The 55,386-nt window shown below is 35.6% G+C and overlaps 3 protein-coding genes, 1 long non-coding RNA gene and 2 pseudogenes across 5 annotated transcripts; 4 read left to right on the top strand and 2 right to left on the bottom strand.

Moving 5' to 3' along the window:
* Window positions 1-3,395: 3,395 nt before the first annotated feature.
* On the bottom strand, window positions 3,396-7,455 carry LOC112792709 (probable RNA 3'-terminal phosphate cyclase-like protein; annotated as a pseudogene).
* A 7,741-nt stretch (window positions 7,456-15,196) lies between these two features.
* Window positions 15,197-15,894, top strand: LOC140178087 (uncharacterized). Its single transcript, XR_011870325.1, has 2 exons — window positions 15,197-15,440; window positions 15,531-15,894. It is a non-coding gene; the product is annotated as an uncharacterized lncRNA (long non-coding RNA).
* Window positions 15,895-17,705: 1,811 nt separating this feature from the next.
* Window positions 17,706-18,470, top strand: LOC112784193 (cytochrome P450 77A3-like; annotated as a pseudogene).
* A 10,234-nt stretch (window positions 18,471-28,704) lies between these two features.
* On the top strand, window positions 28,705-35,642 carry LOC112792708 (protein SCAR3). Of its 2 annotated transcripts, none has more exons than XM_025836047.3 (9): window positions 28,705-29,403; window positions 30,462-30,625; window positions 31,282-31,405; window positions 31,588-31,720; window positions 31,830-31,897; window positions 31,997-34,823; window positions 34,919-35,020; window positions 35,205-35,318; window positions 35,408-35,642. In XM_025836047.3, the coding sequence occupies exons 1-9, from the start codon at window positions 29,249-29,251 to the stop codon at window positions 35,465-35,467; spliced, it is 3,747 nt and encodes a 1,248-aa protein (XP_025691832.1). In that variant the 5' UTR covers window positions 28,705-29,248; the 3' UTR covers window positions 35,468-35,642. The 2 variants fall into 2 exon arrangements, with proteins under 2 accessions (XP_025691832.1, XP_025691833.1); XM_025836048.2 differs by having other exon boundaries at window positions 28,805-30,316.
* A 3,231-nt stretch (window positions 35,643-38,873) lies between these two features.
* LOC112771814 (cyclic dof factor 4) lies at window positions 38,874-39,419 on the top strand. The gene has a single exon (XM_025816632.3). It carries the CDS (start codon window positions 38,874-38,876, stop codon window positions 39,417-39,419), a length of 546 nt encoding a protein of 181 aa, XP_025672417.1.
* Window positions 39,420-54,412: 14,993 nt separating this feature from the next.
* Window positions 54,413-55,167, bottom strand: LOC112792707 (olee1-like protein). The gene has a single exon (XM_025836045.3). The coding sequence runs from the start codon at window positions 55,092-55,094 to the stop codon at window positions 54,585-54,587; it is 510 nt and encodes a 169-aa protein (XP_025691830.1). The 5' UTR covers window positions 55,095-55,167; the 3' UTR covers window positions 54,413-54,584.
* Window positions 55,168-55,386: the final 219 nt, after the last annotated feature.

Below are 55,386 nucleotides of genomic sequence, written 5' to 3'. Positions count from 1 at the left end.
CTTTTTTGTATCCAGCTAGGGAGCTCTCCCTCATACTTCTCGGAGAAACCCCACAACGGCCGCCTCCACTTCATCCAAATCATCCAGACCATATTTTTCACAAGAAGAGGCCTTTAACCAATATAGGGAAAAGCGAGGAGAAGAATTTTGATCCAGAAAAAAGGGGTGGTGACCCTCTACAGATTGAACTTTGAAAAAGAAATTCTTGAAGTCATGGCAGAATTCATCAAAAAGGGTAAAAACCCTCCGACCTTGTATGACCCGGAAAGACACCCACTGCTGTTTGTTATTTTGCCCACTGAAGGGCTTAATCATATGAAAGAGATAAAAGAAAATTTTCAAAGAAGTCGAAAAGTCTAAGACATGGCTGATAAATTGGTAAATTTTTTAAAAACCCCAAGAGTTAGGGTGGAGTTGGGTAGGAGCAACATGATAGTGACCTAAAACATCTATCTCGAAGTCGGAAAAAGGGAGAAAAACGCTTAGGCAGGTAATCATACTCTCATACATATAGAAAAAATGAGGGGCTGCCTCAGAAGCCCTCCCAAAACAAACCTGGTCTTGCGGACCCGGGGCAATCAGTTCATATTTCGGCTCATCCTCATCAAAAGTACAAAGCCTATGATGAGTGCGGAGGTTGGTGATGAAGTCAGTATCAACAAGAGGTTTTTTCCCTAGAACCGTGATATCCACCCATTGAGCAAGAGTTTCAACAGAACAGATTTTGTTTTACTAGAAAAGGATAGCAAAACCTACAAAGGAAAAAGAAAGGGATCAAAAATAGGGTCTCTAAGGGTTCGAGGCAAGTCTCTCAAAACTAAACAGAGAAACACCAAAACTACCATCCACACTCTACAGAACAAAACATGCAAGTCTATAAAGAAAGCAAGAAAAGAAAATGACCTTTTTTCTCGCAGAAAGTTGGAAGCAACAGCACTCGAAAAGGAAGGAGCTTTATTCTTTCGATCAACAAAGGGTGCAGGTAGAAAAGTTTTCAGAAACGAAACAAGCGAGGAGAGGGAAAAATATTTATAAACACGTTAGGGGCATAAAGGTAAAAAGACGCAAGCCATTTAAGAGTTGCACCGTTTCCAAGATAACCGCCCCCACGTATGAAGGCTCAAACCTCTAGGAGACGCGACGTTTGATTAGACGCGACTGTTGAGAATTTTTAAAACACGTCGGTTTCGAAAAATCACGTCGGTTCCTTATCAAGTCAGCTATAGTCCCGAGTTATGTTACTCGACCCCATCTCTTATAAGAAATTGGGCTCGAGTAGGGACACTGCTCATACCCTAACCCAACGCTAAGGCTCAGGTCCGAACGACAGGCCCAACCCACAGGGTTGAGCCTCACAGTACACCGACCTTCCCCTTAAGAAGTCGGTGCTCCCACGACTTGCTCTAAGAAAGTCAAAAGCAAAGATTAGCTGGCAGATAATAACTGCCCCTAAAATCTCTCAACCTCTCTAAAAGGTGGAACTACTCCAACGGTAGTTATTGGTTCACCACTATAAATACACTGACACCCCTCAGGTATCTTTAAATCCCAATACTCTTTAAACCTGCTTACACCCTTGCTGACTTAGGCATCGGAGTGTCTTTGCATGTACTACCCCCGTCCACTTACGCTCACAAGTCGGCCCCGAAGGTGCGAACCCATTTGGAGGATTCTTTACGATTGGGCCAATCTAACAAATTCAGCCCATTAATCTCCGGTTACCCATCGTAACAATATATATATATATATATACTGTAACTTTTTACTTACATAACATTTTACTTACAAAACATGCATGAACCGACATTGGAATTATGAGATTCTAAAATGTTAATCTATTTGAACTGACAAAATTACAATTTATGTAGATGAAAAATAAATTTAATGAATTTTTAAAACTGTCTATTACACAAAAGAAACCACGATTTATGAGAAAAATTTGTTGCAGTCTAAAACAACCAGTATGAACCACAATTTACGTGAGAAAGGTCTTATGCTAGATGCGCCTCCATGTTTGATAACTTTTCCATCCTGGATGCATACAGCACCATCTCCATATTCTAGTTCTTCCAAAGGATAGGTCACTACCTATAATATTGTAACTTCGGCAGAGGTATTTAATTTTCCTAAGACCTTAACTTGACAACCGCAATCTTAAAACAAAAATCCACGATCTCTAGATGATTATGACTATATAAAGAAACTATGTTATTTGACTTATAATTAGTTGACAATGTCGCATTTGTTTGAAACTATATTCAAATTAATAAATTAATTGTTTCATGCAATGATTGACATGCTTGTTCTTAAATTTTTGGATCCATAGCTACAAATACAAATATAACTCTTTTTTTCCTAGGTGCATTCATATTGCTATTATTATTATTAATATCTTTTTGAATATAAATAACAAATATTGATAATATTCATCTAATTAATTATACTGTTCTTTTACAAGAAATATTTATTTATAGAATAAGATATATATAAGAAATTAATTAAGCAGTTAGTTAATATATACAAGTAATTTTAATTAAATATAATTTTATAAAATAATTTAATAAAAATAGATTTAATATTTAAAAAATTAATATTTAAAATTTTAACAAATAACATGCATTAATATAACATGTTTCCAATATAGTAGGGAAAATTGGATTAATAAGTACTCTTCGATACAAAATATTTTTTGTAAGTACTCTAAGTAAATAAGTACTTTAGGTATAAAATTGGATTAGTAGATAAGTACTCCAATTTATTATATATCTTAATATTTATAAATATTCTATTCAAACTCATTCTACAAGTGTGGTCTTTCTCTTTGACTATGGTAGTTACAAATTGGATACAACTTGTTATAAATCTCACCATTCACAAATAACAACTCTTGGAAAATGCGGAGCACAAGTTAAAAAGGGGAAGCTAACAAAGTTAATCATATTTTCATTATCTACGTGTAAGTATAAATATGTGGCTAAAAATAAATTAATATGATTAAGAAACTGGACGAGAATGGAAGTTTACAAAGTAGTTAACAACATTTAAAATAAAGGGGTACTTTATTTTTATAGTTTCAATTCATTCACTATTATGCAATTCAAAACTCACTCATAATCATTTGTCATTTCTATATAACATAGTTGATCAACCACCATTAGAAGCAAAATTATATAATTGAGCGAGGGATAAAGTTAAAAACATAACTAACAAAATTGGATCCGAGCTAGACGAACTTCACTACTATACAACACCCCCACTCCCCTTTTCTTGAGACCATGAACAATGAGATGAGATAAAGCAGTAAAGCTGCAATTAGATTTTTTTCCAAATTCATTCCTCGTTGCAATTGCTGAGATATCCAATACATTCAGATTTTTTTCCAAATTCATTCCTCGTTGCAAAACATTATATGCGTTCAAAGCAACTAATTGAAATAAACCATTCATTCAATAAACAGTATGTGTTCATGGCCAATATTCAATTCATGAAAAATGAGAGAAACAACCAAAAAGAACCAACAAAGGCTCCTAATTAACATTAGAAGCATCTTCCATGAGACGTTCTATCTTAGAAAAAGGTGACTCCGAAATATCAGTCTCCAATCACTATTGTTGCTGCAAACTCGGATTGTTGGCACCCTAACTTTTCAAACTCCACGTATATCACGACTACAGTAATGTTGTCATAGAAACCTTTTCTAGCGGGACAGAGGAATCTATTCATATGTGATATTCTTGGCTGTTTTTTTTGGGCCACCTTAATTAACAACTTTGCAATTCCATTTTGAGGGATATATAGACAATTCTAACCGTCTCCAAAAACCCTGGTACAAATTATGATAAATCGGTCACACCTCTGCCAAGGATAAAAAACAATATCAGAGTAAGGTCTGAGATAACTCCCGAATCGCATCAAAGGTTTACGAATTCTGAGTATTTAAAATTGGCATGCCCAGAGATCTGGTTACCTGTCAGAAAGAAAGGGTTCAACCAATTTAGTTAAATATTAAATACAATAAATCAGTATGATAAAAACTTAAAGAATTTTTGTAATTCTGTTTCCTCCATACTGATTAATTGTATTTAATATATAACTAAATTGGTTAAACTCTCTCTTTCTGACAGATAACTAGATCTCTGGGGCATTCTCAGAATTCGTAAACCCTGATGCGATTCGGGAGTTATCTCAAAGCAGGCCTTATTTAAAGTCCGACCCTTATATCCTTGACAGAAGTGTGACCAATTTATCATAACTGATACCCGAGACTTTTGGAGACTGTTAAAATTGTCCATATATTCCCAAAAATAGGACTGCAAAGTTGTTAATCAAGGTGGCCCAAAAGAAAGCAGAAGCAGCCAAGAATATTACATATGAGAGTTTGCTAGATACTCTACCGCAACTAGAAATGGTTTCTATGACAACATTAATGTAGTCGTGGTATACGTGGATTTTGAAAGGTTGGGGAGACAACAATCCAGGTTTACAGCAACAAACAGTGATAGGGGAGACTGATTTTCCAAAGTCACCTTTGCTAAGATAGAAGGTCTCATGAAAGATGCTCCTAATGTTAATTAGGAGCCTTTGTTGGTTCTTTTTGGTTGTTTCTTTCATTTTTCATAAATTCGACTTTTGCCATGAACACATATTATTTAATTGAATGAATGATTTACTTCAATTAGCTACTTTGAAAACATAATGAATTGGATATTTCAGCAACTGCAATGAGAAATGAACTTATTGCAGCTTGACTGCTTTATCTCATGCCATTGTTCATGGTCTCAAAATTTTTAAAAAATTTTGAGAACACAAAGCGCAAAGCAGAAATAACAGACCCTACATAGCAGACACGTTAAAATATTACTACACCACCTTGAGCAATTTCCCCAAGCAAAATATTTGCAATTCTGCTACCAACATCATCTGGAGGCATCAAATTTTTTTTTGAATCATCCTCAAGACCAGATGTTTCTTCATGCCTAGCATGAGAAACAACTGTATCTGCAGATATCAAGCAACCGGTAGTAGTCTCCGCTACCAATGAAATCCCATATCCGGGTGAGTTGGGTCATTAAAGAACTTGATAAATATTTTCGCTTTTCAAAATTCAAATTAATCATTGGAAACATACTTACTTTCCGACCTGTGGACCTGATCCGTGGAAGATGTGCACATCTGAAAGTAGTGGATTGAAGATTCCACGGGAAGCTCTAATCATTCTATTTTCAAACTGAGCAGACACTTTGGTTGAAAATGTAATTCCTCTAATCTTCTTAACAAATCCCTCGTCAGTCCAATTCATTGCCTGCAAATTAAAACATATGATATAACAAAATTCATTCTAACAAACTAAATCAAAGGAACAAAAAGTTCCCAGCAACTTACAAATAGACCCTGAACAACAGGAAGAGACAAAACAACTTCTCCACCACCATTCGGAGGTACTCCACGACTCTCTATTTTAAGACTCAGACCTTTGGCAGGGACCCCAAAGCGCTTTAGCATGGGCAAAGCAGTAGACTTGAAAGTATCAACTGATGGATCCTTAGAATCATTTGTGATCCCTAAAAACAATATTATGGACAATTTTAATTCAAATCATTAGAATATATCCTAAATGGTCCTTATAGTCTGGTTTTCTTTAAAAAAATAAATTAATATACTTTCCGCACTTTTCAACCTTTCCTGTTAGTTTCTAACAGGATGTAGAAAAGCATAATCGAATCGCAAATCAAAGTGTCAAAATCACATACTGAGTACTAGACTCCAACCACACATAACAAAGGAGTGCCTCAGAATCTTCATTGTAAATCCTAAACTCCTAAGGGCAACAATAGAGGACATATTCAGTATGAAATTCATGAGAGCATATCATAAATGTTATACCTTTGAGGGTGATGGCGAGGGGCTTCTTGGCAAACAAACCAAGAAGGATGAGGGGCTCCAGGAAACAAGCAATAGAGTGCGAGACACACCGCGTGGGGATGGTGCTGTGTGCAGCCCATAATAATGCCGGGTTTATACTTCAATTTGGTGCCTGCAAATCAGATCGAAACCTAATTAATATAGAAGGAAGTAGGAGCTACTAAAGAGCATGGTGTATATATGTATAGATACCGGTTTCATTGATTTGGACGAGGCAATCATAGGAGACAGTCTGAAACAAGCGAAGGAGGGAGATCTCATTGTTGTGGAGGCCAGGCCAAGTTTCGTCGGCACTAATATCATCAATGATGATGGGAGTTGAAGAGAGAGTAGCCAGAAGAAGGAGCTGCCTGAAGTTATGTCTTCCTTTCAGCCTCTTGTACTCCGTCTTCATCCTCTTTAATATGTTTTTCAGCTTTCACCGTGAAGTCTGAAGAGGCAGCGGAGGCTGACAGAGCTTGGTGATCGAATTCAGCAAGGTTGCGAGAATGGAAAAACTGGTGGAGTGACGGGTTAAAAGGTTCAGTGGTCCAATATAAATTTCTAGATATCTAAATTCAATTATTCAATGACAATAAAATTCAAAATTTAACTTCCAATTTGTCTATTTTTCATCATTAAAAGTTCACATTCAAAGTTGAACACATAAAAGTTCATGACTAAAATTAAAATCGAAATGCACAAATTACCAAAGTTGCGAGAACCGAACCGGTCAATGAACCGGTAAAGTGATTGGTTTAATGGTTTAGAAGTTTAATCGGGGTTCAACCAGAATAATTAAATATATGAAAAAATTATGAAAAAATTAATATAATTTTAAAGATTTAAATTTAATAATTTTTAAGCAGATAAATTTTAAAATTTTACAATTTTTCTGAAGTATAATTCAAATTTCACAGATAATCAACAACTAAATATAAACATAAACATAAACATAGTAATGAAGCATAAACATCTCAAAACCAGAAAATTCCAGCAGTCCAGCACAATGCAATGAAACATTCACCATAGCACCATTAACAATTCAGAATCAAAAACCCAGCAAACAGAATCAATAACCCAAAATCAGAAAAAATCAGCATAAACAACCGAGAATCAGAATCATAGCATAAATAACTCAGAATCAGAGATTCCAGTATAAACAACATAGTACAGCACTATACCATATAACCAAAATTCAGTTTAAGGGAAGGGAACTGACGGCGACGGAGGAATGGGAACAGCCGGCAAGGAGGAGCTCGGACAGAGACGAGTTCGAACAGAGACCGAGAGAGAGAACTCAAAAAGTGACGTTAAGTTCGGACAAAGACAGAGAGAGAGAGAGAGATCGAAGAGACGACAACCGAAGAACGATGAGAGGAGAAGAGATGAGAGGAGAAGAGACGAGAGGACACCTTTCTGCGACGGCGACGGCGACGAGAGGTGGAACAATGAGAAGAGGGATGGACCGCCGAACAGAGCTTCCACACTTTACGCGGCACCCATGGTCTATCCTGGAGGTGAAGAGTTCAGAGATAACCTTGAAGAGGGATGGATTGGTGGCTGCGGGCTGAGGTTTGGGGATTAGGGTTCCTCAATCTTCTCTTCTTCATAGTAAGTTCAGAATTCAGAGAGAGGAGAGAAAGAGAGGGGTGGGATGGGGATTTGGGTTTTTTTTTTTTGGTTGGTGGATTGGACAACCCCAATCCTAGGTACCCTAATGGATTGGACTACTCCCAATCCTAAGTATACAACACATCTACACATTCTTCACATTTTTATCACATTTTTTTCTCAATTGCATTCTCTAAGATTTGAAAGGATTAGGGTTTTTTTTTTTTTTTTGGACCTGGTGTAGGCCGGACACCCGGCCCACACCCTAACAGAACCGAGCCCCACACCCGCCCGCCTAACTATCCTAATTCAAACAACAGATTATCTCTCTCTCAACTAACCACTCTCACTTAACGCACTAAACCAGAAGAGGCAAATTCCAGAACTAACGACTCGAGAAAAAGAGGATGACTCTGAATCAGGATGGCCAAAGGCGGAGACCCAGTTCGATCCGGCTCTCCGGAGAAGAAGAAGGACGGAGTTGCTCCCCTGTTCATTCCCTTTTAGGCGGATAGTTTTTGAGGAGCGCTACTCCGACTCACAGAAGCTAGGCTGCTGGAAGCCGCTTGCGAAGAAACAAGCTCCGATAGTAATGATACCTAGATGAGCGGCACTTTGGCATAGGAGAAGTCTGATGGGATCACTACAAGTTTGGTTGGTTTGATGCTCTATGCGGTAAAGGTGCCTTCCCTTCCCAATTGCTCCAATCCTCAATCCCCTTAACCTGCCAATTAACCATTCCTCATCTTTTCCTTAAAATAAATTATTTTGTATGATAATAATAATAATAATAATAATAATAATAATAATATATATATATTATACTATTAGTTTTTTTTTTTTTTACTAAGATCCAGTTCTCGAAAGAAATATCTTATCTTCAGTTTTTTTTTTTAAAGATAATATATATATATATATATATATATATATATATATGAGAGAATATAGATATTTATATATATAACATAGATCTGGCCATGCTTGCAAAGTGAGCTCTATTGACTGCTCTAATTATGCTTTCAGGTTTGCTGATGAGAATTTTGGAGGTGCAGTCCAATTCTTTCTCTTCTGATGATGTCTGCAGTTTGAGGCGGGGGAGTTATTGGCCAACTAGCAGGAAGTAGATTTTTGAGTTTCAGAGCTGCTAGTGAATGAGCCAGTCTGTTTCCTTTTCGAGGGGTCCAGGTGAAACCACAGTTTGAGAGTCTTTTTTGAATAGAAATTATGTCTTGAATGATTGGGTCTATTTTCCAAATTGTATCCCCTGACTTGAGAGTCTGAACAATCTGCAGACTATCTGTTTCAATGATGGCTCTTTGAATATTTAAATTTTTCACTAGAATTACAGCTTCCCTTAATGCTTGTGCCTCTGCTGATAGGCTTGAGTTTGCTTGAATCACTGTTGCAGATCCCCCCAGGATTTTTCCTGTATGGTCTCTGATCACTGAAGCTGTTGCCCCTGTCTTAGTTCCAATGGAAAAAGCAGCATCAGAATTTACCTTGAGCCAGCTCTGAGGAGGAGGTCTCCAAATGACAGGTAATGATCTCCATTTGTTGTCTTCTCTGACTTTGGAGATGTTTTCTTTTATTAGGCTGTTGTATTCTTTCTCTATTATTCTTGCATGATTGATGGTAGACTCTGGGTTAGGCTCTATGTTGTTGTACTCGTAGTTGTTTCTAGCCTTCCAAATTGTCCACATAGTGATGCCAATTCTACTCCAATTCTGGTCCGCTTCCGTTCTGTTGGCTTCTTTACACTTTATGTACATTTGTTGTAGCCATTGTCCCACTGATCTGACGTTTTGGTTTGTTGGCGTGCATTGTGACTGTGAGCCAAACCACACTGCTCTGGTCCAATCGCAGAGCAGGAGAGTATGTTCACTGGTCTCTTCCTCTTGCGCACAGATCGGACAAACACTATTTGTCAATAATCTCTTTTTTTTTTAAATTTGCCCTTACCGGTATGATGTTGTGTGCGACCTTCCACAGGAACATTTTGATTTTTTGGGGTGCCTTTATGTTCCAAATCCCTTCCCATAGTTCTTCGAACACAGAGCTTGATGATGGGCTATAGTAGTGACTTCTTTCGTCTTCTTCTTTTTTTGCCGCATAGTACCCTGTTTTGGTTGTGAATTCTCCATCCTTCCTGAAGGGCCACAATAATCTGTCCTCCTTAGAGATCCTGCTTACTGGAGTTTGGAGTATTTTTTCTGCTACAACTGGGGGGAAACTCCTTTGGATTTTCGCTCTATCCCATTCTCTAGAAGGTGTTAGTAGTTCTTCTACTCTTTGATTGTCACTTCCTCCTCTTTTGAGTGGCTCGTTGAATCCATGAATCCAGTTATCACCCCATACCTTCACTCCACTTCCTTTGCCTATGCTCCATTTTCCTTTACTCTTTATAAGCTCCCTCCCTTGCAGTAAGCTGTTCCATATCCATGTGCCTTTCCGATGCTTTGACGCTTCCCAAAAATCGCAGTCTGGAAAATATAGAGCCTTGAGCACTTGTACCCATTTTGCTTCCGGGTTCCTGATCACTCTCCAAGCCTGTTTGGCTAGATGCGCCGTATTCTGGTGGTGAAACTCCTTAAAACCGAGTCCTCCTTTCTTCTTACTCTTGCATAGCTTTGGCCAAGCCTTCCAATGGATCCCTCTTTCTCTTCCTTGACTTCTCCACCAAAACTTAGCGATTTTGGCCTTTAATTTATTGCAAAAGGATTTGGGGAACCTTAGAATGCTCATGGCGTATGTTGGAATTGCTTGAATGACTGCTTTTATAAGGACCTCCTTACCAGCTTGATTTAACAGGCTTTCTTTCCATCCTTCTATTTTTCCTTCCACTTTTTCCATGATCCACTCTAGAGCCTTGCCTTTCGCCCTTCCCCATTGAGCCGGGAGTCCCAAGTATCTCCCTGGGCTGTCCCAAGTTGGAATGTTGAGAATGTCTTCTATGTTGACTCTGGTTTGGATCGGAATCTGGTTACCAAAGATTATTCCTGATTTTTCTAAATTGATCACTTGTCCCGAGGCCGAGGTATATTGGTTCAGGATCTATACTAGTTGATAGATTTCCTCCTCTTCTGCCCCTGAAAATATGATACAATCATCAGCGAACAGTAAGTGAGTGATAATTGGTGCTTTAGGTGCTAGCTTAACTCCTGAGATAATCTTTTTGTTTAGGGCATTGTCCATTAAAATGGTAAAAATTTCAGAAGCTAAGATAAAGAGATAAGGGGAAAGGGGGTCTCCCTGTCTTAGTCCTCTTTGTGGGATGATTTCCTTGGTTAGAGCTCCATTGATCTTGAACTTATATGTCACACTTCTGATGCACTCCATTATGAGCTTCACCCATTCTTGATGGAACCCGAAGGCCTTTAGCGCTTCTTCTATGAACTTCCACTCCATCCTATCGTAAGCTTTATTCATATCAAGCTTGATGGCTAAGTCCTTGGTGGCTTCTTTCCCTTTACTTGTTATTCTGTGGATTGCTTCTTGGACTATGACTATGTTATCTTGAATGAGTCTTCCACTGACAAATGCACTTTGGGTTGGTGAAACGATCTTATCTATGATTCCCCGTAATCTAGCCACTAACACCTTAGATATTATTTTGTAAATGTAGTTGCAGCAGCTTATGGGTCTCAACTGGTTCAAGGTTTCTGCTTGCTTAATCTTTGGAATGAGCACCACCTGTGTTTCATTGATTTGTTTTGGTATGGAGCCTCCTTGAAAGAAATTTTTAACCACAGCACATACATCTTTGCTTATGGTGCTCCAATGGTTCTGATAAAAAAGACCATTTAATCCATCTGGCCCTGGAGCTCTAGAACCATCCATACTAAATGCTGCCTGTTTGATCTCGTCCTCTGTGACTTCTTTCAGGAGATCTGTATTCATTTCTTCAGTGACTCTTTTGGGAACCTCTTTTATACATTCCGCTAAATTAGGTTGCCCGCTGGAAGTGAAAAGCTTGGAGAAGTAGTCTTCTATGAGTCGTAAGATTTCCTCCTGATCTTGTACCCATCTCCCTTCTGCATCCCTCAACCTATCGATGCGGTTCCTATCTCTCCTTTGAATGGTTGAAGCGTGAAAGAATGCTGTGTTACGGTCTCCCCATTTGAGCCATTTCACTCTAGCTCTTTGAGCCCAATATTTTTCTTCTTGTCTCCATAGTTCTCTAATTCTTTGTTTAGCATTCTCAATTTGGTGCTGCTGTCTTGGGTTGTGATGGGAGTTTTGGAGATTCTGGATTTTACGTTGCAATCTAGTAATCTCCTCGTCGGCTCTTTTGAAGCTCTTGCGGTTCCACTCTTGGAGATTTTTGATGCAGTTGCTGGTTTTTTCCATGAAATTGTTCCAGTCTCCACCTTGTGCCTTGGATGTCCACCCCTTTCTTATGACTTCCTTGCACTCCTCCTTATCGTCCCAGTAGGCCTCGTATCTGAACTGCCTTGGAACCCTCTGATTCGGTTCTATGTTGAGTAATAATGGGCAATGGTCTGAAGATATTGCAGGTAGAGCTATCAGTTTGGCATGGTTGAAGATCTGTCTCCACTTCCAGTTTACTAGAGCTCTGTCTATTCTTTCTCTTGTCACAAAGCCTTCTCTTGGGTTACTGAACCAAGTGAATTTACTGCCTTTGAGTTCCAGGTCCATGAGGTTCTTCTTGTGCACTAGATTCCTGAACTCTTCTATTTGTATGCGTAGTTTGGGGTGCTTGCCGATCTTCTCTTCTTGATGAAGGATGTCATTGAAATCACCTATGAAGCAACTTGGTTCATCCATCAGGTCCTTGGACTCACTAATAGCTTGCCAAGTTCTCCTTCTCTGTTTGAAAATTGGATTGCCATATGTAAAGCAACACTTCCAGTTTGGATTGTTATTGCTCTTTATGTCTGCAATGATATAATTTTGACACCAAGAATAAACTGAAATACTAATTTTTTCATTCCATAAAAGACACAGACCCCCGGACAAGCCCCGGGGTTCTACACAAAAACTATTCTTAAACTGAAGCTTCCTAGCAAACTTCTTTACATTCATTTCCTTACATCTAGTTTCCATTAAGTAGACTATGGCCGGCTTGTGCTTCTTGCACATATTTTTTAATTCGGACACTGTCGCAGTCGCCGCCATACCGCGACAGTTCCAACTTAGGATAATCATGGTTGGGGTGGGGGCATGTGTGGGCCCGCCTCCTCAGCCTTATAAGTTGGTTCTTGTTCGTCCAAATCCATGTTGTTTCCTTTCTGTGCCACTGCTTTGTTTCGTTTGCTGTTCCTTGACTCTTGGTCATCATCCCAGTTGGAGTTGGTAAGTGCTTTGATTTCTGAGTGCTCTCTTTTCCTCTTGATCTTCAAATTGTATTGCATACCTATGCTGAGTATTTCTTCCCATATCTTCATGTCCTTGTTAACCTTGTTACTTGCTTCAGATTCTGCAAACTCATCTTCCGGAGCCAATTCAACATAGTAGGTGACTCCATCTTGGTTTTTGTATGCTTGCTTTTTCTCCTGGCTCATTTTTTTCTCCCATTTTCCGGCTTCTTCTCTTGTAGCCCATCTAAGGTTGACGTTGTTCTTGTCCCCTTCTTGGACCTCTTCGTTCTGCCTACCTTCTTTTTCCATTTCCTGTTTCCACGGGCCCGAGAGAGGGTTGGCTGGATGATCATATTGGCAATATCCTCCTCGTTGGGCCCATATGGTATCCTGCCCTGGGTGAATTAAATTTATTGGGTATTGAGGTTTACTTAGGCCCTTATCATTTGATTTTCCTTCTATCATTTCTTTGCTTCTGTTGTCTTGGACTTGTGGTGAGTTGGGCCTCATCCAGTTTGATGGCCCATCCTGGATCCTAGTTTTCTCCTGAGATATGCCTTCCGGCCCTGTCCACTTCTCTTTTCTTGAAACTTCCTTTCCTCCCATCACACTTTTTCCTTTTATTCCTCGTAAGTTGTGAGCTGCTGTTCCGAGGATGTTCAGGAGGCGTATGTCTCTATCTTCTGGCCATCTTTCTTGTGGCAGTGGGATATCTCCTCTCTGCTCCTCCATCTTTTCGCCGCCTCTTTCATCTGTCTCTTTTATTTTAATCTCTCCAGAAGTGACCTCTATTTCTTCTACTTCTTTTACCCATTGGTTCTTAGGGTCGTTTTCAGTGCTTTTGCTATTGACACCTTCATCCTCCAGCGTCTGATCTCCACGCGCTGCTTCGTACTCCCTGATTTGTTGCTCCAATGCTTCTTCCTCCCTTGGTGAGTGCAGTGGCCTTGCCCTTTCTGTTCCCAGCTCTACGCCATACTTTGGTTTGGTAGGGTCCCAGCATGCCATGGCTTGAGGCTTGTCACAGTTTCTCTTCTCGTGGCCAATGATTCCACACTTGAAGCAGTAGTTGTCCTGTAATCTTTCGTACTGGAAGCTTATCCAAGATTTGGGCTTGTTACCTCTGTTCAACCAGAATCCTGTCTGAAGAGGTTGTGTAATGTTGATGGCTACCCTAAGTCTTAGGAAGTTCCTTTGTAGGGTGCCTTCTTTTATGGGGTCTTCCACTTTTCCCACTATTCCGATCATATCTCCAATGATTTTGGCAGTTTCAGCATTTAATCTTTCTACAGGAAGCCCATGCACCTGTATCCAGAATTCCATAAAGTCGTGGCTGACGTCCAGGATAGACTCCCCATACAACCACCTTTGAAGGTTCATCAGATGTCCCTTGACATTCCACGGACCATTCCTCAGGAATCTATTTCCTGTGCGACTGTCTTTGAAGCTTATGAGAATCTTGTTCCTTCCAACTTCTGAGATGGTAACATCCTTTGGATTGCCCCACATTCCTAGGATCGAGTTCTTTATGGCCTTATACTTTAGCTCTCTGTCTGTGATGATTTTTCCAATTAAGTTGAAACTGTTTGCTTTGAAGCCTGGGCTTGGATGAGAATTGAGGGTGATGGTAGTTCCTTCTATAGGATCTGTACCCATGTTTGGTCTGGTCATGTTTGAGAATTGGAAGGAGATGAGAGGAGAGACTATTATGTTGATAATAGGGACAGTGGTTGATGGTTTAGAGAGAAAGGTGAAGAAGATGAAGGTTTACTATTGGACAGCAGGTCCGAAAGAACAGGAAACTTAGAGAGGTAGAGAAAGAGGGTTGTGGACAAACTATTTAGTATTTTGGTAACTCTCTGACCTTATATGAGTTGATACGCATTATGCTGGATATGTTGAACAGAGATGATCTTGTGTTTATCTATGTTTGTTTCAGGTAATGTAAGAAACGTTGCTAACCTCGATGAATGGGGCGGAAGGAGGTGTATATGATGATTTCGTGAATGAAAAGGGAAGGTTTCAACCTCTTATAAGTTGAGTTTCAAGTGAAACAGAACCCAAAGTTCTATGGTTCCTCTCCTGTTGAGAGCATCGTCCCTCCGGATGAGAGAAAATTTTTTTTTGTCCCTAGAGATAAAAAACGTGAAAGTGCTTGGATTAGGGTTCAATTATCCAGAGAGAGAATGGTGGGATGGCCGGGTATTTGGCATTGCCCATTGGGCTTTTTTGTTTTTTTTTTAAACCCAAAACGGTGCCTTTTTGGAAGGTTATCAGTATACTAGGAAGCGTTTCAGGTGAAACACGGTACGATCGTGGAAGTTCAGTATGATGGGTACGAACAGGTTTTAGGGATCCCTTTTGTCATGAAGTGAGAGATTGAATGACCATTATATCCCATAATGCAGTTTGGAAAAGACAGTAAGAGACAGCTTGGCAATAAAAAAGAAAAGTGGTGATAAGCTGAGGGATGATGGGGAGAGGAAAGGAGCTCGGCTTTAATGGTGCGAAATGTGTGTGTTGGGTAAGGATTGGTACGTCTTGATCGGATGAGAAGAAGCGTGGGCTTTGTATATGCCTGCAGGAGTAAAAGATCAAGGTGAAATGGTACTATTTATGGTCATCTATTTCATTACTTACTATAATCACCATACACTTTCAGCTGAACTTAATTTCAATGCTATTTCATCATTACAGCTACAACTCTATGTGGATACTAGCACAATACCATGCCCTTATCCATTTCAGAATAAACCACAATTCGACAGTGTCAACAGTGTTCTCCCAACTACACACAATACTGCCTTTTTCGCACCACTTTGGGACCCTATATTTTTGCCAATATTCTTGATCCCAAAAATTGCCCAAACCCTCCGTGAACCAACCATGGAGATAGAATCTGCTCGGTAGAAGTGCTGTCATGCTCATTCTCATAAACCTGAATATATAAAGAGTGGTGGGTGATGTGATGATTGAAAAGAAATACATACACCACCTGATTAATTCCATTGTAAATTACTAATTGTTGGAGGAATTTTATAGTTAATTTGGTATTTGTTTTTAAGTTTGTCCAATATATCCTCCCCTAATTTACTTATTTTTCTTTTTATGTTTTTTTATTTTATTTTATATGTTTGCTCTATGGTTGTTTTATAGCATCTTATGTGGCTATGAATAATGGGTTTCAAATATGAGTTTTTCGTTTTTTTTTTTTCGTTGACTTGAATAATGTTTATTTATTTAGTAACAAAATTGTTATAACTAAATAAATACTACAGCTATTCTTAGTGCAAATTTGATCACTTACCTTTTTTTATTCATCTAAAAAATTTTATTTCATTTTATCTCAATAATTTAAAATCAGGAAAGACTAAACTTCCAAAAAAGTATAGAGGCATATCTAAAACGCTTCCCATATACTAATCGGACGGATTCTAGGAACATGCTATTCTATTAATTGTTGAGGCTATGAGGCTATTAGTTGAATTTGACCAATCCATAAAAATAAAATCTATAATTACAGAAGTTTAATTATGGTTCAACTACATCATTAATTACCAAAAATATAAAATACATGAAAATTGAAAATGTCATGGATCAACATCAAATGATAAATCATTCGCAGCGCTAAGGTTACTGACTTTTTTTTTTTTGGTCTAGAAGGTTATTGATTTTGAAACCGAGATAAGAAGAATTTTTTTTTTGGTCATACAAACACAGTCACACACCCACTCACACACTAACCTAACTACCACTGTTAGGAATCGAACATATGTGGCTTTAGTTCGAGGCAAATACTTTTGCTTGGATAAATTATTCTGGACTTGTTAGGTGCAGAATCATATATTTGCTGACAAAGAACACAAACCCTGACCAAAACCGCAACCATGTAGAGTTGGATCCAGCTAGAATGAGGATTGTAAAATTTCATGGCTGATGAATGGGTCAAGATCCAAATCCAAAGCACGGGTCTGATCTATTTCAAGCCCACTAGCTACGTTGACCTTAATTCTAATTTAATTAGGGCCCAAAACTAAAGGAATTGATTTGTGAGAATGGGATCAGAATTAGTTGGCTCGTCTCATCTCTTTTTAGTTTTTACACACAGTGAAAATGACACACATCCACTAAATTCACTTTCTCTCTTTCTCAATTCTAACACAATGCAACCCTACTGATACGGAATAATAATGGTGTGTGAAAATGATGATGTATATAAACATTGATTTAGATAAACAATAATGACCTCATATATATAACCTTATTTGAGATAGGGTTCAAACCAATATTTACTTTAACTCTTTTTTGTATTTTTATTTAAAATTTATGACTTCGTCACTTCATTATAAGATGAAGCATAATAGTAAACTTGAACAAAATTAGCAAAAAAGTGGGTCATTGTCATTCCATCCTTATTTCTTAAAAATAAATAAATTGGGACCAATGTTAGAAAGGCTAATGGTACCGGATCATTTGATGTCAGATACGCTGCAAAGTGGTAATGAATTAATGTTGGTTGGACCACACAGCCTACAAAAGGGTGTCATCCATTGGAAGAATCATCGAAACTTTTGCAGTCCACATACATCAGAGAAATCTTTCTTTACTTATTAGAGTAAACTACCATTTGTACCTACGAAAGTTGAAAACGCCAACATATCTATCTATAGAAAAAAAAAATTATCATTTGTACCCGTAAAAAATTATTTTTACAGATAAAATTATCCAAACACTTAAAAATTTTCTAAAATTTCTAAATTACCCTCATCTTCACCACCACACCACCTCTTTCACCCAATCACCTTTCTAACCCTAACTCTCTTCATCCAACCACCACCTCTCTTTCCCTTTCTAATCTCCAATCCCACATTGATGAGATATCCTACCAGGACTATCTTCAGCTCTAACAAGTTCACCATTAACGCCGCTGTTTACAGACTGATTCGGAAATCTCTGCGGCGGAATGTGGTTCAGAACATGCTGAGCTCCACCAGGCTGAGGGAGTTCCGTACCGTGAGGGACAAGGCCATGGAGAAGCTCATCAACCGCCTCAGAAATGAAGCAGAGAACAACAATGGCGTTGTCTTCATCCACAAAGACGCGAGGTTCGCGACATTTTGTATCCTCGTTGCAATGTGTTTTGGCCTCAACATGGAAGAACACAAGGTGGAGAAAATAGATCAAGTGATGAAGAACGTTCTCATAACTCTGAATCCAAGACTCAATGATTAACTTCCGATCCTGAGTCCTTTCTTCTCGAAACAGAGGAAAAGAGTGTTGCAAGTTCGAAAGGAACAGGTGGATTTCATTGTACCGTTGATTGAACAGAGAAGAAAAGTTATAGAGAATCCAGACTTCGACGAAATCGCAACAACTTTCTCATACCTTGACACACTGTTCGATCTGAAGGTTGAAGGGAGAAAATCTGGTCCTTTAAATGATGAATTGGTTTCCCTCTGCTCAAAGTTCCTGAACGGGGGAATGGACACGACGGCGACGGCGACGGCGGTGGAATGGGGGATAGCGCAGCTGATTGCGAATCCGGAAGTCCAAGAAAAGCTTTACAGAGAGATAAAGGAATGTGTTGGGTGGTGGGATTTGAGATTAGAAAGAGAAAGAGGGGTGGTGGCTGAGTGAAGAGGGTTAGGGTTAGAAAAGAGGGGTGGTGGCTGGGTGAAGAGGGTTAGGGTTAGAAAGGTGATTGGGTGAAGGAGGTGGTGTGGTGGTGAAGATAAGGGTAATTTAGGAATTTTAGGTAATTTTTTAGTGTTTGGATAATTTTGCCTGTAAAAATAATTTTGTATGGGTACAAATGGTAATTTCTTTTTTCTATGGGTAGATATGTAAGCGTTTTCAACTTTCGTGGATACAAATGGTAGTTTACTCTTACTTATTATCTACATTCTATTAACTACTACAATCACAATATTTGTTTTGACCGTTTGCTGCATCTTCTTAGACTTAGTTTGTCAATATTTTTACTTTTTAAAAGTAGTTTATAAAAATTAATTTTTAAAAGATAATTTTTAAAAGTTATAATATTTATGTTGAGTAAATAAAATTAAAAATAACTTTCAATAAACACAAGCAACAATAATTACATTTAGTAAAATAGCTTTTAAAATTTAAAAAATATTATAATAGACATAAATATAAGTGTTAAATTTAAAAATAGTTAACATACGAGATTATATTAAACTTTTAAATTTTGAAAAGTACAAACTAACTTTAAAAAATTTTACTTTATGTGCTTTAAAAAATACTCTGATTTTTTAAAAACTGTAAAGACAAGCAAATGATCTTTTTGATTTATCAAACACAAAATAAAAAATTTGAACTTTTAAAAAACACAAACACCTTTTTAAAAAGATTTACCAAACCAAGCATTATTCTTCTTAAATTTTATCAATTCACCTTATTCTCTCCTCTCCAAAAAATGAGAAAATAATCTCTTTACTCAAAAAATTACTCGACTATTTTTTTTACGCCTATCATATTATTCGTCCTTTTTTTTGTCTTCTCTCATTTTATCCTATCCTAATATTATTGTCTAAACTCTAAAATGTTTCACTTGGGTCAGAAAAAATTAAGTAAATTAATGATACAAAAAATATATAATTTTTTTTGTCATTAAAACTGTAAAATGGAAAGGCGGCGAGATCCCCGTTATCCTACCCAAAAAAGGGAAAAGAAAGGCGGCGAGAGACAAGTAGACAAGTTTGAGCCGCTAATATATACGGGTTCATTGTGGGATTTTTTTTAAATAAATACAAATAGAGGTAATTTAGAGCGTTTTAACATATTTGTATAGTATTATTTTTTTGTTTATACTGTAAATAAAATATGCATATCACATTTGTACGTGGTTATGATACGTAATATATTTCGTTTATACTATAAACGAGATATACACACATTAATTTTGTTTATACATACAGTAAACAAAATAAGACTTACACGCGCCTATATAAGTAACCCTTTTATAGCCTCAAATGTCACTTTCTTTCCCCTAACCTTCATTTCTCCATTTGTCGGACGTTTTTCTGATATTTTTTCGATACTCAAACATTATGGCGCACGTAGATGCACGAGACGATGACATCAACCATCTAAATGCAACTTAGCACATCGCGGGAGCAGTCGACTTCCAGGTTAGTGTTGATGTTTTTATCTTTTAAATAAATAAGCATATGATTATAGTTAGAGTATTTTTATAGATTTAGTATTATTATACATGAGTAGAATTATTTTAGTAACATAAAATAAGTTTTTTTTTCACGATATTTTTCAACCCGACAAGTCAATGACTAATCCGTCATAGTACTGAGCTCCATTTAAGTGTTTGTCGCTGGCCAATGGGTTGTTGCATGAACAAGAGACAGGATTCGAATTCCTGATACTAGCTTAAACAGATTAGTGAGCTAATCACTAAACCAACCTAATTTGGTTTTAACATAAAATAAATTAGTTGGCATGTTATTAACATTTGTTAGTTATGGAATGTATTTTTAGTAAATGTTAATTAATTAATTTAATTTAATTAATTTATTAACTGTTTATTACGTTTCCTTATTTCTTTAAATCGAAGTTTATATTTTTAATTTTTCGAAAACATAATTTTAATTTTTTTGGTTTCACTAAAAATCTTCTAAAAATTTTAATAAAGTATCTCCTAAAATTCGGATTTAGCCACCCTTGAAGGGTTCCATCCAAACCAAATATCCATCAACCCTTCATAATTTATTAATTTTTTCAATCATTATTAAGGTAGCATACAAACAGTTTAATCGTTACTAATACAGTCAAGCATATTCCAAACAATTTCAGTTGCAAAAATTAGCAAACAGCCTAATAATCCAACATTTTTAACAATCTCAGAGTCTAATATAACATATTCTAACATATCCTAACCACCTAAATTTACTAAAACATTAGTTAACTTGATAATTAAAAAGAAAATTAAACCAACAAAGAAGTTTTATATCAGATCAGTTCATACAGGACTATATAAGTATACATCAATAAAACAAGGCTAACACCAAAGATCATATTCAAAATAAGAATGCTTATAAATCAATTACATTCTTATAAAACAAATGAAGAAATTAAATAACTAATTCAAGTAACTACTAAAACAATAAACAATTCCAAAATGATTACCAGTCTGGTCTTCGTCTTCATGAAGATCACCGACCCACCCGAATACTTCAATGACCTAGGCAAAGCCCTGTTAGCGACATTCATCAGATGGCGACGCTTGAACCCGTCGTTATCTCTAAAATAGACCCCCAGTTCATGCTTGATGTTTTGATGGATCCATGATGTCAGGTTGGTCTTTTCCTTGACTAACATTGCTCATCATTTGCAGAAGTCGTCTGGCTACCCAGTGGTCATAGATCTTCCTAATCATGACATTGTGTTCTGCATCCCGTATGAATTTCAACTGCACAAAGTGATTCACCAAGATTAGTTAGTCGGAATAAAATATAGTTCAAATATAGTTAATTAATTCAAACCAAATTGGGTTCTTACCGCCCACTTCTAAAACCAATGCTCTCTGGTCTCAGCCAAGATCTGTGTGTAGGTCGGCCACGGGTGGTCATACATGGACTTAATGACCTTGGATATATCTTGTGTGCAAGCATTGGGGTTTGGTGCAAACCTGTCAGAGAAAAAACCTCACATTAACAAACATATGAGATAAACAAACTTAAGATAAACAAATTTAATAATTAATATTAAAAAATTAAACTAACGACTGCATGTCATCGGGCTAAATCCTCAACCGAATGACGGGCGGTGGTGGAGAAAAATCCTATCCGGGGGCATTGGAGGAACAACCCACCACGGGCTTTGTCGATGTCGTCGTTGCATCTGCAGAGGGCGTAGTAGAAGGAGACACCCGATTCGGATTTAGGACCATGACAAATTGCTGGTCCGAGAGACCCGCCTGTGATATCGCAGAGGTCGATGAAGTAGCCAGGGTAAAGGATGATGACTGGGCAGCCCTGGATAATTCGGTAGAAGCCCACCCTTTACCACGATCACATGACTCACTCGACCTACCTCTGCTACCTGTCGTCATGTCTGTACAGCGAATATATTAATAACATAACAAATACCAATAAATAATAACATAAGAAAAAACTCTAGAAATAACAAATAATTCTAAAAGTATTTTAGTTTAGTAAATTAAAAAAAATTAATTTACGATTAAATAGAACGTTCATTTTAATTTTAGTTTAGGATAATAGTTTAGTAAATAAAACACCAACTTAATAAAATAAAAAACATAAACTAAAATCAAAATAATTAATAAAATTAACAATTGCACAAAAATACAGCAACCCAACAATTAATTATAACAATTTTGAGAATATAATTTTAATTTTTTCGATTTCACTGAAAATCTTATGAAAATTTCGACAAAATCTCTCCTAAATTTTGGATTTCTCCACCCTTCAAAGGTTCTATTCAAACCAAACATCTATCAACCCTTCTCAAATCAGTTAATTTTTCAATCATTATTAAGGTAAAATACAAACAGCTAAATCATTATTAATACAGTTAAACATTTTTCAAACAATTTCAGTAGCAGTAATTAGCAAACAACTCAATAATCCAATATTTTTTAACAATCTCAGAGTCTATCTAACCTATTCTAACATATCCTAACCACCTAAATCCACTAAAACAGAAAATTAAACCAACTAAACTCTACTTACTAATTAATTAACTTGATATAATAGAATTTGAAATAAACAGAATTCAAATAAAAAATCTTGAATGCAGAACAAGAAAAAATGTAGAAGGGGGTGGAGGTACGGTGGCTGGGACGTTCAGCAACAGCATCAGAGGCAGTAGCGGGGACGTTTGCGAAAGCGACAATGGAGGAAGAGGTTGACGGAGAGGAGAGATGAAAAGGTTAGAGAGAGAATGGGAGTGTGAGAGGTTAGAGAGAGAGAGAGTGAATTCGAAACGAGGAAGAATGGGGTTCGCCACTCCAATTTAGGACACCATTACCGTCGGATTTACCAGCGGATACATCCGACAGTAATGCGGAGCGGATCACCAAAATGCAGCGTCACGTTAAATGTATCTACCGTCAAATTCTTCTGACAGTAATTCTGACACTAAAGTTGGCGTCTATTTGTTGTGGTTTTCCGCCAAAAATTACCGTCGGAAGCAACTATACGTCGGTAATTATTTGACATGATGAATTTCTCATCAAACTCGACAATAAATCCGACGGTTCTCAATGTTTTTCTTGTAGTGAAAGGACTAATTCGATTGATAAAATCTTTCAAGGACGAATTTAGAAAAAGTCTCATTTTTCAAGAATTAATTTGACTATTAACCTATAATAATAATGTAGTTTTCTAGTCTGCTGCTAACTATCAATTGCAACAGATACATCATGTAAACTTTTCTAGTGCGAAACTTTTGTACTCCTAGAGCTAGACAATTAATTATACTAAATTGTTTTGCATGTATATCATTCTAAAGTCGGTTAAATTGTGAATGCTACTAAAATTTAATTTTGGGCAATTTACACAAATAAAATAAATATATTTCAAAATTATATGAATACAACAATTAAAAACTTATTACATACGTGTGCAATTATGTGTTTATATAAATCGTTACATTTTTACGTTATTTACTTGTTTTCACATAATCTGCTATATTTGTTACAGTTTACGTTCAAGTTCTCTTAAAGTATAAACTGTTACACTCCTGTCGTATTTTAAGTTTAAACTCTTTTAAAGCATAAACCACTATATTTCTATCGCGATTTACACTTAATAAAATTCAACTTCTTGAATTTGTTGTTAGCCGTTACGATTTATGAACAGATGAAATTAATATGTATATTGGATGAACGTTATTGTCCAAATTTACAATTTCAAACCAAAAAAATTAACGTTCTTGTGATGGACATGTATTTAGACCCTAATTAAAAAAAAAGGCATAGGACTGTCTCGTCTCTTACTTTCCATGTATAATTTAACATACAATAGGATTAAAATAATTACACATTGATAGTAATACTAATATATAAGAGGGTGGTGGCAGGGGAAAAAAAAAAGAAAGAAAAAGGCACGTTACGTTAATGTTAAAGTACATGGATTAATTTAAATAATTATACTTATTAGAGAAAGTGAAAAGGGACGGAGCTGTTCATTTAATTTGGATGATTATAAAATTGCTTTGAGCAGTTGAGAAACCTTTAATTATGACCAAAGATGCCTAAATACATGGTAGCACCTTGGCTTCATTAATTTGGTCTGCCATGCATTTTGATATTATTAGTAGTATATATGGAAGATGATGACATTAATTTGAATATTTTTAAATCTAAGCTAAGCTAATTACTTTAATTATATAAGTGTGGCACTTTAATTTATTGGAAGAATCTTTGTTAAGATAAGAGAAAATTGCAACTATATATATTATCTATCTTAAACCAATTCCATAAAAAGCCACAGGGATGAGATTTACGAGAATTCTTGTTATAGCCACCGGGAATTGAACGAACATACGTAAGTACGTACTCTGAAATCAACTGAACTGTATAACTAGAAATTTAAGAGCTAATTATAGTACTTCGAGACTGCAGGTTTTTATTTAGCTATTAGTGTATGTACTACTAAAATATATTCAATTTTCTTTTTATGGAGTTGACTTTTATTATTATATATATTTTTACAAAAATATTAGATCTATATATATATATATATATATATATATATATATATATATATTAAAATTAGTTAAAAAATTATTTATTATATATTTATATATAAATATATGTGTTATTTAATTTATTTTTAATATTTATTTTATATTTTAATATTATTTTATATTAATGATTGATTTTATTATATACCTAATATAATTAATATCTATTATAACTTACTAAATTAAACTAAGTTGCTTCTATATATGTATTTTTTATAAAAAATAATAAATTAGATAAAAATTAAATAATAAATAATAGATACTATAGAATTGACCAATAAATTATTAATGCCTATTCCAAAAATCCAATGTATGAACTAGATTGAAGGGGATCTTTCTTTCAATCTATTTTTTACTTAGCAACAAGATAAGAGCGCATATATATATAAACTGAATTGGCCAATGAAATATTAACGACTAGTATGCCTATATTTTCCGTAGCTACAGTGATTACGAAGTGATATGAAAATTAAAATTATATTTTTTTATATTTGTCGGAGGGTGATAGTCAGATTTAATGCATAATAATAACTTGGTACAATTAATAAGGCTGAAATTAATTGCAGAACAGTTAGAAAATATCGAACTGATGCGTTCACCAGAATTTCTGATACAAACACTTTATTATCATTATTTTTAGAAAAATTATTATTGTTGTTATTGGTAATATATTTTTCATCAGACTTCTCATTATCTATGTTTATGTTTGTGGTTGGACTAGTACAATGCAGTAGTGGTGTAAGAGGTGAATCATTTTAGATAAAATTTGAGTGATCAAATTTTTTGTCACTAACATCGTCAATTTCTGTAAAAAGCTCCATCATTTGTTCTGCCATGATTCTTTTATGGATATCAAATATGAGTCGCATATGTTTATCACTATGGAGCTGACGAAACCAAAGAATCATATTTTCTATCTGTACTAACAATCTATACCCAAATGATTACAGATCATTTTATAGCTACTCAAAATTTACCGTATCTTATTTACAGTAAAAATATCATAATTTTTTCGTTTATCTCATTTATAATATAAACGAAATAAGTGTATATATATCTCGTTTACACTGTAAGTGAGATACGTGTTGATCGTTATCTCACACGTATCATGTTTACAAATATGATATGTCGACTTTGTGATGTGTCTTATATTGTTCATAATGTAAACAAGATAAGTAAACCAATGCAAATTAGTAAAAACGCTCCAAAATATTTATATTGGTAAATAAATATTTATTTTATTGATTTAAAATTTTTTTATATATGAATGATAATTATTAATTGAAATAAAACATAAATACAACATATATATTATTTATTATTTTGTGCGGATCTACGAATATATATATTATATCCACGATCTAATCTGATTAGAATACAGATCAGATTGAATTATCTCACGGATCGAATTATATTTTTAAATTACGAATCGAATATAAATAAATACTATAATTTCATGAATATGATTCGATCTATAAATATTCCTACAAATAATAGAATAACAAGAGCCAAAAAATAATATACAGAATTTTAACATTACAATTTTTAATCAATTATTCAGTGATTAAATCATTTTTTCCCCAAAACTTACGGATCTATAAAAACATCTTTTGAAAAATTTACTTAATGTTTTATTATTCTTAACGAATTATAAATTCATTACAAAATTTATATTCTATCACTCAAAATAATAATAGTATAATAATGATCATTTTATTAATAGTTTATGACTTTATTAACAAAGATAAATTCTATAATTCTTATAATTTAGTATTTAATTTTTATTTAATTTATTTTTTATGATAAATTTTAAATATTTAATTATTATTTATTTTTATATTTTTAAAATTAAATATTAATTTTAACTTTTTTTAATAAATTAAACAAATATTTTTAGACACCATATACTTTAAAAAAAACTGAGATATCGAACTGGTACTTATTTTAAACTTAGTTGGGTGGAGTGAAAGTCACCTAGAGATCACTGTTCCAAGTCAAACCTTTTACCAAACGTTTAACACCATCTCTCACACTAGACTTCTTGTCAACTCTTTAGGATCAGCGAAAAAGATGGTTCATCTATATTTTATTTTATGGATTAAGAATTTGGTGAGAATTGCCTTACTTGTTCTTTTTCCTACCCTCTACTTCACGCCTTATGTAATGTTTATAATAGATATATGATTAAGATATTATATATCAAATTAATCCTAAATACTAATTATGTAATCTAAAAATAAGTAACAATTAACACTGCTTACATTTTCTTCTACTTTCCTCTCCTTTCTTTCTCTACATATTTAACGGGCTATTTACTTATTTAGTAAGGAAATAGTTATTAGTTACTTTTAAGTTGTATAATATTTTTTTATTTATTTTTTAAAAATTATATGTACAGTGCTTTAATTTGATTCAAAGTATATAGGAATTGGGCAGAATGCACTTCTCTAATAAAAAAGATTGAAAGAATAGAAAAGCAAAAACTTATTAACATTTATGATGTACCAAGGCTAGGTACAAAATGATATGAAAAACAACTGCTCCTTATTGTGTTGTTATTAATGACAATTGACAAATCACTTTCTGTCACTTTCTTATACTCCTTTTAATTAACTTCTTAATTTTTGCAACTTTTCTGACAAAAATTCCCATTTCATGCTTAAGCTTAAGTACAGCAAACATCTCTACTTATTAGTTATTAGTGCCTAATTAATTAGCGAGCAAGAAAGTGGTACCAAGTCAAAGAAGCAGATGCATTATACTTAGCAAATTAATTTTATATGAATGTATATACCTTACCTTTGAAATGTGTCTATTTTACCCCGCTATAATAATATTCGATTTCATACATAATAAGTTCAGTAACCAGTAGCTCTAAATTAATTAATGCTCGCATATTATATGTGGCCGCATAAAAACAAATTTATATATGTTGGCATTTAATAAGTTGAAAGGAAATATTGTCATCGGGCACCCTATTTTCATGATTATAGACATCACTATCTCGCATTATCTGTTACTACGAAGAAGAATTTTCCTTCGTTCTTTCCCTAAACCTTCATCAATCATGGTGACTAATCAATCTCATAATATTCCCGAAGGCAAACTGTAATAAAATTGTTTGATTTCCATGTCTTGCATTTGGCACTTTTACCATTTTGACCAAACCTCAAAAAGGTTGTGGCTCCCACGCCCCAACTTCGCAACCAACAGTACAATACTACAATGGCCCCAATACAATAGGCTCCTAGGCCCAAACAGGTAATTTTACCGCGCGCAGTAGGCAATTTTTGTTCTCAGTTTATTTCTAAGGTACTCAATTTGCTATTGAAGAGTGTTCGTTAAAGATATTATTTATGACAGACATGAAATAATAATGGTTCTTTTCTAAATTATAATATATTTTTATAGATTCAATTCAGTTTAATTGGGTTATAGGACTAATCAGCATTCAGCAATAGAGAGTAGCGTAATAATCATGGATAAATGCGGGTTTAGTCCTTCTAGTTATTATGAGACTTGTATTGATTGTTCAAAATTTTTTCAAAATAAAAGAACCGGATATTTTTTGTTTAATTAATTTTTCTGAGAACAATTTCTCTCATAAGATAATTGGAGGAAATAAAAAAAGAATGATAAGAGTAATTTGGTTAATTTTTTTGGATATTGGATAAAAATTGTTGTAATCCTTTAATATTGGAAGTTATGGTGTTTTACAAAATTTTGAAAAATATAGAATTCACAGAATGTAAATTGTCAAATTATTTTTTTTTTAATTTATAAAGATAATACACAAACTGTATATTATATTATTTTAATATTAAATGATAATATGTAAATTGTGTATATTATTTTAATATTAAATTATAATACACAATTTACATATGATAAATATACAAATTACATATTATCAGTACAATAAGTAATCTGTATATTGTACTTACATAGAATGACACCTCTAAAATATGATAAAATTCTATTTTTTTTGTAACATTAACATAAAACTCTATTCACTCTTCCATATTAAAATAAAAAATTCGAGTAATTTGACTTGAGTGGAAAAGTAATTAAAGAAATTGTTTGGAAAATAAATTTGTTTATACAGCGAGCGGGGAGCCCAACACTTTCCACTCCAGGGGACAGCAGTCAAAACTCAACTAAAAAAAAAGTGATTGTTCCAAAATAGGGAGGGTAATATGGTACTTTCAATGGTTCCCAGAAGGCACAGTGTGATTGTAGTGAGAGAATGATTTCCGTTGAAGAATGGCTTGCAGAGTTGGCAATGTCGTTCGTCTCCCTCACCACACCGATCCGTACGCTTTCTCTCTCTCTTTCTCTCTTTCACTGTCTCACTCTTCCGTCTCTTCTCTTTGGCAGTTAAGCTGCTCCAATCCACAATCCCACCCACTTCCCCTCCCATCCCAATCCACAACAATAAAAATCCAATCTTTTTTTCTTTCTAGCTGTAACCTTTCTCTCTCATCATTCCCCTTCATTTATTGCTTCCTTCTCATAGCACACCTATTCATTCATTGATTCATTCGTTCATTTCACTACTAAATACATAACCAGTAAACTCTCGGGTCATCACTTATCAGCTGTAAAGAAACTGAAAAAAAGGAATTTTCTTCTTGTGGGTATTTTGAGTTAAGAGGAAGAAGAAGAAGAAGAAGATGCCACTGGTGAGATTGCAGGTGAGGAATGAGTTTGGTTTGGGGCAGCCTGAGCTCTACAGAGAGGCCAACAGGGAAGACCCTAAGGCGGTGCTTGATGGTGTCGCTGTTGCTGGCCTTGTTGGGATCTTGAGGCAACTTGGTGATCTTGCTGAGTATGTCTTCTTTCAATATCTATTTTCTTCTTCCTTTTCCTCTCTAATTTGTTTTACCTGAAAGGTGTGAAATTTTCTTCAATTTTTTTGCTACTACCCTTTTTGGTTTTGGTGGTTGTTAGGGAAGTGGGGTTGGTTAATTCCTCTGGTTTAAGAGGTTTTTAATGGGATTGCTGGGGGTTAGCTGGTATTGGTAGTTGCCTAATTTAGCTGAGGTTTTATTTAGGAAGATAGACACTTTACCCGTTTACCGTTGAAATTGGATTTCTTTCTTGGTTTCTGAGCTAAATTTCAGTGCTGTTTGATGGTTTGACATTTTTTCTTTTAATAATAATAAAAAAACTAAGTAGCTTTCCCATTTGAGGTAGTTAAGCTTTGAAGACAATTTCACAAGTCACTGTTCACTACTGCTATACTGTGATTTCTTTTGGTCTGTCTTTCTTAACTCTTTTTAGCCTCTCATACTTTGGGTGGTTCATGAGTTCCAATGGTTACGAGGAATGAATTCGACTGAAAAATGCTTTTTTTCTCTGATTATGCTAGCTGACTCTATTTTCTGAAGTGTTCTGCAACCTTTCTTCATCCTTAAATTTATGCTGTTGTTTGCTTCACATGGAACTGGAACCACTATACCCTGTAGTGTTCTTGTTCATATGTATATATATCTACACGATTTGCTATTGAAATTGCAGCAGGAAATGAATAATTTTGTTTCTAGAGGATTTCTTCCCTCCATCAAAACAGCTGTAGATAGTCAATACTAAAAGGAATATGACTATTTTGAAAGGCATTGCACATTTACCTAGTTTTCACCATTTTTGGACCTCGATTCTCTGATATAAGCCACCTTCTACCCTACTGCGTATTTTGATCCAATATGGCTTTCACAATTGTCATTACACTCGTTGCCAAGGTTGAACCTCAGAACAGCTCAGTTATATACAATTTTAAATTCTGAAATCCTTCTCTACTATTCATATTATGAATGACTAGTCAAAATAAGAAGTTCCAATCTGCCTCTGGTATTTACAACTGACGAAGCTTTTATGAAAATGTAGTTTTGCAGCAGAGGTTTTTCATGGTTTGCAGGAACAAGTAATGACAACTGCTTCTAGGAGCCGTAGATTGATGGTTCGTGTTCAAAACATTGAGGCTTCCTTACCGCCATTGGAGAAGGCTGTATTGGCACAAACAAGTCACATACACTTTGCTTATACATCTGGTACAATTTCTTTTGAGCAGTTATTTCGCCCTGTGTGGATTTACTGGAAATGGTTCCTTGGAATCTGAAAATGATATTTTCTTTATGCATGGTTTTGCTTTTGAAAGATAGAGTCATTGTATTTCTCTATATAGATAGATTGAGCCATCTGGCCAATCGCTCTGTAAAGTTTCATTTGCTTTGGGTCTGACATTGTCAATACTTAATATAATGACCCCCTGTTAGCTTGCATGCCCTTAAATTGTTAGGAGAAATCTAAATATTAAGAAAAGCAGAATTACAGTGATTAGCTGATTGTCATTGTCTTTGATATGTTCAGAGAGTTATAATATAATGATGTAATGAGGCTTGACTGTTGTTGGATATTGCCAGTAAGACAGTAACTCATTATTTAGTGCTGTAAACATGCTATAATGATGATTTAGAACATATGTCGGTTCTAGTGCCTTGGTTGGCAGTGAGTTGGAAAGTGTGAAAGATGCCAAAGCCCAATTCATAACCTTCTCTTATACCATTGAGACATTTATGTTTACTCAAATTAATGTTAACCTGATTCAGCACGTATTTTGAGCAGGCGAGTGACTGTGCACTAGCATGAAACATTCTTAATGTACAGTCAATGTAACTGTCATTAATGAAAATCTGTTTCCTTTCAGGTTGTGAGTGGCATCCACGCATAAAAACTGCTCGAAATCATTTCATTTACAATGACTTGCCGCATTTTATAATGGATTCATATGAAGAATGCCATGATCCTCCACGCCTGCATTTTCTTGATAAGTATGTTGAACTTTCTTTCGAACGCCTCCTTTATACTAGATGGTAAATTATAGCAGCCTCGTTCAAATATGGACTGATACTATAGCAGTCTCATTTTTGGCTTTGGAAGTGTCAAGTACTGCAATGCTGCTTAAATTAAGTTTCCTCTACTGATTGATGATCTTTTTCCTGTGTCAAATCAGATTCGATACTGGTGGCCCCGGATCTTGTTTTAAGAGATATTCAGATCCAGCCTTCTTCAAGAAAGCATCAGCAGATTCAGATGAGATATACTCTGAGAAAACTGAAAAGGCTAGAAAAAGCCATAAAAACAAGGTATGATAATTTGATTAAATGATCTCAATGGAATATTATTTTTGACCAAGTTTTGTTCCTGTCAATTTCTTTGCTAACAATTTGTTGGTATGCAAAATATATTGAACAGAAGAAAAGGTCTTCACGGAAGAATGGAGAACTTTCGAGGCGTGAACAGATGCATAGCAACAGGAGCAGGTATTACATCCATTGTATATTGCATACTTATTCTTCGGATTGTGTTATCACAATGTTGTAATTCAAACTTAAATGTTTACTGGTTTATTGGCTGCTCAGAATGCAATTTATTTCTCCTACTGCCAATGGGCAACTCTCTTCCTCACAATCAGCCACCACAATAGATATGAAAATGAAATCAGATATGGAAGTTCGTTCAAGTTCTTTTGATTCAAAGGCTGGTGCTGGCTACATTGAATGTGTTTTCCATCCAAGCTACTCTGTGCAATCTAATGAGCAGGATCATAGGGAACCACCCTCTTCAAGGCCAACACAGAAAACCGCCGCTTTTCGGTCAGTTTCTCCTCTTATAGATGATAGTGTTTCACATGGTTCATTGGAAAAAAAAATTGGGTCTAGTTCATCTTGTGTTACTTGGGATCAAAAGGAAGACATAGTGGAATCCACAAGTCAAGCTTCTGTTAAAGATAATACTCCTGAGAGGATTCAGGAAAAGCATGACTATGATGTGCTTGCAAATGAGGATGTTAACATACCAAATGTTGATTGTCATGATATCCTATTTGATGAAGAAAGCAACCTAAAACCAGACTACAGCAGGGTTCAAACAGATGATGTTGACAGTGAACCTGATAGTTATGTGGATGCTCTTAACACTATCGAATCAGAAACAGTTGAATCGGAATTTGAAAATGAGTTTGCTTATGAAACAAAACCCGAGGAGCAGGAGTTCACCCATCCTGTTATGCATGGAAGGATTGAAAATGAAGTTTCGGAAGCTCCACCTAATATATTCAACAATGATTTATGTGATGCTGTTACTCAAAATGGGTATATAGTTTCCTTGAATAAAGAAACAGGAAGGGATTTCCCTGAAGCACCTCAAGAAAATCATCATCTAAGATCAGAGCCACATGAACTAGAAGTGGCATCGGTGAGTCCATCAGATGTTCTTGATGGTGAAGAAATGGTTGGAGACACGGATTCCCTAAATAAAGAAATATTCAGCAATTTGTCTGACTCGTTGCAAGATCCTTCTGTCAGATCAGACCCACATGAATCAGATTTGGGACCTTTGAGCCTATCAAATGTTCCAGATGGCCATGAAATGACCAGTGAAGCCGTTTCATTAAACAAAGAAACTTTCGGGAATATCCCTGGTTCACCACAAAAGATTGCTTCTGTGGGATCAGTGTCAGATGTGTCTAATTTGGCCTCTATGGATCAGCTGGATGTTCCAGCTAGTGATGAAATGACAAATGTAGCTGATTCTCATTCCTTTGAGAGCCCCATCTGTGGACAGGTTCCTCTCACACGTGAAAGTTCTGTTTTGGATCACCCGATATGCACAGATTCCTTCATTGGGTCTCATACTGCGAAAGATACAGTCTCGATCGATGATACTGTCTCAGCCCACCTTGAAGCCGATACGTCACTTTCTGGTTCTAAAAGCTCTAATTTACCAGAAGAAGAAGTGGGCAGGATTGACAGCAATAATTGCAAATCTGAAGAGACTCCCAGAGAGTCTTCTAGTGACCGTTCAGTGAGATTCTGGACAAATGGTGGATTACTAGGACTTGAACCATCCAAACCTCCTGACTTCAACACGTCTAGTTCCTTAAGCCAAGGTTCTTTGCCCACAAAAAGTGAGGTGGATGTCGGTTCACATAATAAATCTATGCAAAAAAGCAATGGTTATAAAATGGGACAGGATTTACCAGACGAGGTTGTTGAAAGGATTTTAAAGGAACCAAGTTCTAGATGCTTAACATCAAACCACAATGATGATCAGGCTTGCATCTCATCAAAGAACTCTGGCAGTTCTCAGCCGAGTAATGTATGTAGTCAAACTGAGAGGAATGCTTTGGGGGAGATAAGGGTAAGTTCCCCTGGAAATGTTCTCCCATCTGGCCCTGAACCCAATCATGGCAGCGGTGAAAACTCATCACGGGTGTTTGGACTTGGTCATAGATTGTTACTAAATAGTTTTCAACGTAAAGTTTCTCTTGATGAAAGATCTGCGACTTCTAATTCTCTGAAATCTATTTTATTGGACGAGAGCGTACAAAATGGCATTGCAAAGCAGTCACTTCCTGAGGCAACCGTCAAAGAGAAAGCTAATCCCGGATATCCTATAGATTCTCTTCCTCCTTCGCCGCCGCTCGAACATATGAAGATATCCTTCCATCCTGTTAGTGGACATGAAACCTCCAAACTAAAACTGAAATTTCCTGAAGGCAGTAATCATCGTGAACATATAAGGGATATGTTTCCGTCATTCCAGTTGGTCCCAGAGTCTTCCATTCCTCTAGATGATGCAGGCTCTCACTCTGATGGCGATGACACTTTTTGTAGATCTTCTCCTTATTTATCGGATGATTGTCTTAGCCCCCACTCCGATGATAATTCAGATCAGTGGGAATCCGAGGAAACTCCCGAAAGCAGTGACCATGGGGTATATGATTCTCCTCACAGAAGGTCATCAAGTGAATCTATGCTAAGTACAAAAGAACACGGTGGACTTTCCAATGACGCTACCAATATGGCGAATGTCGAACCTTATTTATCTGTGCCTTCACTTGATTTCCCAAGTTATGAAAATGTAAATCCTGTACGTGAGAAAGAAAGTAGTAAGCAGTCCCAAGACAACAATGCTGTTGTGCTCCGAAGTAATCCTGAGTCTGCACCGCCACCACCACGACCACCGCCTCCTCCGCCAACACAATGGAGGGTCTCAAAACCACAGTTGGAGACAACAAATGGGACACAACATTATATGTCTGAAGATTCAGAGCATATTCATGATGGAAGTCTTCCACAGTCTACTCTGTTCCAGCAATCTAGACTCGCCAGGGTTGAGCAAATGCAAATTAACGACGACAATTACCACTCTCAGGACAGCATTATACATAAGTTGAAGGATAAGGTAACTTTAGCTTGCTTATATTTCTTGAAACATTATATGCAACCATGTTCAAATATATATGTAACAAGGATTCATCTGTTTAATCTTATGTGCAGCTGGATATGCCGAAGCTGAAGAGTCCGAGGGAAATAAATCAGTTGAGAGCTGCAAAGGGAATGGATGAAAGAGAAGATTTCCTACATCAGATCAGAGCAAAAGTAAGTAGCTACTTAACAATCAATTTCATTAAGAGCAGCAAATATTGAATATGGTCCTCCAAAGAGTATAATAGTATCAATTGTTGAGTGTAGACACCAGCAAATGTAGAACATGAACTTGCAAAGTTAATGATGGATTTTTATTGTATCTGACTATGCATTGTGCTGTCAAATATTGGTTCAGTCGATGAACCTGAGGCGGACAGCAACAGAAAAGCAGAATAATGCAACCGCCATGGGTCCTGCCGCCAGCGACAAAGTTTCAGCAATTTTGGAGAAAGCTAATGCAATCCGTCAGGTATTTGTGTAGTTCAATTTTGTTACCTCTCTTTTGCATTATGTTGTGTATCTAACTAACTTAATATCCATAAATTGAAAAAACTACAGGTGGTTGCTAGTGATGATGGAGAAGATGATGATGATGATGATACTTGGAGTGACTCCTAATTTTAGCATTAAATTTTCTCCCTTTTTCTTTATATATATTTTCAATTTTTGGGAGTCCTCTGTGCCTTTGAGCCTCTTGAAAGTGAAGTTTGTGTGAATAAATCTGTCTATTAGTAAAGTGTAGTGCAGCATCTAGTTTATCTAATTTTATTGTCACCTGAATTTATTTCTTCAATCTTCTGCAGCTTATGCTTTTAAATTCCATATAGTTTTCCACCGCCTCATTTTTCTAGGTCTCCATGCACGAAGACTATGTCCAAAAGGAACTCGGTAAATCCTTAATTTCCATTACTCACTTGCATCCTTAATTTTCATTTATTTATTTATATATTCAGGAAAGCAATTTGCTGCTTGTGCTTTCATTTTGGATATGATTCGACATTCTGATTCTTAGTGAAGGCTTGGCGATATATTTTTACTAGAAAAAGGGAAATGATTTGGGATTTGATTGGTCAAAGATAATGAATGATTTGGATTCATGTAAAAAACACTAGTCAGATACACATCTATTTGTACCTCCGCCACTGAGCCCAATTTATTTTCTCCAACATGAGGTATGCCCAATAAAGTTTTAGTTTCGAAAATTTTAAGAGTAACATATGTACCCAAACAAAAAAAATAAATAAAAGAAGAAGACCATATCAAATAATTTATAATTCAATATACGGCAGCTTACTAGTTAGCTATTTAAAACTAAGCAAAATGAAACCTTTATTTGCTGATTAATAGAGGATCTTGCTTTTTTGCTTTTGTTGACTTTTCTTCTTTTATTATAATCTTTTTCTTTCCTGATTAGTAATTAATAGTAGCAACTTGCGCGAAGAAACCTGCCATATTCATTTAAAGAAGTCTTTGTTTGCGAGAATATTCAACTATGTTAGCTACCCTAGTTAGATTACAACTATAATAAATAATTTCATAACTAAACCCTACACACATATACCAAATAAAGGAATAAATGCACTCTAGTATACATCCTAATCAGGTTGTAAGTTCCTTAGCATTCATTTACTTGTGTTTCTTTCAAAATCAATAAGGCTGCTCCACTTTTCATTATGTATGTATGAGTGAGCTTAGAAGAAGAGAATTCCCATAGAAAGAGTGTACCTTTTGTACCAAATAAAAGTAAGTAACTATTCTAACAAAGATGTTAAAAATATTTTTTTATAATGATTTTTATTTAAAAAATATAACTTATTTTTTTTATCATACTTTAAATAAAAATAATATTTTTGTAATATATCAAAATCAAATTTTATAATTTATTATTTAATAGTTAAAATAAAATATTTTCACGTAATAATAATCATAAATTTTTTATTGGAGTAGTCATAAAGAAAGGATCATTCCTTGTCAACATTACAAAAGAGAGAAATGAGTTGGAAATGAGAACTTTCCAAATAATAATATCAATATAAAAAGAGTCCTCTACTAAAGAAAGGGGAAAGTAGAACATATAAAATGTTGCATATACTAAAGTCTAAAAATAGGGACCCCATGCCTATGGTGCAACCTGAAAAGTGGTGATCATACTCCCAAATTAGATTCATTGAAACCCAAAAAGTTTTTGGTAGGAAAAGTTCTACCAAATACCATTTGGAGTATGCAATATACAACTTAATTGAGCTTCAACAATCAATATCCGCTGAAATTTTCACCATCTTAAAATCTAATTCGATACCGACCTGCGTAGTTCTTTATTTATTCGAAAAAAGCACCAAAAAGGTCAATGTTGGACCATTCATTTGGACGCATCTTAGCTAACTCACGAATAGAATATATGTAAGTCCATCTCGTTACGTTGCATCAAACAGTACCAAACCGATCAAGGCGAAGTTGAAATAATAAAATTTCAAAGTGTTCATCATTTTGAATTTCTACTTAGTTATTTTGTTTCATTGGTAAATAAAACGAAATATCAAAGCTCCTTCCCCAAGCTTCATTTTCTGCCTTCTTGTGTTTATTTATTAGTGGTTTGGCAATCGTATATAGAATTATATATCCTTATTAGCCATATGTAATAACATGAAAGTTCCTTTTACTAATAATCCTAATGATTTATTTGTTGAATTCTTTCTAATTTTTTTCTACTTATTCTTGCTGTTGAGTTTCTTTCTAGGTGGAAATTTACTTGTAATAGACTTCATAAAAGTTGTTGGAAATTTACTTGTAATAGACTTCATAAAAAGTTGTTTTTGAATCGCTAACACATGTTACCATTTAGTTTGAAAAAAATCGATTTATTTTATAAAAATATTAAAAAAAATTGATTTGGATAGATCAAATAACCACTTTAAAAAAAATTCTGTTTTTTATGCGTGTTATCCCTAAATGATAAATTTGGTATGTTTTTCTTTTTCATCCTTTTTGACCAATCTTTCTTTAAATTTATCTTTTACTTTTATTTATTTAATTTTCGTCAAAAATATATATACAAATTATTTGAAAAAGTAAAGTTTGGTATTTAAAAAAAAAATAAAATTTACGTTTTTGGTCTGAGTAGGAAAGACAAAAAAGGAAAAATTAGGAATCCAAATTTACAATACGAACAAAAAGTTATAAATGGTACCATTTGTCTCCATTTTTTTACTAAATTTTTTCTTTAACATAATTTTTAAATTAAGCTGTAAAAATATATTTAATTACAAATTTACTGTTAAATTAAATTTCATAGTAATAAACCAATTAGTTTTTATATTAATTATAAAAAATTAAAAGTAGACGAATTTGATTATTTTAAGGACGTAAAAAAAGGTAAAAGTAATTGTTTGTTCTAATTTAAATTAATTTTTTTAATTAAATTATTTGTATAAAATAAACTTAATTTTTTAAAATTAAATAATAACATGTGTCAGCAATTTAAAAATTTTTTTATGTAAAGTCCACTACAAATAAATTTCTGCCTTCCTTCTAACCCTTTGAAAGAAAAATAATTGGAGCTAACTATAACGCTCGAGCACTAGTGACATTCAACATTAAGCCGTAGCTAAGTATCAACATGATCAGCTACTACGTTCACTATTATTTCTCACTTTTCTTCCTTTTTCTTTATTTTAATTTAATTTATTCGCACACTTTTTAATTCCACTACTCAAGTTTTGGCCTCTCTAGATATCACATGCGCTTCGTGCCGTAGACCATAAAACAATATATATTTCCTTAGATTTAAATCTGATTTCACTTTAATTAACTTTCCACGTTGCTCTCAATATATACTTTTAATTAATTGACAAAAAATTAATAATTAAATTTTGGTATGCATTATAAAAATACCAATATTATTTAATAGCTGCTAATCACTTTTAGCTAGCTACCTTCATATACATCTCCATAATCTCTACAACCCCAATCCTAAACCTTCTCCATTAAGAATAATCAATCTCTCTCTCTCTCTCTCCCCTCTGAAATGGCTCCACTAGAAAAAACTGGAGAAGAAAGAGAAGGGATTAAACTGTTTGGCATAACGATCACGTTGCATGCAGCAGAAAGAAAAGAAGATGAGAAAAGCAGCAATGGTAGCGAAGAAGATGATGATCATGATCATGGAGAAGATCAAGAAGAGATGATGAAGAAACCAAACAAGATCATAGCATGTCCAAGATGCAAGAGCATGGAAACCAAGTTTTGTTACTTCAATAACTACAACGTTAATCAGCCTAGGCATTTCTGCAAGGCCTGCCACAGGTATTGGACTGCCGGAGGGGCCCTTCGCAACGTCCCGGTCGGTGCAGGCCGCCGAAAGGGTAAGCTGCCGTCCCCTGCCGCCGCCCGTCACGGTGGCGCCATCTGTGATTCATCATCCACTGTTCAGAAATTTGGATTAGATGATGAAGAGGGGTTGGTTTTGGACGAGTGGGATGTTGCCACCGTCATTCACGGTGGTTTCCGGCAGCTTTTTCATCAGTCGTCTAAACGGCGGAGGACGAGCTCTGAGGATGCTCAACCTTGTTAAGTTATTTTTCTTTTCTTTTATTTTGTAAATGGATTATCTGTGAAAGTGTATTTCTTTTTCTTCGGAAAATACATTTTCCTTTATTTCAATTTTAACTTTGATTTGTTTTTCTTTTTCTTTCTTTCTTTTGATTTATCAGATTTTTTTTAGGTAGACAAAAAAAATAGTCAAAACTTATCTTATTTAGCATTAATTAATTATCGCAACAATAAATAAATATTAAATAAGATAAATTATGACTGGTTTTAACTGATTTTCTTTGATTACCAAACATTTTTGTTTTTTTAGTGGCCTATCCTCACAAAAGATTACTGATAGGAATAATTAACTTTAATAAAGTGAACTAAATACACCACCGGCCTCTTCACAAATCTAGAATAATTTTAAATGAAAATCTGTTTTTATATAAAGTGAAAGAGTTGAATGTGTGTGTCCTATTTGTGTTTAATATAAACAAAAATAAAACTCTATATTTTATTAGGATAATATTTTGGTGATGGGTGAAATTTTTGTGAAGAATAAAAATGATTTTTTAATAAAAAATAAAAAAAATTATTATCCACATATTTTTAAAATTTAATAACTTTTTTTTAATCTAATTTTACTCTTCTACCATAAGATTCTTTAATTTTTAATACTATTGGAGATAAAAGAAAAAAGCCAAGCGAAAACTCTAAAGAAATTACTAACTTCACTTGCTAGTATACTTAATTGACCTAATGAATAGCACAAGTTTCAAGTATTCTATTTCGTTTCAGAATAAGAAGTTTTGATTTGCTAACTTTAATTTGGGAATTACTTGTACGCTTCGTTATACTTAATATTATTAAAATGGTGTCGAATAGTCCAAAAATATTTGATTATATTCTATTTCTGCCCTATATATAGCTAGTTCGTATATAAAATTACGATCTAATTCAAGGGCATTAATCATACAGCTAGATTTCAACGCAATAGAAAATTAGAAATGGTCAAGCGAAAGAAAATAGAGATAAGATTTGAAGAAGTAAACACGCTACTTAAAATTAAACACACAAATTTTGATGGCGAATTGCAGTTTAATTATTCATTTCCCCCTCTCGTCTTAGAAAATTAAGGAAGCTATCGTTTTCGATTGTGCACAACGTGGTTCTGGAGGCCGGCTAATCAGTTTTCACTACATAATTATAAATGTAATTGAACTTTAAATATTATGAAGTTGGTACGATAAATCATAGATTCCTTTCATGTTCTATTATATTCATTATTAATGAGGTCAAATTAATTTGTTAATGATGCTGACTACTTGCAATGCCAATAGATAGAAGAATAGTTTGTATTAATTAGTAGGTAATATTTTATTCGCCACTTAGTTTGTATTATTCATAGGTAGAAACAAAGCCTTCTTTAATATCTATCTGTGAATAATTTAATTCAGCTATGGGCATCATATCCGCAATGCTAAGTATATATTAAAAATAAATTAAATATTTTTATACAAATATATTATTAATTAATTTTAGTGATTAATTTTAATATATAAATTATATTTTTGGTATCATATATTATATATAGCAAACTAACGTTCAAATTAATAACATGCATGGTTGAAATCCAAATATTACCAAAAGATGAAATTGCACAAGGTTATGGAGTCAGGAGTCTTCGCATTTCGAGAAACAGAATTATTGATCGTATAATAATACCCATAAAGCTATTTTGTTGAAGACTTTGACGTATACCAGCCTGCATATGGAAACTAACTATGAAATAATTATGCAAGCATAATTGCTCCGAAAAGACTTCTAAAACATGTACAATGATTTTAATGAGTTAATAGTCAAAATTGTTTCTGAAAAATATCTCAATCTCTATTTTAATTTTCAAAAGATAAAATTAATTAAATTAGTTTTCAAAAAATAATTGCGTTGATGGAGTTCGTCCTTCTGTCATTTTAGTTGATGACGTGGTTAATGTTTGTTGACGTTGAACATTAATTAACAGCGTAACACACTCTAAAACGACGTAGTTTTGTTCTTTTTGTCTCCAAAAGTTGAAACGATGCCGTTTGATGTCCAGAATGGGGTATTAAGCCGCATTTCTCTCCATCACCACCTATCATAACAGTCATCTTTCTGTTCGCTTCAAAAATCTCTTTCTTTTTTCTTTCTTTTTCAGCGTGAAATGCTTGTGTCTGAGATACTGCATTGTGGTGGTGCTGCGAGATCTTGTGCGGTTCAAAATCCTTAATTTGGAGCTCTTCCGACAACCCTTTTGCGAGATGGGTACGGTCAGGTAACTGGAGGCGGTGGCGGTGGCGTATGTTCTAATAATGGTGGCAGCGGTGGTTACTGTGACATGAGCTACTGTAGCCGTATTTTCTCTTCGGGTTTCATTTTTTTCTTTGGGTGCTTTATTTTCTTCGGATTGATTGCAACTCTTTATGAGTGGCTCACTTTCTCACTCGCTGTTCATGCGGGTCTTTCCACCGTGGGTTGTCAAGAGGAAAAAGGATTTTTGGTCAATTGAAATTTTATTTGTAGAATTTATTGTGAAATTTATTCTGATTTTTCTCACATGCAAACCTATGTTAGTTTCTAATTTAAAGTTGGTAGTTTTGTTTTTATTCTGTTGTGATTTTTAATTTTATTATTTTCATTAGAGAAATTAATTTAAATTTTGAATGGGAAGATTTATTTTAATGTGGAATATTTTTTGTTCCATGGAAGTAAATGAATGATGGTGTTTGAGCGCAACAAAAATAGAAAAAAGAGAAGTCGATTGGGTCATGAAACCTAGCTCCTGGTTCAGCCTTCTTCCCCAATGCGTGAGTGAGAAAAGAAGAAGGCGATTGAGAGAGCGATGGAACAATGAAAATCATGTACAGGGGTGGCTTCGACCAGCGACAGTAGAGGTGACGAGATCACTGTGCAACGACAGTGAGGCTTTTCTATCAGTTGGAGGTAGGGGTGGAAATAGGCCAGGCGGCCTGTCAGGGGCCTGCAGCCTGGCTGTCAGGGGCCTGCAGCCTAGCCTGTGTTTGGCCTGACCTGATAGGAAATAGGCCCAAGATCAGGCTATTAAAAAAGCATATATTCTTTAAAAGGCCAGGCCTAGGCTTTTGAAATAGCCTGTTGGGCCTGTCAGGCCGGCCTGAGCCTGCAAATATATATAGAGAATTTTATTATACTAGTAAAAATGCTATTAGAAGGATTTGAACTTGGGTTTTCTATGTTATAATAATACCTTTATCCACTCAATCATTTGTCTCTTTAATTATATATGTGTATTTTGTATCAATATTATTCATAAATTTATTATTTTATATTTTATAATTTTAAAAATTAAATTATATTTTAAATTTAATTATTATTAAAAAAAAGCCTATTGACAGGCTTCAGGCCAGGCCAGATTTAACAACAGGCCAGGCTCAGTACTCATTAAAAAGCCTATACCAGACTACAGGCCAGGCTAAGGCCAATATACTCTATTACAGGCCTGGCCTGTTAAGAGTAAAGCCTGACCTGGCCTGGCCTGTTTCCACTCCTAGTTGGAGGTGCGAGAAGAAGAATGAATGAGAACGCTTGTTTTTGGGATGAAGAATGCAAAACGACACCGTTTACTATGCTGCATTGTCACTTCACGTTTCAGGTTAACGGCAGTATCAAGAAATTAACGGAGGGACGAACGTGATTTAAAAAAATTATTTACGGATGAATTTGATTAATTTTATCTTTTAAGGACTAAAATGGAGATCGAGATATCTTTTGAGGAGGATTTTGACTATTAACTCTTAGTTTAATTTATTTAAAATTAAAATATTTATCCAATGGAACTCGTGCCTCGACTCGTTTTAGACTTTTTGCCTCGACTCATTTTATTAAATAGGTTAGATTTGAATTTTTTAAAAAGTCTGTTGTTAAAAAAGTCAGGCATATACTTTAAAAAATACCTACGAAATTCATTGGGCCGGTCCGTCAAAATATTTTTTTATAAAAATAAATTATTCTTAATTTAAACTTTCAACTTTTCACTTATATTAAACAAAAAAAATCAATAGTCAAAACTAGTTAAGATTATAGCTTTTTTGCTAAAAAAAGTTTATGAATTATAAATATGATTATGATACGTGACTTACAATTAATATATAAATGAATTATGCTTTATAAATTATAAATTTTAGAATATATTTAATGTTAATTAAGATCTTTTAAGTATATTATTTTAAACTCCAATTCACGAAATAGATTTTTCAAATAAGCTCGTGGACTTGTCGGATTTTAAGCAGGCCAGGTTCGAACTTAAAAAAAAAAACTTATGAAAAGATAATAAACCTAAGTTTGGATCATTTATTTATAACATAAATTAGGTTTGTCAAAATCAAAGTTTAGATCGACTCGACCCACTTTCACCTGTAAATTTATGTGTATAATTATAATTAAAAACTTATTTTGAACAAGTAAATAACTTCGACAATGGTATATAAAGGTTTCAGGAGGCTTAGAAAAGGGAAGGAGATGAATTTATGACATTCTTTGACTTTAATTAATTAAGCCTTCAAACCAGAAATTAAACTTGGCTTCAGTTTGGTCTGCGCTGCGGATTATGCAGGAGACAATTTTGTTTTGTCTCATAAAAATAAAAAAATAGAACTAAAGTAGAGAGGAAGAAGATGACACAGTCATATATCTTGATTTAGTTGTCTTGTCCCATACAACTTACATCCAGTTTTCACCACAACATTGGCGGAATTTTTACTATCTTTTAAGTATTACAAACACCAATTCTCTAGGACTCGACGTAATCCTATCTGAGACACTTCAAGCTCCAATGTGAACTTGATTTGGTTATGTAACTAATTTAGACACATTAAGTACTTATCCAACTTAGTAAGGGATACCTCTCAGGTACTTGATACAACACAGAAAATACAACCAAAAGAAATATGAAATTACTCTTGACTTTTCTCTCAAGTGTTTCACTCAACCTTTTTCACTTTATGGCTTTTTCACAATTTATTTTTTTCTTGTCTTTTACCTCTTAAAGAAAACAAAAAAAGATATGCATTAAAACAGAAACACATACAGTAAACAATGAAAGAGATGATATTTCAGATCTCTTTTTCCTTTGGACTTCATTAATTTATTAGACCTATTTTCTTGCTTCTTGGACCAGGTTTCTTTCTTTCTTCCTTCCTTGTTGATTAGTTACTCTTTTTTTAGCTTGCTCATGACGATATAAGTTCAGTTGGAGCTTCTGGATTTGAACCATTATTGCCTTTGTTTGCTTGTTATTGGGCTGGTTTTCTTGCTCCTTGGACCTGTATCACTAATTAACATATCAAATCCAATTGGCCTATTAACCCAACTTCAACATGTTTGTCATCAACCGACCAAAAAAATAAAAACATGCTTATCTTTGCTTATTAGTTTCACGTATGCTCTAGGCTTGCCTCGTTCTTGAGGATCCTGCCTATCAGAAATGAAACTGATCCGATCCATGAGAAGTTCCAGTATTGGAAAGAAAGAACATATCGGCATCCATGACGATCTTGTCATAAGGTCCCTTGAATCCCCAATTGAGATGAGTTTAGTGGGAAATCGGGATAGAGATGACAAGAGGCATTGGTCCCTTGGTATGTTCTTTCAGAAGTACGTCTGGATGCACCCCGTGGTATCAGAGCCTAATGAACTAAAGCAAAGAGAAGGTATATTGGAGACAATAGAGAGTAAGAGAGACTTTGAAATATTCATGTCAAACCCTGAATCTAGCCAACCTATCTTTTATAATACAGAGCTTTCTCTTGATCGTTTACCACCATCTGTCCATAAAACCCTATCCAACAAGATAGAAAACCTTGTTGAAATCACCCATGTACCAGAAGACTCAAAAATCCCTGCTACTCAACAACCTCTCATAAATCCATACTCTTTCTACCACCGAAAAAAGCAGTTTAGTATTCGCCACCTCATAAGAAGAGAATTATCACCTCCTGCTAAGGAAGTGATTCAAACTTCCCGTTTACAACAGTGTGGTCTTCAAGCCACCTCTGCAGAACAGTATGTTACGATTGAGATCCCTCAAGAACTCATTCGTGAATACTTTTCACAAGGATACACTCACTTGCACCTTGGAGCTATAAGGATGATTCTGACCCTACATGGCAGAAAAGGACTACCTGTCACTGCAAAGATTGCACTTTTAGATACTACCTTCAAGGAATACCAACATGCGCTTATTGGAGCACTTGTATCCACTCTCACTAATGGGAGTGTGATTCTCACAATCTCGCCAGACTTCACTATCAGGCTTACAGATCCGACCCTTTCCCAAAGGATCCGGATACAAATTCAGTTGATTGGTGTTACACAAGACGCCAGTGCTGAACAGGCAACGCTCCATCACCAGGTGTTGTACAGAATCCAAGATCACGCTTTGGATCTGAACCTTCCAAACACCACCCATGATGCTCTTTTGATGTTCACAGACAAGAACCATGGTCCGGCCATAGTTAACATTCCAAGGATGATTCCTCCAGATGAACTTGCGGCCATAGTGCCACTAGAATGGATTACTAACTATGAGAGAGCTTTTCCACAAAGCACTCCTGATGTCCAAACAACATCACCACCAGTGGTCACGCGAGAGACTGACGGAACAGTCAGAACGGTTTTTCAAAGGCCAGGAACAGAAGGACGACCATCCTTTTCTAGGCAGTCAACCTCCAGAAGGATCTATATGATCTCTCCTCTCACTGTTCAACATACCAGCAATCAAGATGATCCCCCAATTCACTACTATGAGGAAGGAAAGCCAGTCTATGTCTCACACGTCAATGGCCATTTCATATGGGATGTTAATCACAATATGTGTGACTCAGATTGCGACTGCGATGCTTGGGGAGAATCAGAAGATGAGGACTACTACAAAAAGAAGAAGTCCAAGAAGAACAGGAAGCAGAGCTGTACTGCTCCTCCAAAGTTTTACCCACCAGATGAACCTGACGAACCACCAAGGCTTTATCTAAGGAAGAAGAAAAAGAAGATCCTTAGGCCCCAGTTCTCAGATCCTATTGCTGTACCATGCATAGCAACTCTCAAGCCTTATGAACAAGAGTTTCCTCCTCTACAGGTTTCCACTGACAGTCAAAGGATTACCCGACGGCCATACATAGCCCCAAAAGGAGTAACTCCACAAGGAGTCCAGTCAACTTCACCTCAAGATGAGGTCCTGAATTGGCAAACGGAAAATGCTGTTAGCCAAAACAAAGTCCTGTTGAGAATCGACCACACCTTGGAAACACTCGTTGAAAAGACAGACAACCTGTCCTCACAAGTGTACTCAGTCCAAACACAAGTTGAAGAGCTAAAGAATAGACTGACCACACAAGCCCAAAAACTTGACCAAGATCTAAAGGCTTACATCCAAACCCATTATTTTGGCCCAGAATTTCAAAAAAAGGACCAAGAGCTTACCCGTATCAAGGCCCAGATCAGACAGATCGAACAAGATCAAGCCAGACAACCCAAGCCACAAGCTCTGGCCACAGATCCATTAGCCTTATATCCACCACAGTATCCCATGTACACACCCACTTACATTCCTCCACAGCAGCCAACCATAAATGAACCTGACTATGACAACATCTTTAAAACCCATTACCATCTTGCCCGTCGACTTCACACAAAGCCTAAGCCACACCCGGTTCAACCTACAGGACCTTCACAAAAAAGGATGCATAATCCACCATGGTCAGAAAGAGAATTTCTCAGAGGAGAAATCTCTGGAGAAAAAACTGAGGCAATTTCCAAAGGAAAAGAAGAAGAAGTACCAGAAAAGAGGACAATTGGAATGATTAATGCAGACGTCACTTCAAGTGACTCGTTTGAAGAAGTAACGTCTGACTCGTCAGACTTTTCGGTTGAAGAATCATCTGAGGAAGATCAAATTGCAGATCTTTCTGCAATAGCAATGGTTGATCAGGCCAACCCAACCTCAGAAGAAGAAGGAGAAGGGATAGTCGTAGAAGAAGAGGATGATGTTGTTCCTCCACAGACTAAGTCCACTCAGACGAAAGCAGGCAACCATTATTTCACCTTTGATAACCTTCCTCCTCATAAGTACAGAGAAAGGTTGAATGATTTTGGAGCCTGGATTGATACCAAGATGACCACCCCTAATGCAGATATCCAGCAAGTACTCTCTGAGTTTGTCACCAGGATGACTGGCAATCTTAGAGAATGGATAAACACACTAAGTGAGTATGAGCGAATGCAGCTCACTGGTGGAAGTGCTGCTCAGTTTCTAGGAAGATTGCATAGAGAATTCCTAGGAGACATTGGGATTATCCAGCAGAGAAATTCCCAATAATACTATGAGATGAAATGCTGTTCACTTAATAAGAAAGATCTGGAAAAACATTTCAAAAGAATGCAGGCCAAATATTACCCTCTTGGAGGACAGAGCAATTCAACACTTAAGGAAGTGTATCTTGCTTCACTTCCAAAAGAGCTCCTACCAGAGATACGAAGAACAATGGCCATTTACCAGAAGGATATTCCAACGATAACCTTCGGAGAAATCTATCAATTGGCTCTAGCAGCTCTTGACAAGCTCTGCAACCAGCAAGACTTGTTCAAACAGCTAGCCAAGAATTCCCTTAAACTAAAGGGAGCATGCAACAAGTCTTATCTGCAGATCAAATGCAAGGATAAAGACTCATGTGAATGCCACACAAAAAAGAAGCACCACTACAGAAGAACCAGACGATCAGATTTCGATCAAGGCCATTTTGGCAGAAGAAGAAAGTTCAAAGGAAAGAAACGGTTCTTCAGAAAAAAGACTTTCAAGGACAAGCGAACTAACAAATGCTTTCTTTGTGGACAAACTGGGCACTTTGCCAAGAAATGTCCCAATAAGAAGCAGACAAGCAAAAGAGAAATCAAGATGCTTCAATCTCTACAAGATGCTGTCTTAACCCGAGATGATGAAGATCTTGAATCGATCCTTGAAGAACAGTCAGAAGCAGATGAATACACGAAGTACATGCTTCATGATCCTGAAGATAGTTCTTCTGATGATGACTACAGACCAATCCACTATATGGCACCTGCTCCGCCTCAACAGTGGATGACAGAAGGAGGATGTCTAGGAAGCTTAGGTTCCAAAAGAATTGATGGAATCCAACGACCCCACTTCAAACTCAAACTTTTGGCATCCAAGTATGATGTGCCAAAAAAGGTCGTAGCACTGCTTGATACAGGATCTTGTGCAACTGTAGTCAGGCCCAATCTGTTACCTGATGAAATTTGGGCTCCTCATGACAAGATCTACACAACAGCCAGCCAAGGAAGATTTACCATTGACCATATTTCTAGAGGAAATGTTGGGCTACAAATATTTCCTGAAATGGTGATTTGGCTGAAGGTTCTGGGAAGCTACCTCCCTGAGAAAGATGTACTGTTTGGTTTTGATGCATATTACCAAACGCAGGGGATGTCAATGTGGCCTGAAGGTCTGAAATTCAAAAGAAAGTTCTTGCCATTTCTCGAAAACAGAGGCATTTATGAAATTAGCAAGGCTCCCCCCGACTATGAGGCTATCCAGAACAGGTTACTAAAAGCTTGTTGTGACAGTCATGACAAGTTTGATCACCCTCTTCCTTTATGGAAGAATCAAGAGTTCTTCATTCAATTGCCTTTCAAGAAGAATGAAGACATCAACCCTACCAAGGCAACCCATTCGGGAATAAATCCTGAAGATCTGAAGTTGGCAAAGGAAGAATGCGCTTCGTTACTGAAGCAAGGTTTAATTGAACCAACAACTTCCAACTGGGCATGCCAAGCATTCTATGTGGAAAAGAGGTCTGAACAGATCAGAGGAAAGAAGAGATTGGTAATTGATTACAAACCCTTAAACCTCTTCTTGCAAGACGACAAGTTTCCACTACCAAGGATTGACGCCATAACTCCTCGTCTTAGTGAAGCTAAACTTTTCAGTAAGTTTGACCTTAAAGCAGGATTTTGGCAATTGGGTATTCATCCCAAAGACAGATACAAGACAGGCTTTTGCATACCTGATGCACAGTACCAATGGACTGTCATGCCATTTGGACTAAAGGTAGCCCCATCATTATTCCAAAAAACTATGATCAGAATCTTTGAGCCCATACTCCACTCAGCTCTCATCTACATAGATGACATCCTACTATTCTCAAAGGACGGCCCAACTCATCAGGCCCTTCTGATTCAGTTTACTGAAATTGTGGAAAAATATGGAATAATGCTATCCCAAAAGAAAAGCCTTATTGGTCAAGCCCAAGTTGATTTTTTGGGAATGACTTTCAATAATGGGTTTTTCCAGCCTGGAGAGCACATCTCAAAAGAACTGTTAAGCTTTCCTGATGACCACCTGACAACAAAACAAGTCCAACAGTTCTTAGGCATCATCAATTACATCCGTGACTTTATTCCGGATGTGACAAGACACACAAGCCAATTGTCAAAGCTACTAAAAAAGCAATCCCCACCTTGGGGTCCTGAACAGACGACAGCTGTCAAGCACCTGAAAGAAGTAGCACAGAAACCCCCACCATTGAAGATTCCTAGCAATGGACAACGCATCCTGCAAACTGATGCTAGTGATAACTACTGGGGAGCTGTTCTCCTTGAAAAGATTGATGGAACAAGACACTACTGTGCGCATGCTAGCGGACAGTTCAAGGAGTCAGAAAAACATTACCATGCTACATACAAGGAGATACTAGCAGTCAAAAGAGGAATCGAGAAGTTCAGCTTTCACTTGAGTGCATATCACTTCATTGTGGAAATGGACAATACGTCTTTTCCATCCATGCTGGATACCAAAGGGAAGATACTACCAAACTCACAACTTCTAAGATGGAAAGATTGGTTTTCACGCTATAAATTCACAGTAAGACACATCAAAGGACACCACAACACCATAGCTGACTACCTTTCCAGACCAACCAAAGAACCTCCACCCAAAGTTCTTCACATCCTAGCCATGGATAGAGCTTCACCACCAACCTTCCCTCTTCCAGACTGCCCTCAAGACCACAAGTTCTATAGAAGAGAACCTGGACCGTTTCCTTTTTCCCTTCGACCTAGGACTGCTGCTGAGGTCAAGACCCTAGCTGAAGAATGCCTGTTTTACTGGTTACACAGGCTCCTCCTTGTTACCCAAATCACAGCAAAACCTCAACACTTTCACCCGAAAACACCTTATCATATCATACCCATCATCAAAGGTGAAATTCCTGAAGAAATGTTGTGGTTCATGTGGGCGCTCACTGTCCAGTATGATTGCGCCATCATAGTTCCTGGAATTGCTATGTACAGATTTCTCTGTGACAAAAGCTTCTCAGGAACAAATCTTGAGAAACTTCTTAAGATGTTTGCACCTATTCCTTTTTGGAGAGGAAAACTCTTCAGTGCACTAACAGACCATGATGTTTGGAACATCCCTGATAGGCTGAGACACAGGTTTTATTATGCCTTTGTCTTAAGAAGGTTATTTGCCTATCGTAATGAGATCCTCTACACCAGAAATAACTTTAACATTGTTGGTTATTCAAAGATATGGCCAACAGATGAGAAACACTGTCTCAACAATCTGGCCAAACATCTCACCTTCCACAACAACCCTAATGTTGATGTTCTCACAGGAGCCATTGAAGGACTCTCACTTCCATCAGAAGACGAAGCTTCCTCTTCCAGGACCATACAAGAAGAATTAAGAGAATTCCAATCCAATTTTCTTGCTTCATCTGTGACTTATCCTACCCCGCCACTCCACCAGAATGAACACCCATGGAATTCTCCTCTTGTGGATCAAGCCACGTATGGCTATGGAAACATTGACGATGAAGAACCAGGATCAAGGGTCTATCCACTACTACCAAGCCCTACATATGTGGATGCTGGAATTGAAGATGATGACACTGAGAATCAATACACAGAAGGACCACATAGCCTTGTGGATGACATTGATGAACATGAGCCCATTACGAAATACAGTCCGTGAAGAATGGGACCCAGCAACAACCATGATGTCCAAGAGTAATTATGGTATTTTGTCTTTTATAATCATGTAAAATATGGTGTGACATAAAGTAAGTTTGTCCTTTTATAATCATAAAAAGGAGTGATGTGAGATAAAGTTGTCATGATGTAACCAAAGATAAGATTCCTTCTTATCTCTTAGTAGTGCAGTCCACGTGTCTGTATTTGAGTAGTTTGCTTAAAGTTGTTTGTCTTGTTGTAATGATGGATAAGATTCTTTCTTATCCTCCACTACCTAAGAGCCTCTATATATAGAGGGCTCTCCCATTGTAAAAATCAGAAGTTGATCTTTCAATATAACCATTGTAAGATATTCACCATGAATACTCTCTAAATCTCTCTCTCTCTCTGAAATCTTGAGTCTCCAATATGCTTATCTTTGCTTATTAGTTTCACGTATGCTCTAGGCTTGCCTCGTTCTTGAGGATCCTGCCTATCAGAAATGAAACTGATCCGATCCATGAGAAGTTCCAGTATTGGAAAGAAAGAACATATCGGCATCCATGACGATCTTGTCATAAGGTCCCTTGAATCCCCAATTGAGATGAGTTTAGTGGGAAATCGGGATAGAGATGACAAGAGGCATTGGTCCCTTGGTATGTTCTTTCAGAAGTACGTCTGGATGCACCCCGTGACTCAATAGTATGTATTATTATTTAAGAGAGACTATTGTCACACTAAAAAATATATATATTGACACACCCTTATCATTTAATTTATGTGTACTTTAAATTTATATAATATAATTAGAGAATAAAATAAAAAATAAATCATTGATGATTTAGAATCTCTTAACATTTTCAGATAAAATACACAGTATTTATTTTTTGACATATACAAAGAATGTTTATTTTGAATTTATACAGAGCCCTTTCACGAATTCTCAAAATTAAATATGACAATACTTAAAGCATATAAGTGTTTAATTTGGAGGGTCGATTTATGAATACAATTATTTTTTTTCCATAAAATAAAGTGTACTTTGTCTTCGATTTGTTCAGGAAAAATCAAAATTATTGCGTGATTGTGAGGAATTAATAATTAGCTGTCTTCATATAGTTACATAACTCCATCAAAATGTTATATTAGGGGTCTGTCTAAAATCAATTCAAGCATTTTTTTTTATAATAATTAGATTACATTCACATAAATTCCAACGGTTGAGGTTAAATTTGTGTAAAATTTCATAAAGATTAAGCGAAAGGATAATAAGCGTTTCAAAATTCTAAAAGCAGCCTCCTTAGAACTCACCAGCTTCTCATCATTGGTATAATTCTCATTCAAAATCACAGAGAACGCAACAGTATTAACTAAAGGCCAAGACAAATCTCCAAAGAAAACACTATCTTCTTCTGATTCAAACACGAAAAAAACAAATCGTTTTTCAATCTATCAAAACCCTTTCGTAACAACCGATAAATCTGTCCACGAAAGGCAGCAGCATGGGCCAAATCGCCAGTCGCCACACAGCTTTCGCTCGGGAGAATCATCTTCTCCAATTTGTTAGACAAAACGAAGCACTCTTCCTTATCCCACCCAAAAGCCAGCATAAATAATCCCAAAATCAGAGTCCCCAAGCCACGCAATTTACCAAAAGGGACTTCATGTGTATGTAATTTTGTAGATTTTTTTCATTATGATTCTATTGTTTGTAGAAGATATTTATTACTTTATTGTAATTTTACTTGTAGTGCTTCCAATATTGCATCATACTAAAATAATTAATTTAGCCGAAATTGGAGATAGTGATAATAGAGATAATGTTAACTTGAAATCATACTTCAATAATTGATACTTTAATTTGATTCCATCGAGGAAGCCAAGTCCATTGCGGAGGTGTTTTGTTGAAAAATTAAGGATATAAGCTTCTTCTTGTTCTTGGTGATACCGGCATTCGTCTAAAGTAGTATTTCTCAAATTGATACTTTTAGAATTTTAAAATATATAATATTTTTTTGTTTAATTTTTTAAGAAATTTTTAAAAAAATTTAATCTCAACCATTGGATTTTTTGTAAACATCATCCAATAATCTTAATTTCATGGTGCATGAGAAGTTTTCAAAATACCCTAAAATTATTAAATTAAGAGTCCTTTTTTCTTTTTTTCTTTTGAAAAAAAAAAACAGCATAAATTATTTCTTACTCTTGAATTTAAGACACAAAAAGACAAAAAGATGAATAATAATTTTCCTTTATAAAGAGCTACCTTCTCATTTCCAACTTCAATCCATTTAGTGTACTTAGTCAAACCACTAAAGTGCTAATTAATATATGTGACGGTATGATATCAAGCATTGCTATAACAGTATTATTACTCAAATAAAGCAAATTCTCTTATGTCTATAAATTTAATGTCAAATTTATCGAACTTATTTTGTATGGTAAGTTTTAAATATTTAAAAAATATTTATTTATATATTTTTTAAATTAAATATTAATATTTATTTTTTTTAATAAATTAGACAACTATGTATAAGCACAGTAACAAACACCCTCAAATAAATACCATTTTAGTTTCTTAAACTGTCGTACTATACTTTTTTAAGTTAAAAAGCTCAATTATATAAATTACAATAATTGATAAAAAGTTAGATAAATCGCATTTTAATCTTAAAGATTCGTATTTTAAGAGATGATCATCACCGAAACAATTGTTACGAATTTCAGAATATAATTAAAATCAAGAACATTTTTAAACAATATGTGAATAATATGAATTAATAGGATTAAAAAATAAATTTAAATTAATAGCATTAAATTAAAATATAGTATATTTTTATTTGATTAATAATTGTTCACGTTGTTCAAAATAATTATTGTTTACGTAATATTTCTCATGAATTACGCAACCAAACAAAGAACTCAACTCGAAAACAGAACTAGATAGAGAGAAGAGTTAAGAGAGTAAGAAACACATGCATAATACGGATATTTAGTTGAAACGATTGAGAATCCTTTTCACTGCATTGCAAGCTGAAATCAGCAGATTACATGATAGAGATAATGAAACAGCTAGCTAGAGAATTAGAATTTGAAAGGGATTCGAAGAATGATCAACTTTATTATTACAAAGAAAGAGAGTTGTGGAAGGTTTGGGTCTTAATTAAGAGTCGCTGGCGGTGCCATTGGCGTTGAGGCCAAGCTCCTTGAAGATCTGAGGGCATTCAGCGAGAGGAACAGCCTTCAAGAAGCCAAGAGGATTGGCTTCGCGGACGGCGGAGACAATGCCGTTCTTGTGAGTAAGGGAAACCCTTGAGGCAGTTTCCAAGTTAGCAACCTCACTCTTGATCTCATTGCAATCCTGTCTTGGGCTGTCAATCAAGAAAACCTCGCACAACTCTTCCTCGTGATCTCCCTCAACCTCAATCGAGTATTTTCCTGCGGCATCTGTCATCACGTCCTTCACGTATGTGATGGTCTCGTTTGCAGCTACCTTGCACTCCAGTCTCACGGTGGCGCCTGGCAAGAACTCGCTCACGCGGCTCAAGAACTGGATGCGGCAGGTGTCGCAGTAAACTTTGCCTTCAACAAAGAATTTGTCATAGCCATAGGCCGAACCAACAACGGACATAAGGCAGAGAGCTGCAATGACCATGATGGTGGACTTGGCCATTTTTCTCTTCTTTGTTTTTGGTTTTATTACTGCTCTTACTCTTTCTTTATTTGTTGCTTTAGTGATTGAGGGTGGGATGATTTGCAAATGCCACAGGACCCCCCTTTTATACCTCACTAATGCTTATGGTTTGTTATTTTCTTGTGGTGGGAATTCTTTTTTGACCCGGTTTTCCCTCCGATCCTTCTCTTTCTATTATTCTCACCTCAATAACCGCTCCTCCTACCTACTTTTAGATTTCAGTTTGTATTCCATCATTCATGTGTTACTTAGCAATGACATCATCATTATT

This window comes from Arachis hypogaea, chromosome 13, assembly GCF_003086295.3.
Source record: "Arachis hypogaea cultivar Tifrunner chromosome 13, arahy.Tifrunner.gnm2.J5K5, whole genome shotgun sequence".
NCBI classification, from domain to species: domain Eukaryota; kingdom Viridiplantae; phylum Streptophyta; class Magnoliopsida; order Fabales; family Fabaceae; genus Arachis; species Arachis hypogaea.
Note: the sequence above shows the minus strand (reverse complement) of the source record. Positions and strands in the feature narration are given on the sequence as shown.

Bases quoted from the DNA above. Each gene is read 5' to 3' on its own strand.
- LOC112792708 (XM_025836047.3), top strand. From the start codon at position 29,249: ATGCCACTGGTGAGATTGCAGGTGAGGAATGAGTTTGGTTTGGGGCAG. The intron at 29,404-30,461 runs GTATGTCTTCTT...ATGAAAATGTAG, and splicing joins CAACTTGGTGATCTTGCTGA to TTTTGCAGCAGAGGTTTTTC. The intron at 35,021-35,204 runs GTAAGTAGCTAC...ATATTGGTTCAG, and splicing joins TACATCAGATCAGAGCAAAA to TCGATGAACCTGAGGCGGAC.
- LOC112771814 (XM_025816632.3), top strand. From the start codon at position 38,874: ATGGCTCCACTAGAAAAAACTGGAGAAGAAAGAGAAGGGATTAAACTG.
- LOC112792707 (XM_025836045.3), bottom strand. From the start codon at position 55,094: ATGGCCAAGTCCACCATCATGGTCATTGCAGCTCTCTGCCTTATGTCC.